Here is a 72089-nt window from a genome sequence, read left to right as displayed (position 1 = left end):
GAATTAAAGTCCAAACAGCTCATGAAAACATCACAATAATTAACAACTAATCCGCATGATTCCAGTCCATGAAACGATAAACTGTACAGTGTGTTTGTAAGAAACGGATCCATCATTTAGGCGTTTTAACTTTAAACTGTCAATTCTGGTTGAAAACAAGTATAATAATAACAATGCTTCATCTAGTAAAAAAAAAATTGCTTCACAAGACAATAACTGTAGTGGTGTGGATTACTTGTGGATCATTGTGATGTTTTTGTCAGCTGCTTGAGCTCCCATTCTGAAGGCACCCATTCACTGCAGAAGAACCATTGGTAAGCAAGTGACATAATGCTACATTTCTCCAAATCTTTTAAGATGAATAATAATAATAATAATAATAATAATAATAATAATAATAATAATAATAATAATAAACTCTACAGTAGATCTAGGATGGCCTAAGGGTGAGTATATGTTCTGCAAATTCATTTTTAGGTGAACTATTCCTTTAAGACCATGAAACACAATGTCATTTGAGTCAGATATGAGCTGCATTGTTTTTCTTCCCTCAGCCTCAAGGGAGTCTTTATACACAGACTGTTGGATGGACAATCCGCAATGTCTTAGTTAGTGAATTGTCTCTTGTTTCATCTTCCTTGAATGCCATTTTGGTGTCATCCTTTCAGCTGAACAGCTGAGGCTGCATAAAAGAGGCTCACATGTTTTTGATTGGAATGACTTTGAAAAAGACTGTGATGCATTGTTGAGCTTGTACATAATGTTGGTGAAATAGCTGGTTAACGGAACTGTACATGAAGATACAAAGTCATTTAAAGTGTTGGAACTGAGCATTACACAAAACAATGCATTTGTAGCATCTAAAACTGGCAGATCATCCAAGCAATATTAAAATATTAATATAAAATATGCAAACGACAATTAAAATCTGTAAATTATTTATACGAAATGATCTAATCTTCTACAATCAAATCCAAAATGGTCAAAACATTATACAAGTCTATATAAATAATTTTTCTTTCTTTCTTTCTTTCTTTCTTTCTTTCTTTCTTTCTTTCTTTCTTTCTTTCTTTCTTTCTTTCTTTCTTTCTTTCTTTCTTTATCATCTGGCATGTGCAAGAACAAAACAAGCAGGTTTAAAGTCATGACTGCTGCAGTCTAGTGTCACATACATTGCATCGACCTAAAGCCTTGTTTCATCAGCCATGTAATGCTGAATCATTGAAGGCATTGAACCTCTCTTCTGCCATTTCATGTAGAACAGTCTCTGTGTTCATTATCCTGGTTGATTTCATGAAGATTGAACGAGTCCAACAGTCACCTGTGAATGTCTGTAGGGATTCAGGAAGCATAGAGACCTCATAACACCCCATTAAACACATTTAATTAATACTCAGCCGAAATGAGCGTTGATTAGTGAAAGAGATTATTAAAATAGCTGAGAAATCAAATCTCTGATCCTTGATCTTTTTTCTCGAAGGAGGTTGTACTACAAATAATTATCTGTCACTTTGATGGATAAGGTTGTACATTTTCTCTTTTAATTATTTTTTTTCTGTCATATTTGTTTTATTTCCCTGATAATTATGTAGAGATATGCCATTCCACGTACTGATGGTGTACGCTTGATACAGTCGACATTAACATTTCAATAATATTAAGGCAGTTATTTGTTTTTGCTTTAGAAGTGAAACAGTCTGTTTAGGGATCTCAAAACATGTTCATATTAACAAATATAAATAAATAAATTATAATTCTAATAATAATTTTTTTTTTTTATATACAAATAAATAAAATGTTTATACAAATAAATAACTTTATTAAAAAAATAAATAAATCTTCTTATATATATATTTTATTAGTATTTTGCGCAGTTGTCGTTGCTAGGAAACACTTGTTTGTTTACTGTGTTGAGGCGTGCTGCGTTTGGTCTTGTACTCTATCGCATACGTTGTCAGTGTTGTGCGCTTGCTTAGACCTTTGTTGTGATAAACAGTAAAGTGCATTCAAGCGCCAGCCAAGAGAGTGTAAAGAAATACCCTATATGAGAAGCAGTTAAATCAGCGGGAGTTAAAAGCAGATCGTAAGTGTATTTATTTCTTGTCTCATTAGTATTTAGTGCAGTTGTCGTTGCTAGGCAACACTTGTTTGTTTACTGTGTTGAGACGTGCTGCGTTTGGTCTCGTACTCTATCGCATACGTTGTCAGTGTTGTGCGCATGCTTAGACATTTGTTGTGATAAACAGTAAAGTGCGTTCAGCTGAATTCAATTTCCGTTTTGTCAGGTTTAAAAAAGATTAGTAAACCGCGGCAGCCCTCCAGTTAAGCCCTCCTCGAGTGAAGACCGAAGAGTGTAAAGACCATCGACTCTAAGGGATATAAGTATTGTTTTGATTAATCTCTTTTTCCTTCTTCTTGTTTCATTTCTGTTTCAGTTTTTGTTTATTACCAATTCTTACTATGTGTTTCCAGATCCCTACTATCACTACCACTTGAAACCACACATCACACAATGTAGGCAGCGCAATCTTAACAATCTGCACACTTTGCCTATATCTGCTTATACACTACTTTCTTTTTCTATTGGTCTCTGGAATTGCCAGTCTGCTGTAAAACAAAGGCAATTTCATTTCTTCTATTATTAGTCATTTGAAGCTTAATATCATGGCCCTAACAGAGACCTGGATCAAACCAGAGGACACTGCTACACATGCAGCACTCTCCAATAATTTCTCATTTTCCTACTCCCCCCATTTGACTGGAAGAGGTGGAGGTACTGGTCTGCTCATCTCTAATGATACAAATACATTTTGTAGTTGTCTATCGACCCCCAGGACCACTGGGTAACTTTTTGGATGAATTAGATGTGTTGCTCTCAACCTTTCCTGAGGATGGTACTCCCCTAGTTATGCTTGGAGATTTCAACATCCATCTAGATAAAGCTCTGTTTGTTGATTTCCACACTCTGCTTGCCTCTTTTGATCTCAACTGAGTGTCAACTACTGCTACTCACAAATCAGGCAACCAACTGGACCTTATTTAAACGCAACACTGCTCTACTGATCATGTTCTCGTTACTCCACTGCACACGTCGGATCACTTCCTCCTCACTCTTAACCTCAACATGGTCCCTGCCACATCACTTACCCCTCCACTGTCATGATCCTGGTATTCTCTCTCTCTCTCGCTCTTGCTCATTAGCTTTTCATTCCAAGCTCTCACACTCTAGCTCATTATCCCACTCACCTTCAGCTGCTTTCTATCATCTTACCTCTGCGCTCTCTCCGCACCTGTTTCCTACCTTCATCTAATTAGACTGTCTATTTCTAGGCCTTCCTTTCCCCTGTTATTTGTCAGATTATTGCCTGATGTTGCATATCCATAACCTTTCCCCTTACCTCTGTGTAGTCCTGTCGTATCGTGTCCTGTCTGAAGAGTGAACCTGATTAACTGCCTTATCACCTCGCCTATGCTCTGTTCATCCTCCAGTTACGTGAGTGGTCCACGGTTGGTGTATCCGTGCTCTGAACGCACCCAGCCGCTCTCTCTCTCTCTCTGCCTCCCGGGGATTTCCCGTGGCCGGTCCAGACCGCAGTTTTCTGTTGCTTCTGTTACAAAGACCTTCTGTTCCTGTGGGGCTGAGACTATTATCTGTTGGATTTATTACCCAGAGACTTTGTGTTGGATCATTCCGCCTCAACGGCTACCTGTGTTTCCTTTTGAGTACTGAGATTCTCCATTAAAGACTGTCAAATTACCTTTTGCTTTTGGGTTCTCTCTCCTTATCCCGTGACATCCACATGTCATATTTCGACGTAACCTATGCACACTTTCACCCTCCCGGCTATCTGCAATGGTTTCATCTTCACTTCCTTCCCCTAAACTGTTTGCATCTGTGGATGCTAACAGTGCTACTGATACTTTCTGCTCCACTCTTACATCTTGTTTAGACACTGTTTGCCCCTTATCTTCCAGGCCAGCCCCTAACACCCCTTCTGCCCCTTGGTTATCTGATGTTCTACGCAAACACCGTTCTAAGCTTAGAGCTGCTGAAAGGGTGTGGCGCAAGTCCAAAAATACTACTCACCTTAATGTTTATCAGTCACTCCTATCTTCATTCTCTGCTAATGTCTCCACTGCTAAAATGACATACTACCATAACAAAATTACCAATTCGTCTAACTCTCGCATGCTTTTTAAAACATTTTCCTCACTTCTTTGTCCTCCTCCTCCCCCTCCTGTTTCATCTCTAATAGCTGACGACTTTGCAATGTTTTCATTAATAAAATTAAACACATTAGTGCACAATTTTCCACACCATATTCAGTGAAGCTCATATCACCAGCAAACTTACAATCATTTACATCCTTCTCTTCACTCTCTGAGGCAGAAGTCTCAAAACTCATCCTTTCTAATCACCCTACTATTTGCCCGCTTGATCCTATTCCATCTCATCTCCTTCAAGCCATTTCTCCTGCAGTTGTACCTGCACTCACTCAAATCATCAACACATCCCTCCACACTGGTGTTTTTCCCTCATCATTTAGAAAGGCACGTACAACTCCACTACTTAAGAAACCCAACCTCAACCCATCTCTTTTAGAGAACTACAGACCAGTTTCCCTTCTTCCTTTCATTGCAAAAACACTTGAACGAGCTATTTTCAACCAAGTCTCTACATTTCTCACACACAACAACCTCCTTGACAGCAACCAATCTGGCTTCAGAAGTGGACATTCAACTGAGACGGCCTTGCTCTCAGTTGTTGAAGCTCTAAGACTGGCAAGAGCAGAATCCAAATCTTCAGTACTTATCCTGCTTGATCTGTCCGCTGCTTTTGACATGGTTAACCACGAGATCCTCCTATCAACCCTACTGGCGAAAGGCATCTCAGGAACCACACTTCAATGGTTTGAGTCTTACCTATCAGATAGGTCCTTCAAAATATCTTGGAGAGGTGAGGTGTCCAAGTCACAATATCTAACTACTGGGGTGCCTCAGGGCTCAGTTCCTGGACCACTTCTCTTCTCTGTCTACATGGCATCATTAGGTTCTGTCATTCAGAAACATGGCTTTTCATACCACTGCTATGCTGATGACACTCAACTCTACCTCTCATTCCATCCTGATGATCCGACAGTAGCTATTCGCATCTCAGCTTGTCTAACAGACATTTCTTCCTGGATGATGGAACATCACCTTCAACTCAACCTTGCCAAGACAGAACTGCTTGTGTTTCCAGCAAACCCATCGTTTCATAACAATTTCACCATCAAGTTAGGCACATCAAGCATAACTCCTTCAAAAACAGCTAGGAGCCTTGGAGTTATGATTAATGATCAGCTGACTTTCTCAGACCACATTGCTAAAACTGTCAGATCCTGCAGATTTGCTTTATTCAACATCAAGAAGATCAAGCCCTTTCTTTCGGAACATGCTGCACAACTCCTTGTTCAAGCTCTTCTTCCTTCCAGGCTGGACTATTGCAATGCCCTCTTGGCAGGTCTTCCAGCCAATTCTATCAAACATTTACAATTGATTCAGAACGCGGCAGCAAGATTAATTTTTAATGAGCCAAAAAGAATACACGTCACACCTCTGTTTATCAATTTGCACTGGCTTCCAATAGCTGCTCGCATAAAATTCAAGGCATTGATGTTTGCCTACAAAACTCCCACTGGCTCTGCACCCATTTACCTAAATTTGTTACTTCAGACTTATGTGCCCTCTAGAAGCTTCCGTACTGCAAGTGAATGTCGCTTGATTGTGCCATCCCAAAGAAGCACAAAGTCACTTTTACGGACTTTTAAATTAAATGTTCCCTCCCGGTGGAATGACCTCCCCAACTCAATCCGGGCAGCTGAGTCCTTAGCCATCTTCCAAAGATTGGCTTAAAACACATGTCTTCCATCTTTATTTGACCCTCTAACACTCATTATTCTAATTCTGTTCTTTAAAAAAAAAATCTAACTACCTTTCTAATCTTTTTGTATTCTATTTTATTTTCATTTATTATGCAATTGTGTGTGTCTGTGTGTGTGTGTGTGTGTGTGTGTGTGTGTGTGTGTGTGTGTGTGTAAAAGATCTCTAACACTAGCTTGCTCTATTTTTTTTACTCTATCTGTTTTCTTTTTATTTATTATATTATTTATAATCCCATGTTACGTGTACTGTGTTAACCTAACTGAGACTTGTTATAGCACTTATATATCATTGCTCTTTTTGTTGTTTTTGATTGCTTCCACTGTCCTCATCTGTAAGTCGCTTTGGATAAAAGCGTCTGCTAAATTAATAAATGTAAATGTAAATTTATATATATATATATATATATATATATATATATATATATATATATATATATATATATATATATATATGATAAAACAAATTATTTAAATACATAAAATACATCATATCTAGTCTAAATACAAACATCTGGTAGTTCCTCTTAAAATAAAAAAATAATAACGATAATGATTTATATATATATATATATATATATATATATATATATATATATATATATATATATATATATATATATACATATATAATAAAATATAGAATTTGTATTTTTATCAATACATCAATACAAAAAAACATGCATTTTTCATCTAAAATAATCTCTCAAATTTAGTCTAAATCTGAGCATTTGGTGGTAAAGATTGTCCGAGGGGCTTTTTGTTGACTATTAATATGAGGCAATTTAATTACGATTGATTAGAAGATGAATAGTGGCCCAATTTGAAAGGGGAGCCAGCACTGAAGTGTGCTCCACTGTCTCCTGAACCTTTGTGTGGAGGTGTGGATGTATTCTCTGAAGCAGAGCGCTAGTGCTGACCTCGTCTTTTCAGCATAGAGGAGAGTGTGTAACTATGTCTTCACACAATGAGAAGCTCCTGCAGGGAAGAACCGATTAAATTAAAGTGCATCTGAGGCAATCACTCCAAGGTCAAAAGGATGCAGAGCAAACCGCTTCTGGCTCCAACTTCTGTCTCATGCGAAGACGGCTTGTCTGTTGCTATGTGCGGTTTGGCCACCTCTGCTCAACATGTGTTGCCGGAATGTGGAAAATTATGCTGGCAGTATTAAGTTCATATTAGGAGGAAAAGCTTAATGGTAAACAACTGACTGCCTCTGTGTGCTTCAGTTCTGTCTGCTGTTTAGAATCAGAACTAATGATGCCAGATCGGATCATTTTACTGATTCTCTCGTTCGTTCTCATTTGTCAGAATAAACAAATCTTTATTCATTTCATTAATTTGAGTGGAAATATTCAGCCAAATATAATTTATGAGGAACATAAAGGATTACTTTGCCTCATGTGTCTTTTGTTCATTTGTCACGTGATAAAGGTAACAAACTAATCTTTCGTGAACCAGCTATCACTACTGACTATAAGTAACTTTGTTTGTACTGTATGTCAACTTATTCTAATAACCTTATACCTAAAACTAACAGCCTATTAATAGTTTACTAATACTCTAATGAGAGTTAGTTGACCTGTAGTTGCAGATTTGCTTATCAAAATAAACGTTAACCCACTTTTGATCTAATCTGACAAATTTTAATTTGTTGGGAATTCTGTTCTCATGCACTCCTTTGTGATTTATTTCCATGCGTCCAGACGTGATTTCTCACACCGATCTATTAGTGCGATGTAAAATTGCAGCACTTTATTTTAAGTTGTCCTTGTTATGTTACATGTACTTACTATTATATATATATATATATATATATATATATATATATATATATATATATATATATATATATATATATAAATAAAAAAATAAAAAACACAATAAAGAATGTATAATTACATGTAAGTAACCCTAAACCAAACCCTAATCCTAACCCTAACCCTAACCATAGTAAGTGCATGTATTTAATTAATATTACTCAGTAATTTAATATATAATTACACTGTAATAAGGACACCTTAAAATAAAGTGTAACCTTGAAAGAATGCAGAATTGTTATTATAATTTCATGTGTTGTGCAGCTCTGTTATTGTGCATTGACGTCTGAATGAAACATATCTGCCACTTTTGTTCTGAACAAAGAAAAACACAAATGTTTTTAAATGAATCACATTACTGATGTTTAGGGGCCCTATTTTAACAGTCTAAGCACAAGGTCTAAAGTGCATGGTGCAGGTGCAATTAGGGCTTGTCCAAATCCACTTTTGTTAGTTTAATGATGGGAAAAATGGTCGGCGCACTCGGTGCATGGTCTAAAAGGGTTGTCCCTATTCTCTTGTCTAAAGTAAAAAAAAACAAAAAAAAAACATCTTGATATGTTAATTCTTAATTCAATGATTGCCATTTCAAGCTTTACCAATTAAAAGCAGGTAGATGTCGTGAGAGCAAGCACCATACACCTCACACACACTATATAGTAGCTAGGTCATTGTCTTTATGTTTACTAGTGAAACAACCACAGAAGAATAAGGTCAAACATTTCCAACAAAATGTTGCCCAACTGCGCTATATTATAAATTATTATTAAAAGTGCACTGTTGTTAATTGGGTTAAGGTTAGAAGACACTTTTGAATCCTGAAAATTTCTACATACTAGTAAATTAGGGGTGTAACAGTACACAAACATGAAGGTTCGTTCTGTACCTCACGTTTGATGTCACAACAGAGCCCAACATGAAATATTTCATTTTGGTGTAGATTGCTGTTAACTTAGAAGTCTGTTTTCATCAAATTAGTTTTATTTTGCATTAAAAACAAACAGCATCCGTTTTGTTGAACGGTTTGATTTTTGTTGTGTTTTTACCATCTGAGATTGATATTAGCTTTTCTAAATAATATGCAACATATATTTTGATTTTTGACGGAAAGAAAATCAAACATTTTGTGGCTGGCTTGAGGTGATTCTCTTTGTGTATGTTAAGAGGGGTGCTACTAGTAGTTGTTGCATATGAAGGGCATCTCAGTTCAGTCACTTATAAAGTTCATTTCAGCTTGGACTTCATTTAGACGGTGAGGCTTTAGACAGACCCTTTATGTTTATTTAGTTTTTTTGATCTCAGAGGATGTGGCGGTAAAATGAGTCATGACTGGAGCCCCTCCATGTCTCGCTGGGTGAGTCTGATGTGTTCGCCAGGCTCAAGTGCTGTCAGATGCTGTATCAGAGCTCTAGTGGAGGCCACAGCATATGCCTGATAGGCCGTTTGAGCCTCTGCTCTGTTGATCACATTCCAAGTCATTAACGTAATGTGGGCTTGAGTTTGGAAAACTTTAAACATATGTAACCTGGCTTGGTTCACCCAGGAGGTGTTTATCCTGTTATTTAGTGTAAGAAAATGCTAATAGTTGCTGGTACTTCTGTTAATGCAAAGTTCTGCCATTAAATTCTAGATGATACAGGCTGATAAATCACATCACTACTCACAAGGTGCAGCTGATTGGTTTGTTTTCACATCAGCAGCCTATGAGCCTATTGCTCAACATTTAAATACTTGGCTAGTGCTTGCTATTACATTTACATTTATGCATTTGGCAGACACTTTTATCCAAAGCGATTAACTTAGTGCATTCAGGCTATATATATATGTGCTGTAATATGTCTATTACAGTTGCAGCATGCTTCAGAAACCCTCCACCTTCCCCAGCTCCACCTGTACAGATCTGCTATGGAGTGGTTTAATGTAGGCTACAGTATGATATATATGGGGGTTAATTATTATGCTATATGTGCAGCCACAGTATCTCCTAGCAGATTTATTCCACCAAGACAAAACACATTCACATTGCCATGTGTATTGTAATGCTAAACTCTCAGAGAGATTTCATGACAGAACTAGCAATACGTCTACTACTACTACTACTACTACTACTAATATATACAATCACTACTAGTATGAATTCTACTTCCTTGGCTAATACTAGGTTACTACTACTAGCAAACTACTGCTACTATATATAAACATATATAATATATATATATACAATTTGTGCTATTATTACTACTAGTAGTAGCATAACCTTTACATGCAGTCTGAAACATTCCACTTCTACTACAGCTATTATTACAAGCAGTCCTTGTGATATACCATGAAAACTCTGCTACTGTTATTATTAGTACTAGTAATGAATACTGTTACTATTAATTTTAGTAATAATAATCAACCATACAATGACAACAAAAACAACTAGCGGTAGTAGTAGTAGTACCAACTTTAGTGGTCATAGTAGTAAACTTTTACTCTTACAATTAGAAGTAAGTGTTGTTAGTAGTAAGCCAAACCACTATTGTGAGTACTAATGTAACTACTTCAACTAGTAGTTGTAATAAAGGACATGATTGCTATTAGTAAAAAAAGTAACACAACGATAATAATGACTGCTAGAAAGAGCAGGAAAGTTTCAAAATGAACAAATATATGCACTTTCGATCCAATATGCCATGCCCTCTTATAATGTTACAGTGTTTTCAGCTGCACTCTTAGATTCAGTTTGATTCAAATTTGTATTCCTAGTTTAGTTTCAAACGTTCTGTCTAGCCCTTCTGAACAGCACTGGCGAGCTCACATAGAAAATCTCTACTAAATAGAATGTCATTACCTAACTGTTTCCATCTGAGTGAAATTAAAAAAAAAAAAAAAAGCCCTTCAAATATCAGTAGGCAGAATTTAAGTCCCTGCCAAACATTTGTGAATGAATCCAGAGACAGTTTCTTTTTGCTTTTAAACGAGTACAAATCTCCTGCAATTATCTCTCTTTCTTCATCTTTTGGTACATTATGAAGTCGGCCAAACCTCATATTGTGACATGTAATGCAAAATATATACAATATTAAATATAAATATCTTGGTGCCACTATGTCCACAATTTCTTGGAAGAAGATCCTGGAATACTAAATGGTTCTGATTCTGGAGAAATTGATACAAAGCAGACTATATATATATATATATATATATATATATATATATATATATATATATATATATATATATATATACTGTATATGTGTGTGAGGGGATCTTAAATATGTGTTGGCTGACTAAACTGACTCTCAACTCTCAAAGCAAATGTGTCTGTCTGACCCTGACTGCTGGAACATACAATCAGGCATTTCTCATGGGATGGGTGTTTTCAGCCAGAGCTGATTCTTGTCTCATTTCCTTGTTATTTTGATGTTTCTGTACACTCCCTCAGCAGTGCACATCCTAGATTTGTTTTCTTTTATGAGTATGCAAAAAAAAAAAAAAAAAAGAATTGCTGTTCATAAGAGGCTTTATTTTTCTCATTTTGCTTGTGAAACTATTGTATTATTTGCTGCCTGATCCAGTAATGGCCACTCGTACAACATTTGCATTTTGATTTAAATTGCTTTGGTGACAAAGCGTCTTCCGAGAACATAAATGCATAAACACAGTCTTTTCTTAGGACCTAACGCCAAAATTAGCTCTGTTGTTATTTCCCAAGCTCTGTTTGAGAAAGTTGAGTAAACAAATTTTCATGGATAGTTTCTTTAAAAGCAAGGAGAAAAGGACCAAGCTCTGCTTTAAAAAGTGTTTCATCTTAAACTCTTTCAGAATGGATTGTTTGTCAGAGTAAATATAGAATCACTTTTCCACAAAAAGCATTTTCTTCATGATTGCAAACGTGAGGATACAGGTACTGAAGCAGGCACCAGCTTGCCTGTGAACACTAACAACTCTAGCTTTTCCGGAAGGATCTTTAACCTTGTCTTTTCATTAGAGTTCTGGTGCATCATGGGTCTTGCTCACATTGAGTGATTTGTTGAAGGTTACATCTGGCGGGTTCCACCTGAGCAGCGGCCCCCCCAAACTCTTTTGCTGCTCATAAATATGGAGGGCTGCCGTTTCAGACTGAATTGCGTCGAGGAAAGAAGTTAAATTTGTATTGTCATGCGCCAATGGACCCTGACAGCTGGTGTGTTAATGATTTAAATGGTTTGTCACATCACGTTAAACTGCCAATGACTTTTTCATTAGAGCAAATTGAAGTGAGACAACAAAACTATAAATGTATAATTGCTGTGAAGATAAATTGTTTTATTAACTTTAGAATTCCTTCTAACATATTATCATCTGCATGAGAGGGTAGTTTTACAGTTTCCTTAAATTGTGCCACAGTAGATGAGACCGAGGACAATTATTACAGTTATAACAGAGTAAATCTATTTAAGCACAGACAAGCTGGAGTCATGACACTTACTCACCACAAGCTCAGTAAAAATGTTTAATTTGGAGAAATAAGTTTTTCTTATGCATGTATACTTAAATATATTTTTATAAGCATTCTACTTATGTTAGAAATATATTTATTTAATTTTTTTACAAAAAAAAAAAAATTCTCTGACTCTATAACTCTGATTATAATAGTATACAAACATTCTATAATGGTTATAAAGTAATATACATACAATATATATTTACTTCTGAAAAATCTGTATGTTTCGTTTACTAAAAGATGGCAAGAAATAGTTATGAAAGAGTTACAATTGCCTTTAGCCTCCCCTGTTTCAAGATTGCATTTATACTTCTATTTTAAGGTTTGGTGTTTTTTTTTTTTTTTCCTTAACACATTTAGACAACAGACATATCACTTTCCCAAGTTTAAAGCTGCAGTCTGTAACTTTTGTTTGGTTAAAAATTATCCAAAATCAATATTTGAGCAAATACATAACCAGTCAGTGTTCAAAACTACCTTACTTAAACCCGATTCACAACAGTTAACTCATAATAATGTTTTCTAATTTATTTTCATTGCATCACATCTCTGTAAACATAAAGATTTAGTCCCGGCTACTAGGCTATCGCATGTGAGGATCCTGATCACCTTTTCTCACATCAGCTAGAATAATTACTTTTATAATTCTGATGGCGGATTGTAATCCAGAAAGGATTATGTGTTTATGAAACACATGTGAATAAAATGAAATTATATTCCAGTTTTAAATATGCTTCTAATTACAGATAACCTGAGATTACACAAGATTTTAAAAACATCCAGTTCGGAGAGAGAGCATAATTAGCTTTTGGGGTAAAAATTATTTCTTAATATGAAATTCGAGTGGTATGACAATTAGAGATTAGACTGTACAGAAATTTAAATCTACATTCTACTACATACTCACAGTCAAGCAGTGCTTGTAATGCGTTTTTCCTCAGTAGGTCAGAACAAATGTGGCAGACTTGTTACTTACTTGCTCAGATGGCAATATACTGTGAAAATTCTTATTTGGGTCATATATTCCAAGACGTAGGCTAGAAACCTTTCTATTGTAAAGTACAGTAAATATTCACACCAGTGTGGTGACTGACTTCCACACATACTTCACAAAACATAAGATTTAACCACACTGGAGATGTGCCAGCTCACAAACCACGCAAGGAAGACAATTCCTCAAAAAGCTGCAATTGTAGGTTTTTAAACAGAGATGGCGACAAAGAGGCAAAATTTACGGACTGCAGCTTTAAATGTTTAAACTGGCAGTAGATATTTTAATTGCAGCACCTGGAGACCCACAATGAGGGAGTTATTTGCTGTTTAATCAGTATGGCAAAGAAAGTCGACTAGCAGGTCTAGAATAAGCAGCTCATTAGAGGTGAAACGCAATATTCTACAGGGTGAAATTAAATCACTCGAAATGATCCCGTGCTGCATTAATTGTCCATGATGATTCTTGATTAAACTCCTTATGTATGTACCATTAGGACAATCATGAGTAGGGATTAACCTTTCTTGCTCAATTTACTATCAGCAACAAAAAGAAGATAAAACCACTTTGAATAAATAGCTTCATTCATCCTTGTTTATATTAATGCAAAAGGAATCACTGGAGTGTGACATATTGCCATTGAATTGTTCAACCAATTAAAAAGAAAAAAAAAACACTTATTGCAAAACCTTAATATACTACTTTTCTTTATTCTGCCATTGTTATAATTTTTTATGATTTGTGATTTGTGACATTAAATGGTGTGCCAAATCAACTAGTTGACTACTAATTCAGTTGTAGAAAAGAAAGTACTAAATGTCTTATTTATTTCCTAGGAAAACTACTTAGTACACTAAAGCTACAGTCCAATTTATGAATTTGCCCACACTAATTTGTGTACATAATCCATAATTCATAAATAAATTTGTTTTTGGCGTTAATGCATATACATAGAATCCTCTTAGCAACTGTTTCTTTGGGCCGCTATATGTACAGTAAGCTTTCCGCCAAACCGTATATATATATATATATATATATATATATATATATATATATATATATATATATATATATATATATATATATATATATATATATACACAGGGCTGCACATAATATTTTCAGCCTGGTTCTCATAAGAGAACCTGGATATTTGGTTTGGTCCTCACACTGCATATAGTGTGACCCATTAAATATAACTATAAAAAATGAATTAATAATAGTTATAATATTATTGCACTTTATTTATTTTATTTTTTTTATAAAATAATAGTAAATAAACTACATAATAGTGTGTGATAATATTATTAAAAATAAAAGGCAGTCCTAGTATTAAATACAAATACTTTTATTTTATAGTTAATTTAAAAATAAAATGCTAATATTTATTACTACTTTCTTTTTTTCCCCCTTTTTTAGAATAATCACTTTATGTATTTCCCAATTTTAAGTCGCTTTATTGGATAAAGGCATCTAAAAATAAATACATAAAAGTGTTTTCATCATGTTCAAACTTAAAATCAGCAGGCTTTTATTTTGGCAGGTTGCCGGCCTGTAAGTATACGCGCTTCCGGATTTAGCGCTGCTGCTGGTTAAAGAGTGTGTGTGTGTGTGAGTAATTGACGTCATCAATTGATTTTGGTAAACTAACACAATGCAACAAAATTAAGGTGTTAGCTATGACATCAAAAAGTTATGGCACAAAAAAATTAATATAAAAATAAATAAAAAAATAAGTAATATAAAGCACAAACCAACACATTCTCATCTGTAAAAGATTATCCCATTTCGTTGGTAATTTAAATTTTTGTGATTTTTACAACCCAAAGCTACGCAATGTTGTGGCATCTTGGAAAACTCATTGATTTGTTCCGTGAGTGACGATACGTTGACAATTCCAAGATGGCAGACGCGTCTACGTGTCTGTAGCTGTCAAATACGGCATCTACATATACATATCAATGTTTTTTGGCACCTAAACACCCCCACTTTTTCCATTTAACCTTGACTGTTTAATATTTGTTAACCTCCGATTCCTTTTTAAGGCATATTTCACTCAGTTTTCACAGTTCTGAGGTGAACCACAGAGTACAAGATGTCTAACCAAGCTGACATTCAGTTAAAAGCGTGTTTGTCAATGTGAAATTCAGAGCTGTTTTTAGACAGTCCTGCTAAAAAGGCTTTTCAGTCCATTTTGTAGAAATCCCAGATACCACTGCTTATAGAAGAAGAAAAAAAATCCATCTATTTTGTTGACATTCTCGTTTTGGGAAGGAAAAGACTGAAAAATACAAAGAACGGAAAAAAAAGAAACTCTGTTTATGTGGGAGACAAACTTGCTCAAAGATTGTTTATCAGGTTGTACGAAATAAAACTATTTAACAGCATCAGCTTGTGATGCCAGCAGAATGCACTGTCACAAAGTGTAAAAACAGACACAAACACTGCAGTGCATTTACAAGTTGTGATACAAGTTAAAAAGACGACAGAACAGGCATGGTAAGAGGTAAAACTATGTTTTTGCATTTTAATTTGCAACACAACCCAGATATTTGTCAAGAAATCGTGTTTATTCAGACTTAGCAGCTGGAAAAAACCTTGCGATTTTTCAGCTCAGTTTGATTCCAACATTAAAATAAGCTTATGTATTGATTTAGCAGAACCATTGGACTTTCGGTCTAGACAGATTAAAAACATGTACTCATTCTTCATGTACCAGTAAAATTGCATCTAAACCATCCTAGGAGGGCTTCCTAATAAAAGAGGGCAATCATACGCGATCGATGGTGGATTCTGCTCTTCGTAGTAATTGTGACCCTGTTCAATAAAGTCAGCCAGACAAAAGACCACTGACCTGGCATATTACCCCAGAGAACAGGAAGACTCATTTTAGCCTGCAGCTCTTCTCCATGAATAAGAAAAGACTCAATTCAAAGAAAATACACCACCTTGCAATTCCATTCAAATAGCATATTATCAGTTTCTGAATCCTCTCGATGTGAAAGCAACAAAGATTACTTTTCTTTGCTTCAAGGAAAAACATGGAACGGAGAAATATCTTTAACAACAAGGAGAATCAGACTTGCTGACTTTGCTTCTATAGGACTCTGAGGCAACATTTAAAATGATTTTAAAATGAAACTAAGCGTAGGTGTGGGACACATTTTTCCCGTTTCAGGAAGAACATCTTTGAGGCCACTTAGTACAATTCATCAAAGCAGTAAAATCCATATTTTATGAGGCCGCGGTACTCAGGACGACAATCCGCACCTTTATGACCAAAGGCCGTTAAAAATTCTCACAATCATAGTGTAACAGAGAAACACAGCCAATCTCTGGCTCTCGGGACAAAGGATTGACCATAACCTTGAAGTTGTGCTTTTCATTAAAAAATTGGCTGGGAGAAAGAGCTTGAGTGTTTAACTTGCGGTGGAAACATGAGAAGCAACCTTATCAAATCAAAACAGTACAAGACAAGTCTCACCAGCCATTTAAAGGGTTTACAAACAAATATTTTACAATGTTTGGTAGAGCTATACCCTAATATGTGTAAAAATACATACAGTAGTGCATAGTATGCATTGTCTCAACAGCTGAAGCTGGTAGGGTTGGGTTGATATATATATAAAATAAAGACTTATAACCAAACCTACCAGCTTCAGCTGTTAAGACAACACATACTATGCACATATTATGCACATACTATGCACACATATATATATATATATATATATATATATATATATATATATATATTTATATATATATATATATATTTATATATATATATATATATATATATATATTATTATTACTATTATTTATGGTGGCTTTGTGGTTTTCTGTCAGTACTCTGCCTTAAGTTTTTATATGTTGATAATATGTGATATTTTTGTACTTTGATCAGTCTTGTGGCTGTTTTTAAATGTACACTACAAATAACTTGAACTTGTACTAATCTGACATTTTTCCAAAAGGGCAATTAAATAAGATATATTCTTGCATTTGTAAAAAAAAAAAAAAATAATAATAATAATAAAAAAATAAATAAATAAAAAACCTAGATGGAGAGCAATGGAACATAATGTGGGGAGCTTTTTTTAATTGGACTCTTTGTAACTTTACAAAAAGATGTCCATCTGGTGGTTGTACAGTTTAAGAAAGGATTAAGTTTTAAAGATGCAACTACTGATAGGATTTTACCATCCAAACTGTCTAAATCACAGCAGCTTTCAAATTGTCAGTTGCTCATCCTTGTTTCATTAGTGTCTGTAGATATTTACACATAATTTCTTTTCCATTTTAACATAAACCGAAACATACAATATAAACATACTGACAATGTCTACAGTGTAAAAATGTTCTATTGTGCAGTTTTACAGTTTTCTATGAATTCTTTATATTATTAAAGGGCTCATATGATGTTGCTATATATATATATATATATATATATATATATATATATATATATATATATATATATATATTTATTTTTTTATTTTATTTTTTTGTGTGTATTGGGTGTAATTAAATGTTTATGTGGTTAAAAAAAAACACAATATTTTCCATATACTGTACATTATTGTTTCTCCTCAATGCCCCGCCTCTCTGAAACGTGATTTTTTTAAAAAGCTCATCGGTCTAAAAGCGAGGTTTCCTCTAATTGGCCATCTATTCAGTTCATTGTGATTGGCTGAATGCCTCAAGCGTTTGATGGAAATGTTATGCCTCTTGCGTTACTGTGATGCGTGTTCCAGTCAGAACACCGGCACGACAATAACAATAAAACCCTTTACAAACTAGGCATTTGTTGCATCCAGTGGGGACATAATTATATGGATTATAATGACTTATATTGTGTTTTTACGTGTTGCGTTGCATCACACCGTGTGAACATAAAACCATGTCTGCATTTGCGATCTGAGAAATGACAAACAACAAGTGCTACTCTACACCAGCGGTTCTCAATTCCAGTCCTCGCGCCCCCCAGCTCTGCATATTTTGCATGTCTCTCTTTGTTAACACACCTGATTCAGATAATCAGCTCGTTGGACGCGAGCTCCGTGAATGAACTGTGTTCCCGTTGACACGGCCCTAAACAGTGTTCATTGCTCCCTACTCTCTGAGCAGGGGAAATCTGTTGAAGTTTACCTCACTTCGGAACATTCATTCACGGATTTGTGCTGCGCAACGTCTTTGCACACGGACACGGAGTGTGACATCATATAACTGTGTAAATAAATACAATTTAAATTTGTCTCGCACACTTTAATGCACTTTGAATGGAACATATACATTCGCTTCAAACTGGAATCATGGACTTATATCCTGAGATGTCCACTTCGCAAGGCACTTACATTCGAATAGAACAAATGTCTGAAGCCATAAGATAAAGGTACAAAATGTGCAGAGCAGGGGGGTGCGAGGACTGGAATTGAGAAAAAAACTGCTCTAAACTGATCAAAACTAACATTTGAATCATCAGTGGCAAATCCTTTACATATGTAAACATACTTACAGACTTTGAGTCAGAACTGCTGATATTTTAGTCTACTCTCCCAGGAACCGGAAACAGTCCTCCATAAAATGTACTACACACATCTGAATATTTGGGTTAAACTGCTCTGGAACAGTGTTGTAAATACAACTTAACCACTGATTTCTAGTTGTGTCTTCTTTTGGAAGGCCAAAAAAAATATTATTTTTTCACAACGAAACAGCGTCTCTTTGACATGGCACTGGCGGCAACAGCGAGAATCAAAGGTTACACCTTCTTTCTTTGTGTGAACATTTGAGTGGCGTTATGAAAATCTTCCCACATTGTGACGTAGAACGTGTTTAAACAAGGTGTTTAAGGAGGGCATGGAAGAGTCTTAACTTTTATAAAGAATATCTCTTTGGGTTTAAGACTTTAGTCTTTGCAACAGTAAAATCGTCTTTATGCACCAAGAGATTGTAACACTACAAAAATAAAGGAAAACTTTAAATCACATCATATGACCCCTTTAATATATTTCTTAAATTTATAATGTTACATTATACTATATTAAGAGTTATTATATTTACTATTATACAGCTGATGGGGATATTTTTGTAATCTTTTTTTTTATAATTATTAACTAAATGATGGTTTCATTCTTGCATACAGCTTATATGGCTCCCGAAAATGATAAGAATATAGATTTAATTATGTTTATTATTATTTTATGGTGGAACCAAAATCACATTTTCAATGTAATGTATTGCACATATTCAATGTTAGTGATTAAATTCAATAAAATAACCTAAAATCCATACATTTTAACCTATAAATCCTATACTGTATCATTTGATACAAATTTCTAAGGCCTCTAAAACCTGTTGTATACCTACTACATTCCTTCTGTCATCTGATTGATAGTTTTATTACATCATTATAAACCTTCGTACATCTCTACTGTAAAATACTTACATTTCAGCTTTAGCTTTTCTGGTCAGTAATGTCTGTAATGTATTTTATGTTTCGGTATGTGCAGCATGTGAAATAATTTGCTCAGACCTCAAAAAAAAAAAAAATTATATATATAATATATATATATATATATATATATATATATATATATATATATATATATATATATATATATAAGACCATACTAAAGCAAGTAGAATCATTAATCCAAAAAAAAAAAAAAACATCATACTAGCCAACAGTTTTGGACATCGGTTTGGATAACAGTTTTTGGTACAATGTGAATAATGGATCACACACATTTTGAAAAAATAAGAAAGTTAATATTTGCCTTTAGTGGACAAGTTTATCTGTCAATTCTGATGGCTCCTTTATTTTCAAAAAAAAAAAAAAAAAAGCTTGGTTTCTATATTTACAGCTTGTGCAAAAACATTTAAAGGTTTCAAGGACTTTACATTGTAAGTTCATTTCAAGGCACATACATGGGACAACAACAACAGTTTAGTAGTGGAAACAAACGAAAGAAATTAAATGTACATAGCAAACAAAAATTACTTTGGTTCCCAATGGAGTCTACTTGCAAAACCCAGCTTACAGAACAAACAAATCACCATATGAGAAAAGCAGAATCACTCCCCATATTAAACGTGAAGAAAAAAGACCCAAATGCTAAAACACATGAAACATTGTGGTTGTTGTTAAACCTGTCACGGTTTTCAGGTTGTCATTAGAATCAACTGCCACACAGTAACCGATTCATTCAAACATCAGTTAGATTTTGTTTTGCCCTAATGTAAAACCACTATGTCAACTGATGTGCTGATGTGTCTGTATTAAATAAGTTTTAATAGTGAATATATATACCGGTATACCAAATTGCACATGTGAGAAAACCTTTCAAATCATAATGAACAATATTCTTTAAAAAAAAAAAAAAAAAGACTGAAAGGGACACACAAAGATCAAAGATTAATTCAGCCACATTTGTGGTAGTGCTTTGTTCAGACTGACCTCACAGTCATTTAGAAAATTTATTCCAAACCAAATCAATGTGCTTTTTCAAGAGACGGATTGACTGTTGGGTAGGATTATGGACGCAAGACATTGCTCACAGTCCCTTTTGTGTAATACATCCATCTGACTACAGGGCCACTACTGTGATTTTCAGCTCATCCATATAAAATAAAGAACAATGTACGCCACACGAATGAAGCAATGAGTCACTCTGAATCATAACACGCCATTCTTGTCTGGAGGATAGACCTTGGCTTGTTAGCAGTGTCATCTATTTATGTCTGTCAAGATTCTGTTTGCAATTGCCCTTCAAAATATATGCTTTCCATGCAATCCTGCCTTCAAAACATGTAATCCACAGAATCTCTGTAAATGATGTCAAATCCTTCACATGAATGAACCACATTAAGACATACTGCTGGGTTACGGTAAGGCAATAGATAAAACTGTTAAGTATGAAACATTTATGGTTATGGTAGCGACCCAGCAAAAGCTAGCTCTGAGGACTTCGACAGAGGGAGTGATGTACTGGATAGTGGCACAAATAAGTTTCTCTGCCATTACTTTCCTCTCTGTGAAAATATGTCGGCGAGAGGCTCTGGACAGATTTATCTCACTAACGGGTTAACTATGCAGCGATACAATTGGGTCTGTGCCACTGCAACCGCCTCCTCTCGGGGAACCTGAGACTGACAACCGCACCGGACTTGTGTGGAGGAAGTCTGTTAAAAAGAGTTACGGGTGGCCACAGGATTTGAAATGAATTCTTAATGGTGTACACATCAGTTAAAAGCCTTCAGATGAGAAATGGAGCCTGAGGATGTTCCAGATTTCAAGGAAAAGTAGGGACGGGGTGGTCGGAGAAGCCTGTAGGGATGCTAAGGAGAAATATTTTCATGACCACAGAAGTGCAGTAGCCCTTCTTTCCTTTAAGAGAGCATTTTGTTTGTGCCACAGAGACAAACCTTGTGGGTTGTTGGTAGTTAACCTGTGCAAGCACCAACTGTGTCAGTCACAGAAATCAAAGATCCATTTGATGTAAACAAGTATCCAGCCATCTAGTCTAAACCTTAATGCCAAGTTGGAAAGCACTGAAGGGTTAACTCCGACAATTAGGACCACCACCCCAACTACAAACCCCCGTCCCAGTCTTAAATCCTCCTGCCAAGCGAAAATAACCTCTGCATTTTTTCCCTTTCTTGGACCAGGGATTATGCAGTGGGGGTTTGAACTCAGCCCACAAAATAAAATCTTGTCAAAGCAAGTAAAGTCTATGAGTAAGAGCGCATGATAAATACTTCTCCACAGCAAGCCTGAATTCCAAACTCGGCTCTCTGTCCTGGAAAACTTGTGTGCCATTGAAAAAAATAATAATAATAGTCCTAATTGCACTCATGCAGGGATCTGAAACTCTTTCAAAGACAGAATTTGGCATGTGCCAGTTCTTCTCTGTGAAAAGAGGTCTTTTGTTTAAATGTCTATTCATCATCCCACCTGATGTGATGCATGATTAAAAAAGGGTTTTGGTTATTAAAGGAAAAGCTAGACAATGATGTGGATGTCGCTGTAGAATGTTCCTGATCACTTGTGTAAGAGCACAGAAATAGAGAGTTGGAGCTCTGTGTAATACCCTGACCTAATTTGTAAATCACAGAACATGTTCAGAAAGGGCAATTTAAGTATATAAAAGGCAAATGCAGATTCAAAGTCAACATTTTTCATCGTTTTCTTATGTTTTATAAATTATAATTAAAGAAACATGAAGGAGATTACAGAGCTCCCTCTGGATATTAGAAGTTTACCACAGGGGTTTAGCTATTATATTAGCTCATTTAATGTTTGGACTGCTAATTACTTGAAAATAAGGATCCTGCACAAAAGCTTTTTTTAGAAAAAAAAAACTCAGAATTTTAACATGCTAGAGTGTCTGTGGTGTATTTGAGCTGTTATCCTATGTATGTACTGAGACAAGCTGCCCCCTGGTGGGCAAAATGATACACAAATATGCCTGAAAAATGCTTGCACAGGAACCCTTCTAACCATCTCCATTCACTGACGTAGGCTTCTACTTGTGAGAACTGCAGGGTGTTGAAGAGTGGTCCCTTTTCCCTTCAAATGTGATATCCACAAAAGCTAATTTCCTGAATGACTGCTCATGCTCTCTTGCTGCATTAAGAAAGTGCACTTCAATTCCAAAAAAGAAAAAACTCAGCTCCTTTTTCTTTCTACTGCAGCTTAATCAGCGGTGTTTTGGTTTCCTGGCCACTGTGTTATCTTAACTACTGTTGTGTGAAGGGGTAGCTGTATTTCAGAACAAAGGGCATATTTTGGTTGTGTGGTTAGCAATATTTTCAAGATCTTAAAGTGGTAGAAAGGCAAAACCTGTGGACTACACTTGCAGCAGGTAGCCAACGTGCTTCAATTATACAAAACATCCACAGCGTTCTTGAGCGAAACCACCTTGAGCCTCACATATTACAAAACCATTTCATATTTACTAAGAATAGAAAATATAGCAGAATTCCACATACTTTTCCACAGTATAAATTACCATGTTGACTGCACCTGGAAATATATATATATATATATGTATATATGTATACATGTATTGTACAGTATATTGAACTACATTTTCTTTGAAGAAATGGTTGTAGCATCCAACGAAAAGCATCATGTGGGGCAGAAGTCCACACTGGGAACATTACTGCTCTTGCAGTACGCTATGCTATTGTTACTGAGGTGACAGTCTCTGAGCCCAATCCCTCCATTAGGTGTGTAGATGGGCTGAATTCTGAAGTCCCCTTTTAAAAGCTGCTCATTGTTCAGTGACACTATCTGAAAGTTCGTTTCAGTCATTTCCAGGATGGAGTTATCCTTTTTGGTGCCGGCCTCGCAATAGTCATCTTTTCTCCTGCCGCGATTGTATTTCCATTTGGACGATGAAGACCTGCTTTTCTTGTGCATGTGCCAGCAAAACAAACTTAGAAGTGTCACTAAGACCACCAACACTGCTCCACCTATCACGCCAGCCAATAGGAGTGTGGAGGTGTTGTCTTGCTGGGCAGCCTGCTCAGATTCAGAGTATGTGGATGTGGATTTGGTCTTAGCCTCAGAACAGATAGTATCCTCACCCGGTCTGTACGTGTTGAGAGTATCCAGAACGTACACACAGATGCGGTAGATAGACCTGGGTTCTAAATTTGACAAGCTAAGTCTTCGTTGGTATCCCGGGACTGTTCTTTCTCGAGTAATGTCACTCATCAAACTCTGCCCCATCTTGACCCAAGTCACCTTGTAAGCCGTCACAGTGAAGTAAGATTCCCAGCTCACATCAATGCAGGTAGAGTTCACTACATGAAAGGAGATTTTTAAGGGGTCTTCGTACGGAGGCAGGGGACCAGGAGGGAAATGTGGAAATGGAGGTGTGGGGTTGGCCGAGGCGGGGTAAAAAGCAGTGGATGAAATGGTGGTGAAGCGGGTGGTTTTTGAGATGGTCGTGGTGATGGTGGTGGTTCTGCGGGGTGGCAGTGTAGATGGATATGAATGCGTTGGCCAGGGATGAAGCACGGTGCCCGCTGGGCAGTCGATGGCATCTAAGGTGAGTTCTCGAATTACCATGCCACGCACCCTTTCTGGACTCTGGCACGTGAACCCACGGACGTTTATCGCAGAAGGTAGAGACCTGAGCCATGCAATGACCCACTTAATGTTGCAATCACACCTCCAAAGGTTGTTTCTCGCATTCAGGTGCCTCAGGTTTCTCAATCCGTCAAAGACACCCGGTGGAAGAAACTGAAGCTGGTTGCTAGAGATATCTAACTTCTCCAGTTTACCAAGCCCGACGAAGGCTGTCACTTCAATGGTGTCCATCTGGTTTTCCTGCAGATTAAGCTTGGTCAGGGATGCACCAGGGAGCAATGGTGGTGGAGTGGTGAGGGAATTTCGAGCTAGGGACAGTTCTTTCAGATTGACCAGGTCCTGGAAGGTTCCAGGAGCAATGCCCTCATCCTCAAGCAAGTTCCCATCCAGCAAAAGTCGTTGCAGGGTGGTGACATTCTGAAAGGCATCCTCGTCAATGTCAGCAATGCGATTCTCATCCAAACGCAGCTCCTTGAGATCGGCTGGTAATCCGATAGGAATGCTGCTCAGATGGTTTTTGGTGAGGAAAAGAAGCTTGAGGCCAATAGCCTCCCTGAAAGCACCCTCCTCTACCCCTACGGTTGAGATGGAGTTGTCATCCAGATGGAGTTCCTCCAGCATGGGTAGCTGGGCAAGCGCTGCCCTGGAGATAGTCTGGATGTTGTTTTCCTGGAGGTGCAGCACTCGAACATTCCTGGGAAGGTTGAGGGGAAATTCATCCAGCTGATTTCCATATAGGTGAACAGTTTCTACAGAAGCAACATTGTGTAGCTCCAATGGAAAGCCGGCATTGTTGATCTGATTGTTGTGGAGGAAGAGGGTCTTGTATCCCTCTTGCACCCCCAGAGGCACAGATGTCAGGCTCCTCTCATTACAGTAAACAAATGTTCTATCGCAGCGGCACTCCTTGGGACAGGAGGAGACGGGGCTGAACTGCACATGCAAACTCAACAACACTGTCAACCAAAAGCGAAGAAATGAAGTCCAATCATTATTCCAAAATCCGGCTTGAAACTCCATAGTGAAAAAGAAAGTGAGGGAAAAGAAATGGCAAGACAATATCAGTGGTTGAAGGGAGTAAAAAGGAAATGTCACAAATCCAGCAAAAGTAAGTCCTCTAAAATATTATTCTAATGTACAATTCACAGATAAACCAGGAATTTGAGGAGTAATCCCCTTGATAATTTCTAGTCCTTGACTGGAGAGGTGGTTTCATTAGAGTGCATGGGTTCTCTCACTCAAGCCATCCATGCTGAGGAATCAGATCATAGCAGAACTGCTCTCATTCACTGCAGGGCCCAAGCAGGGTGTGACTGAGAGAGTACTGAAGCACGGAGCCACACCATCCACCTCCCAGTCTGCTGTCAAGTGCTGATGGGCCTCAGCCCGAGCACTTTCCGGAAGATGTGACATTTGGATCCAGAGACCTGTTTCAAAACAAGGACAAATTAGAATACAATAAGTGTGGATTTACAACAAAAATGCAGTAGGCCAATAAACTTTATACATTTATGTGTTTTTATGTTTTTTTACACACCCAAAAATTTAGGTTTATCTGGTTTATCTGTGAATTTAATCATTAAAAATCATTAAAATAATTAAAAAGCAATGAAAATGTTTCTGACTATGTGGCTTATAGAGTCTTCACTATGCATCATAGAATATTCACGTCCCCTTTGAGTGTAGCTCAGGGGAAAAAAAAAACAATCAAATGAGATGAGGGAGTGGGGGTGTCTTACACAGGTCAGAGTGACGAATGCTCCCTGTCAAATTAAATGGGATTTGGGTATCATTTAGCCCCTCTATCTGAAATAAATGATCAATACAGTATTTTTTCTCTCCTCAACAAAAAGGTTTTGTACTAGTTCGAGATCTCAGAATCATAATCAGAACTCAGAATACTGAATCTACTGTTCAGACTTGTATTGCTTGCATTTTGTTAAAAAGTTAAGATTAAAATAAAAATAAGTTAAACGTGCACCATTTTTCACCTAAATAAACTAATCGAGCAAGGCAGCTGCTGCCCTTTAATCATTGCTGGAGGCAAGGTTTTTTTTTTTTTTTTTTTCTAGGGGACAAAACAAGTTTTTTCTATGACATTTACATTTTGTGAAATTCGATATTTTGTAGTTGACAATTCCAAAAACAGTATTTATGTACAAATGTAATTTATAAAAATAATTGTCAGCCCTTTTTGTATTTTTTAGTTGTTTTTAATTTTTTTTTTGCTTTCATAATCACTGTAAAATAACATACTTCTTGGCATTTTGACCCTCCAGCAAACACCTCTGCATTGGATTTTTGCTTTTGTGGCTTATACCATCTGCCTTGTTAATAGAGTTAAAACAATCAATGCCTGGCATGAGAAAGCTTGTCTTTACTAAGAGGCAAGCTATCACAAATGTGATTTAAATTAAGAAAAATGTAGGCCTAATATATAAAGGCATTTAGATCTGACACAATCCTATTTGAAATGACATTAAAATGCATAATCATGAGTATAAAGATGTTTACAGCAAACTATGCATGTTTAAAATAGACGTTCTAATGTCTTTCTTTTTTTTTTTTTGGTTCCCCAAAGAACCCTATAGTGAACAGTTATTTTTTCTTCTTACTGCATTTATTAATCTAAATAACCTTTTTTTTCTTCTTCTTATTGTTCTTCCAGTAAAGAACCAATTAGAAGTTTTTATAGGTGTTCTTCATGGAACCATCAATGCCAATGAAGAACCTTTAGTTTTAAGAGTGTATCCTACAGTGTAAAATAGGTTCATAACTGTAAAAGTGTTAGAGTATAAAACTGTTAATTTGTTACATGTGCGTTATATACAATACATTTATTTTAACACACAATAAATGTAGTTTTACTGTAAAATATAAATTTGGAAGTAAAAAATACAGATTCAAGACAATTCATGTACTTTTGCAGTAAAATATTGCTAAAATATTGTGTTAAAGTTACAAAATAGTTAGGTTACTGGTTACAAAAGACAAACAAACAAAAAAGTAGGCTATAATAGACATTAAAATATTTTATTATACTTAATTTAAATATTTATTGTTGAAATAATGCATATGTCCTTACTATTCTAATAACTTGGGTGCAATAGGTTATTTAATATTGATAATATCATGCTGTTTATTTAGTGTATTTGAATTATTTATGTCATAGCATGTTGTTGTTTTTTTGTGTGTGTGTGGGTCACACTGTACTCTGTCTATGCTCTATGTTTATTGGCTATTCTTCATGCAACTTCCAGTTTTGCTGAACGTTGATTTCATGGTGGACATCCATTTTACTACCTTTTATTTTTATGGTGCTTATAGACACTTACTATGTATTAGCTGAGAAAATATACGGTTGAGAATTGCTAAATGTGCAGGCATCAAACGCCATCCCTGAAACGTATTTCTGACAACCATGGCTAAATGTAACTATTTATTTATTTATTTATTTATTTATTTATTTACAGTAAGTCTTAACCAGAACGCATGCTCGCAGACAAAACAAAATGAGTAAAGACAAAGCAACACTGAAAGTTTGAATCGTAGGAGACATTTCGAAGCGGATAAGGTGAACTTGAGAGAGCAGCGAAGCTGTTGATGTGAATGAATAATCACTGGTACTGAGAGCCGAGCGTAAGTAAAAGACAAACGATGGTATGACTTTTGATGTTTGACCAGATAAACCGCTTTGGTTATCCACTATTTACCCCAAATATGTGATCTGAGATATTGAAATGCTGACTTAGTCTAACCTACGAACGCAGCAGTTTACGGAAAAGTAAAAGCCCACAGTTACAGCAGAATAGTTTCTGACGAAATGCCTGCGAACTTCGTATAGGGTACAAACGAACACTTTTAACTTAAAATATGGATATCAATTCTGTTACTGTTGTTAGACGGGTAAATGGACCTCATCCAGCAGAATAAATGCAGCTGTCGCCATCGAAATCAGCCTACCTTATCAAACATGATTTTCTCCGTGTATTATTAAACAACATTTAGCACTTGTCCCCCTCTTCTTGTTCTTCATGCGCTCAGTGGAATAGTCGGGACGCACAGATCCAACGCCATTCCCGTTACATACTGTTCTACCGAATCGGTTCCGAGCTCCTCTCCGCCCGCGGCTCCTCCGGACAGCATACTCACTACCGTTTGGAGAGCTCGGTGTCCGCGCTCACTACTTTTTTTTTGCCGAAGCGACTCCCTCTGTTCCTTGTTCCACGGCTGAGCCCTCGTTTAAACCTTTAATTTACATTAAATTCACATTTGCAAAATCCACTTTTTCCAGGAGTCGGTAAACTCGCCGAAAAAGCCCAAAATACATCCACGTCACCGCGTATCATATACCATCATACTTCGTGAAAGCAAAACGCAAGAGTTCGCCGAATTATCTCCGAGAGATGTTTACAGAGGAAAGCGGCGATGGTAATGATCTGTTCACTGCACACCTCCGACTCTCTCTCTCTCTCTCTCTCTCTCTCTCTCTCACTCTCTCTCTCTCTCTCTGTCTCTCTCTCTCGGTCGGTCCTCCCACACTGTCCTGAGTAAAGAGATTACAGGCTGGGGTGGAATGACACTTGCATTTTAACTTCCCCTTCTCTGTTTAAGGATGAGAGTTTGATTTCCGTGCTGATGTTTAGTTTTGTACCATTTATCGTCAGTGTCATTTAAGTGAAATAATGCCAAAACACTAATCGCCAGTCTAGTCTAGTTTTGTGTCACCTAAGGGTATAAGTTACCCATAAATAAATACATAGCCTACTTTATTTTTCTCTGCATTTGTTCAGCCTTGTCTTTCGTCTTTTAAACTTGATTTCCTTTCTTGCTTGGGTGGAGCCAAACCAAATCTGTAATGCAACTACTTTGCTTGGTGAAATTTCTTATGAATTTGTGTGTGATTCATACAGCACCTAACTAATTATTCACCTTAAAGGGATAGTTCACCCCAAAAATCTAAATGATGTCATTAATAACTCACCCTCATGTCGTTCACAACCCATGAGACCCATGAGTTATCTTCATGAACATGGTTTAAGATATTTTAGATTTAGTGCGAGAGCTCTCAGTCCCTCCATTGAAACTGTGTGTAAAATAACCATGGTTTTATTATAGTAAAACTGTAGTAACCCATGGTTTTTTGGCGTATAACCACAGATTTACTACAAATACCATGGTTAAACTATGGTTAATTTAGCAAAACCATGGTTAATTTGTGGTTACCATGGTTTAACTATAGTAACCATGGTTTTTTGGTTTTATTTGTAGTAAAACCATGGTTAATTTTCATAAGTCTTTTGTTCGTTATCTGGCTCGGCTCGGTGTTCATCTTCAGTTCTCTCTACACATCAGTTCAGTCAGTGTACTGTTTGAGTACATGAATTACTCCGGGATATTGGTTTGTTTGAACTCAGTGGGAGTGTCAGCCACATTAAAAAAGTTAACAGCTTATGTCATTTGTGGATTAATGCGTATTGGAGACGCAAACCGTTTAAAACGATTCAGTTTGATTTGGTGAACTGGTTCAAAAAGATCCGGTTACATCGAAAGATTCCTTCGCGAACCGGATATCACAAACTGCTTTGTTTTGAACTCTCTCTCACAACAGACACGGAAGAGAAGACAATGCTGAATAAAGTTGTAGTTTTTGCTATTTTTGGACCAAAATGTATTTTCAATGCTTCAGTAGACCAGTAGACCGTACACACAGCTTCAATGGAGGGACTGAGAGCTCTCAGACTAAATCTAAAATATCTTAAACTGTGTTCCGAAGATAAACGGAGGTCTCACGGGTTTGGAACAACATGAGGGTGAGTTATTAATGACATAATTTCGATTTTTGGATGAACTATTCCTTTAACATACAAATAAGGTCCACCCCTAACTCCACCCTAGTTATTTTTAACTAGCCACATAATAAAATGTTTGTTTTTTGTTTGTTTGTTATGCACATGGCGCCATAGTTTCATCACTTTACAGTGTCGCAATGACCATCCTTTTGCATTAAAGGACCTGTCATAGTTTGATGAGTAGGAAGATGACATTAAGTGACGCAGGGTTAGCTGCTTTGAAAACAGATGAGCGCACATGATTATGGATATAGAGCTCCCATTCGGGGCGAAGTTCACAGCATTTTGTCCACAGAATGATAAAAACACACTTTTTAACATATCATTTTATTATTTCACACTCAGTATTTAAACTTAAGCACTGAAAGCCATGCATGCAGCGAATGACATGATATGTTTTCTGGTACACAAAGCTTCCTTAGCTTATTGCCGTTACTGTGGCAGCCAACAAAACCATAGCTTAACCCTCCGCACATATTTATATTTAATTATATTGAAAAAGTTTAAATTCAGTCTATACTTTTGACCCCGTTTTAACATGGATTTCTATGGAGACCGGGCGTGGCTGTCGGGCAAGATGGCGGATAGCAGTGGCGGTACATAATATCCGCATTCTAATTGGCCAGATCACCCGTTGATCTAGCTCTTTGCGAAAGGTCAATTCTTAAAAAAATAAATAAATTGGAACTGTGTGATATAAACTAGCAAGAGCGATTTCGAATTTTGATATAAAAAGTCACAATTACCTTGAGATGCAGAATTATCATAAAAGTATCATACAAGAGGTAAGATAAACTCGAAGTCAAAATTTAAGTGGTTTCTCACTAATAAAATGTCAACATTCTATCTGTTTTTAGCATTCATAAAAGAAGCGGCGATGTCAGATACATGGGTGAACTGAGTGTTTGAATGAATTCAGAAGCTCTTTATCCCACACAAACTCCTAATTAATTCATTTTACCCTGCTTTCCTATCAGGAATTGAATGCAGTCCCTGTTTCACATTAAGTTATTAACATTTTATCCAGATGTTCTCCATTGTCTCGAGGTGGCTGAGGCAAACTTAAGGGAATCTCGCTTTTTCTCTCTGCGTGTGTTTGAAAACCAAAGACAGCTGTCTTGCTACCCAGTTAGTCATTGACTTGACAGGCGCCGTGTTTGTATGAAAGCACCTTCTAAGGTAACTGCTTTCAGACAGTCTTCCAATAACGTCATGTCTAATAATGTACAACAAATTCAAGTGAGCTTTAGAGATTTCCAAGCAAATATTCAGAGACTGCAATGCTTATTTCTCAGAGCCGAAATAAAGGAAAACACATTTATTAATTGATTTACTCCTTTCAACCGTTCCTTCAGGCAACACTTTTACCACGAATCATAATAAGCAATAACCAATCAATATGAACAGAAATGTCTATGTATACTGTGTACTTATGTGCCTTCCTACTTCCATATACTGCTTCTTTCTCTCCCTCTCTCCAAAGTTCAAGGCAGTGTAACGTTCATTAACTATTCACTCACTGGCATGAAAGACGCACAGAATGTGCCGATACTGCACTCTGTCAGACTATACATTTTAATTAGGTCCAGATTACTGTAAACGCAACATGATATTTAAATAGAAGCCGACTAACAGTGAAGGGACAGCTTGACATCGGCCTATATCCAGTGGGAGGGAAAACTCCACACACTTATTAGGACCCAAGTGATTTGGCAATCAATTTGCGATCGTTAGATTAAATGACAAGGAAGGGCAGAGAATTATAATCATTGAACATTGAGAAATGAGAGTGACTCCCTCCTTATTGAAAACAAATTGATCCTAGTTTCCAAGTTCCATCGTATCACGTTGCAAAGAGCCCTTTTAGTGACTTTCCAGATGTCTTTTTTATGTATTTTTATCTTTAAATGGCAGTGATTGACTGCTTCGTCTTTCTCAGTCCACAAAATTAAATTTTAACATAAATCTGTCTGCCATACAGACAATGAATTATATACTGAACCCAAAAATATGCAGAAGTAAAATGATAGGCTACCATATTTTACATGGAATACCATCTACTGAAGAAGAAAAATAAAAAATCGGTCTTGTGTGATAGTAAGGATTCTGTGAAGGCAACCTAAAAAGTCCCATAATGCACCACAAAAAAAGCAAAAAAATGCATGTATCATATTTTTTTTATTCATAGAGTACAAACAAAAATGAAAATTGTAATGAACTCTAATGTCAAACAAACCTGTACTCTCTGAAACTATTTTGGAACCTTTATACATACATACATACATACATATATAAATTTAAGTTTCTCAAGTCAAAGGAAATTGAAGTCAAGCTGTGTAGTTGTTGATAAACACCAGGTAAGTGGGTGACCACATAAACATTTTGTATATAAGTAAGTTACATATTTAGTAGACAGTATCCTTGCTAATACCAGAGTTCATGTTCACAATATTCTACTCTCTAGTTCTCTGTGTTATAAATCAGTATGAGACATGCACAGCGCTTCATTACCAGAATAAATCGCAATACTCACACAGCAGAAGGTTTTCTGAAGTATTATGTCATGGCTTTCGGTTTTATAATACGACAGTGGCAGAGGCATAATTTACAGCTCCTTTTATTCAAGTGTAAGAATTTATTTTATTTTCGTATTGCTTTTAATGAACCACATGGCCCTTCGGCAGCCGACGACTCAAATAAACAAATGCAGATCTATTGCACAGGAGTTTTACTGGTCTGAAGTGTTCAAACGGCTGCTACGAAAACTCATGTGTGATTTATATTCGCCGTCACACTGTGAAAATTGCACAGATAATTTTCCTTAAGACCACCTACATCATACTATAATATGCTAACATTCGAATTGATCTTAGACTTTTATTACCTCTACTGCAGTATGTCAGTATCCAGGACTTTTAAGTGCTAAATATTTAATAGCCGAGACCACACTTACACTTTGTGGCTGAAAGCACCTAAGAGTTTGTTGATGTTAAATGTTCACATTGTAATTTCTAGTTCAGATTAAATGGCTACATTGTATTGTATTATTATTGTGCATGTCTCAGAAATCCAAAATTGTTGAGAGTAAAATTGAACTTAACACACATGATTTTTTACATATTTTAGAACATTATTTATTTATTTATGGCTGTTTATTTATTTGTTTGCTTATTCATTTATTTATTTAGTTTAACAAATTGTGGATAAAAAACTATTTTAGAGTCACACATATATTTTATTAAAGGATATTAAGATTTGTTTTGGTGATAAAGGACTGTTTTTTTATGGATTGGTTGAGTAAATAATTCAAAGCCCACCTTTCCAGAATTGTGTCCAAAATATGTCATATGTCAAATTTTAAAGATCTCTCTCTCTCTCTCTCTCTCTCTCTCTCTTTCTCTCTCTCTCTCTCTCTCTCTCTCTCAAAAGAAGTGACACGCTAAGGTGAATCTAAATTCCCACTAACAACAAGCCTTTATTTTACATTGTCATCATTTACAAAAAATAAATAAAATAAATAATAATAATAATAATAATACACATTTTAAGGTATAATTGATATATGGAAACTATAAATGCTTTTTAAATGTACTTTTAAAATATGGATTTTCATGTACTTTTGGCATATATATATATATACATTTTCTTCAAAGATGATAGCTTACTTTTGTATGATTTTTTTTTTTTGATGACAAATATAAGCTGTCATCTTTGAAGACACTATATATTAATATTATTATTTGTATTGTGTGAAAATAATTTAGATTTTTAACCAGATTAAGACTATTCCTCAACTGACATAATTCCCACAATGACCAGCAGTTTTGCAATTAATATTTTAATCTGTATATGGTAGCTAAGAGCAAATGCTAACACCTTGCGGCTGATAGCAGTTCTGTTTCAAAATGTATTATTTTACAGCCTTAAGTAAATATTTTTGACTCATATCACATCTGATAAAAATGTTCCACTGCAGTTAGATTTGACTGGAAATAGGTTTCAGGTCACATTTATTCTGCTGGTTGAGCACTCAGTGGGTGTTTGGGAGGCAAAGCTTAAAATCTGGATCAAAGCCCTTGCTCACTGACCCCTCTGGACCCGATCCATAAACGGAGTACTACAGAGAGAGAAAAATGCCCACTCGTGCTCCTGACCAGCATGCATTGCACTTTTACAGTACATGCGATGTGGTAGATTTGCATGTTTATGTGTTTTTAATCGATTTCTGGTGGCTCTCTGGCCTGTTTAATAACTAATATAAGTCTAGTCTGCATCAATACTGTCAAAAAATCTAAATGACTTTTGTGAAATGACACGCATGATGGATTTAGTGTTGAACAAATCTTTGAGATTTGTGAGCAGCTGTGCATATATGGGCTTTTTTTTTCTTTTTTATAATCAGCTCCTCAATTCCTTTGCACTTACCAACACCTTTACAAGACGGTCAAAGAGCAAGTGTTCAATGAGCCCCGAGCTTCTTACACAAGAGGACAGTCAAAGTATGCAATGTTTCAGTCGGCCGAGCGAGACCGCTTCGGCAAGCTGTAAAAACAGCATCTCGCAACAAGCGAGGCCTTGTTTTTTCCTGCCGACTTGGCGGAGAAAGACAGTGAGACAGAGGTCAGAGAGGCAGCCGGAGGATGGGTCTCATCCAGCGCCCTAATCCTGCCGGGAGCGCCGCTGTTTGAAGTCACATCTGCTGCAAATTTCCCTCCGCCGAGCTCAAGTCTGAGGAGGGTGAGTTTCCCCTCATCTTGGGTCATCTGCACTGGACCTGTATTCACACGGCTCAGTGTTTTCTTGTTCTCAGAGGAAGTGCTGAGCTACAATTAGATGATTACACTGTGTGGTAACATTTTACATTACAGTGTTCATGTTACACATAAATATAATTGATTATTGTACCAATGATAGGCTAGAAAGGATTAATTGAGTGTTTTTTTTTTTTTTAATTGTTCTTTTTTATTATTGTTATATCATGTTTTGTCTTTGTTGTATGAATGTTGCATACTTTTCCCTCTACTTTTCCTTACCTTTTCAAAAGTATTCATTTTTTATTTATTTAGCCTACTGTTTTTTATTTTGGTACTAAACTAAATAAAAAAGCAAGTAAAGATTTGTATTTAATGTCATTGTACTTATTATTATTATTGTTTTTAACCATGAAAATACTAACTATAAAATTAAACGTTTTAAGAGATATAGATTTTTTTAGCATATCTACAAAATCTGTCAATAAGTGTTATTCCTCCCTTGTTCATTCGTTTGTTCATTTATTTATAAAATGTGTTTGATATTTGTGCATCTGTATTTTTCACAGTTATTGTTGTTTTAACGAATATGAAATAACAGGGGTTAAAAAAGCGAGAAAAAAAAGTGTAATCTGGAAAATTATACAGAACAAAAATGTTAACAATTCTATGCTTTTCTGTTTTTATATATTTAAACAGACCTATAATAAATGTGCAATTCTACGATGTATATAAAGCGAAATAATTATTCGTTTTCTGACCTTTTATATTAATCTGTTAAAACAACTTATAATAATAATAATAATAATAATAATAATACATGTCCAACGGTTTTTTATATATTTCCAGTAAATCATAACCTACAACTGGCCATAAATCAACCATAAATGAAAAACAAGCACAGATAGCTTACAATAAACAGACATGGCATGGCAACATGGGACATTATTTACTGTGTATACACTGTTGAACTAAAAATTTAAATGAATGAATTAGTGTAAAAAGTATGTTTAAATAGATTTTTTTTATTTATTTATTTATTTATTTATTTTAATTATTTTTTATATCGTAAAGTACGACTGAACATGTATTAATCTGAATATTTATTCATGATTTTAGTGACAGGACTGATCTGATTCTTGGTTAGCACACTCCTGATCTCTTGTGTATACTCTGACCTTACTTACTACAAGGTCTCAGGTGCAGTGGCTTCAGGGTATTTGCGTGCCTGAGTCATTATTCATGATTGGCCCAGGCCAATATCCAATATCCCCAAAGGTAATTCTTCACTCATACATGTATCTGCTTGTGTCTTAAGAAATGACCTCTGGAGGGATGTTTTGAGGTTTAATAAATGCAAAATCAAGTCTTGTAAGCAGTTAATGAGCACTGAGAAAATGAAAGTTTGCATGCAAGTCAATGGGCGAATCGGTTTTGTTGCAAATGAGGCACACACTCATGGTCAATCTTGTTGTCAAAACAGCTCTCCTGTGCTCAGCCTACCATGATGGAGAGAAAATGAAAGAGAGAGTTTATTCACATTCAAGGCTTTGTCAGCATATTCCTTTCAGATCACTAAAAGACAACAGTAACTCGTAATGTGTCAAAATACGATGAGGCTTGTGCATAAGCTGGTGTATGGTTTGGTGTGCAGATGGAAATGTATTTATATACTTCAGGGCATTGTGAACAATCTCTGAACTTCACAGACTTTGTGCCAGCAGTCATTTGGCAAGAGCATAAGCCATTGTGACATAATCTGTTTCAGTTAGACTGACAGGCACAGTCAGAGAGGAGTCAGTGTCTGCCACACATGTCAGCCTGAGCTTCTGTCAATCCAAAGACTGACAGCTTTTTACCCTTTTTTTCTTTCTTTTTTTCTAATAACATTTTTTTTTAAAGATGGAATTCTTGAATTCATCAATCCACAGAAAAAAAAAAAAAAAAAAAGAATCTATAAGCAAACTTTTTTTTTTTTTCTGGCTAAGAGAATATTTAGAAACCATATAGAAAAATTTGTCTAAACTGAGACCTTGATTGAAGTTCATCTGGTGGTAATTACTAGCTAAATAAACATTATATAACAGTTCCAGTCTTAACATTCGGTCGGCTGAGTGGCCTTCCAAGAGTCCCGATGCAATTCAACAGCCCTTCTTGCTCAGTGCTCAATAGTAAATAGAAGTTTTCTCGATTTGGGTGATCCTTATTTTTATCTGTCTGTATCACTGACTTTTCTCATGGGTTCCGTCGTTGCTGCCAGTAGGTGGCAGTAAGTGCATCACTGAGTCATTTACTGAAATGATTCAGTCTACAACACTGATTCATTCAGGAAATAAACAGGTTCTGTTTTTACAAATTCATTGAAACATTCATTGAATCAGTTCATTGAAAACCACTAAATGTTTAGGAATTAATTAATTAATTAATTTATTATTATTATTTTTTTTTTTGTAAAATAAATTAGCAGGAAATTATACCAAACAAATAAATAAAATAAGATACCATAAAAATGAATAAAAATTTACACAAAGACACAGAATGAAACAAAACAATTGGCTGTAAGTCACTGAATCATCCACTCAACCTAAAAACAGCATGTGAACAGAATAGCATGTCCAAGTTTATAGTATTCATAAAACAAAAGTTTTAAGTTAAAAAAGCTAAAGTTTCCATATAAACAAATCTTTTTATTGAGATGCTGAAGTGTGCACCTGAATGGCCAAAGAATAGGATTTATGAATGACAATGAAGCAAGGCAACTGACACAGGTATGACAGATCACATGACAATGTCAGTTTTACAAATGTAATATATCAAGATCGCATTCATACTATTCATAATATACTTTTTAATGTTTGCTATGCAAATCCCTACTGTGTTTTTAATTGGAAACAATCAATTATTTTAATGTGGACTGATTTGGAACTCAAAATATAGATGCAATATTGTGTCTAAAATATTAGTTACTTAATATGAACCTTCTTGTTTATTGACTTGCAATATAAAAACACAATTACCTGCAAGCATATTGGATGACAAATATCTCTTTCATTGCCGCACCACAAATCGATTTAGGTGCCATTCACACAGAATTGTTTCATTGTTCATCTATGGAAACATCAAACTAAACAAAAGTGTTTGACTGGAGCACTCATGTCTCTGCGGTAAAATGCAATTCTAAAAATGGGATTTTAGATCATTATTTATTTTTTTCATTCCACACAGACCATGTCTCTCCTAACGCATTATGTACCGGCCCCTTTTTATATATTCTGTATATGTGTATGTATGTTTATGTGTGTATCTCATCATTCTAGCTCATTACTTCCCATTATATTTAAACAAGGCAAACAGTTTAGCTGACATAAGTGTTTATTTCTAATAGTTTGGTAATGGCTTTACGATGTTGTAAAGATGAAATAACTATTTGAAACCCCTTAAGAATGAGTTTGGATGACTAACTGCCACTTGGCCCTTCTGATAACCATCCACACTAAAATTCTCTTTGGCAGGATAATGATTCTGTTAATCTCAGATTACATCTTTTAAAAATTCAATTTCACACCTGAAAGCCATGTCTGATTTGGGATTATAGCTTCAGATACCCCCATCATCCAAGTTAGTGATTTATGTGCTGAGTCTAATACTGACGCATAGTTATCTTCCACTTTTCCGGTAATGGCTTCGTGATTACACTGCCATTGTTTACAGTGAGGGAGAGTGTCTCAACAAGGGTGTGAACGTGAGACTGTTTATACAGCTTGATTCAGTCTTTTTTGTCGGCTCTTCAGTTTTGTTGTTTACATTTTCTAAATTGCCCAAATACTTCCCTTGCCACAAGACAAATGCGATTCGCTTGAGATTAAGACGCCCTGGTTTTCGGAGGAGGCTGTTTTGCTGCGCGTCCTCACAAGATGGTTTGTTTACGATACGCCGCTATCGCAGCCCACACTTTCCAAATGTAAGAAAGATCCTCAAATAACATTTTTTTCCCCTCATATGGCTTTACTCAGGCAAAAACCCCCTTCATCCCAATCTGTACCTCCATCTGCTTCCTGCGGTTTAGCAGAAAACAGTTTGCTTCTCTCCTGTTCCATGCACAGAGCCGACTTTTATAGAGGAGTCTTAGATGTCTCCCAGCGAGACTCACTAGGAATGCTGGGATATGTTAATACGGGTGTAAAAAACACACTCAGTGTGACGATGGAAGTGTGTTATGGTATGATCCTCACTGTGCCGAGGGGGCCACAGCAAGTGATGATGTAAAGTTTATTGATTTACGGCATCGACCGGCCCCTCCTGCGGCACAGCACCTCAGAGGCATGTTGGTCCTCCAACAAACTCTTTCTTTCCTCGTATGTTCCGTCTTTTTAGCTCCAGTGCCCAACAACTGAGGCATGACACTGCAAATGACATATTGCTAATCGTCCTGCACTCCAGAGAAACCGAAATGACCTCTGTTCTTTCTTATGATTGCACAAGGGGACGTTGTGCGTTAGCTAGCTAGCTACCTCTCAAAATAAGAAAGGAAATGAACAGGGAGAAATTAAAGGGAACCAAGGTCATTGTGTGTCTGGGCCCTTTGTATAATTCATGCCTTGCGTCCTCCATTTAACTCATTTTTTTCTCTCCCTTCAGATGGTGGCACCTCAGATAAATTGTGCCGTACCAGAAAGCAGGACTGCAGTGTTCATGTCCTCATGTCACCCCGACTCAAGATGAAGAGATCGCAACCTCGCGTTCATTATTCAGAGAAGCCGGAGCGAGCCAGGTAGCAACACCTGAGTGAAACCTGAGGGTCAAGCTGAACGCAGAGGTAGACTTTATTATAGCGCTGCTGGAGACCTCAATGTATCCGTTAGATCCACACATATACAAGTAACTAGATTTGCAGAGGCACACTGCAGCCGCACATGCACTTGATTTCAATGCATTAAAAACAAATAAATTAATAATAAAAAATGGTGAACACATGATATTGCATATTTACATTTAACTTTTCTTAATGATCTTCGCTATGACATTTCAACTAATCCCAAGGTGATTTTTGCTGGATGTGCAGATACAGTAGATAAATAGATAGATAGACAAAATCACTCACTGCTCTTGACTGAAGGGCTCTTGTACCTTCAATAAGACACAAAGAAAGTGTATTTATTAATCTATAAATAAATCTATTAATCTAGAAAAATCAATAAATCTATTAAACCAATTTTTTTTTTTCTGTAGCAGGCTGTTAACTGAACAGCCTAGCCCACTTTAGACTTGCATTAGCCTTAAAGGGGTCATCCGATATTACATGCACTTTTACAAGTAGTTTGAACTGAAATGTGTGTTGGCAGTGTGTGTACACAACCACCCTATAATGATAAAAATCCACCCAGTGTTTTTTTTTTTTCATCTACTAAAATCTTTACCCCTTTCAAAAAACGAGCCATTCTCAGATGCCTGTCTGTGTGACGTCACAAAGAAAGGCCCCTCCCACAATAGTTTGATTGACAGTAGCATTTCAGCACAGACTGGACTGTTGTCTTACCTTAGACCAGCCCTGAGTGAAATGTCATCAGTCTGCCATTGTTTCACCGCTGAAGCGGATGTAGACAAGAATGACTCGTAAGTGATTGAAGTGTTTTGTTGTTGGATGTAATAATGAACATAGCAGTCGTCATTTACTCCTAACATCTGAGCCGCTGAAGACGCAGTGGATTACATTTGTTTTTGAAGGGAATGCGCCCCTAATCTGCCTAAATGTGTCTATGTTTGTACGAATCATTCGTAATCCAGCTTCACCTACAAAATAAGTGATTACAATGTTTTTTAATGAATCTTTGCAAATCCCCTTTCCTAATAATGTGCTATTTAGCAAGTTTCACAATGAATGCGGCTAAAGTAAACAGTCCCCAAGACAGCAGCTTAGAAGAGAGGGGCGGGGTTAGCAGAGCTCATTTACATGTAAAGGAAAATGCTACAGAGTGGCTTGCTCTGAAAAGCATATATATATATATACACTACCATTGAGAAATTTTAACCAAACTGTGTTACAGACTTTTCATTAAGACCCTAAAGAATCAAATCAACTTGTGGAAAATGGGCATCGGATGACCCCCTAAAAAAAAACTAAATCACAACCTTTAAATAAATCGTTCATAAAGTTTTGGTGATATGCTCCGCTCATAATCGGGTTAAATAATTGATTATAATTTTTTCCATGATGGATGGATGGATGGATGGATGGATAGATAGATTTTACTCATGCATGGATGCATTAAGATGATTGATAGAAATGGCAGAAGAAATTCTAAGAAATAAAACAAAATCTTTTTAAAATAAATTTAGATTTTTTTTTCTAATAATCAAAGGATCCTGAAAAAAAATACATAATTAAAAAAAAAAAAAAAAAAAATGAATGCAGTGAATGCCACTGAATGCAGTGAAGACCATAGGCTCTATGAAATGTGACATGAATGTTATCTGGTTAAATCAGGTTCAAATTAAATAATTAGACAGAAAAATATGAGGCTGATGAAATATTCATTATTTGCACAGTGGAACAAATAATCTTAATGCAACCTGATTTTTCAAATGAAACCAGTTTCCTCTACTCTTTAAGATTTTTCCTACTGCACCATAATTATGTACCACTGAATTATGACATAAAGCTTGACAGCCCTCTGCCTTGATGTTTCACATTTGAATGCTACGTATCATTTTGGCAATCAGACCTTAGCTAGACATTTCTTGGCACGGCAAAACCATATGAATGATTTGCATTTATATTTATTCTCCCGCCAGACGAGTTCTTACCATTCTGACATAGTTCATGTATTATGTTATTCTGTGATCATACTTCAGCGAGTAGTTGAGGTCACGACTCCAATGCTAAGACTCGAACGACATGCGTGTCACTGCCTACAGAACAACACTCAATATATTTTATTCCTTTCTAACTTTATGTAATTACCAAAGGCATTGGCTTACATTGTGGAATGCTACCAATCTTCACAATGGAGTTGGGTTTCCGTATCTGTTTCGAGATCTGAAACATTTACGCCTTTGGCAAAGGCCCTGATTTCTTTGTTTCTAGCATGCATAGATGTATTGCTCTTGATATTTTCCATCTTGTGGTTTGCCCAAAGGGACGCTGTTATCATGTAGCTTTCTTGAACTTCTGAAATGTTAAATGCACCGGTTTGTCACATCAGATTTCCACTACTTGCTATGGGAATACCATAATACATTACACCATATCATGTGTATTTTTACTTGCCAGTGATAATGGAGGTTAATTTAAAGAAAATGTTATAAACAATGACCTTAGGCTTGCTTAAACTTAAATCAGTCATCACCAGGTTTCCTTCTCTCATATTTAGTACAAAAACATAGCGTGAGGTAAAAAATTTAATTGTATTCAATAATGCTGAAAGATACTGGATGAAAGCGATAGCTGCGCAGTTTGAATGCGTACTTAAAACATTCAGGCTTATCATCGCCTTTCATGTTACTTGATCCTCTTTAGTTTTTCTTAAAATACAGTATGAATGAGTTTGTCTACTGAAACATATGAAGCACGACAAGAGTTGAATTTAATAAAGGGAATTGTCTGATGTGACACACGTTCAAATCTGTTTAAAACATTCACCACTGGGAGAGAGATCGTTTGATTAATTAGGTGGTTTGTAGAGAGAGATTTAATTGTGCTGTGCTGTCAAAATGCCATGCCACTCTCAGTTTTAACCACAGTAAAAACAGATACTTGGAGCAAAACACACACACACACACTCACACACACATTCTCACAAACAGTACACTCACAGAAATATTTCACCCAAAATTTAAGATTTATGTAATTTTATTACATAACAAATTCCCATTTATATTTTTTTCATAATTTTAACACAAATCTACCAAATAAACTTTATACGATTTATTTTCATTAGGATAATAAAACCTATTTATTTTAAATGCATAATCCTCAGGTTTATGTAATTAGTTTATGTAAAGTGTAATTATTCTTAATTAATAATAAAAAGTTTATTTATTTAAAATACATAAAGTTTATTGTATAAATTGCATAATAATTAAGAGAACTAAATCAGGATAATTAAAAAAGTTAAATAACATTTATTTGAATCATGTTTAATGTATGCTTATATACTAAACCAAATTACATTTATACATTTATTCACTTAGCTGACGCTTTTATCCAAAGCGATTTACAATTGCCACATATGTCAGAGGTCACACACCTCTGGAGCAACTAGGGGTTAAGTGTCTTGCTCAGGGACACATTGGTGTCAAATATCAACATTTAAACCTCTGTTAATTCTCAATAAGAGCTTCTCTAGATGTCTGACAGAAATAAAGTCAATCTAATGAGTGAAGCTGTTTGTGGAGATGTTTGATCCTCCTCTGCTGAGATCTTCAGAGATTTAATGTCTTTGATTTGCAGTTGATTTTACCACATGCTCAATCATCAGTTATCCCATTATTTCATGAAGATTATTTTATTTTCTTGATTTTAGGACAAACACAGTGTCTGGAAATTACATTGAAATAACACGAGTCTAAATCTAATGCATCCTGAGAGTGTTGATTTGGTCCAGAAACAGTATAAATGATGTCTAAATGAACCTTAAATGATGTTGAAATATTTCCGCTGACCACTTTTGAACTAGTTTTGAACCTTGTAAGGAGGTTCTGTGAACGTCTAAATCAGACGTACAGAAGACGTCCTAAAAACTTTCATTCTGGCTCCTCAGTGGACGTCTTTTCAACGTCTGCAAAGACATAAAAAGACGTCCACTGGACGTAACTTTGCACAGTGGGTAAGTTCACAAATAACCTAATATAGTTGTTTTTGTGTTTGTCTAATTCTATTTTTTTTATAAGATGGGGAAACAATTGCATAAATGTGATGCATTGTTTAATTTAGAGATGGGGTGGTGCTAGCGCAGTGGATAAGACACATGTCTTTGGTGTGAGAGACCCGGGTTCGAATCCACTGTGAGACACCAATGTGTCCCTGAGCAAGACACTTAACCCCTAGTTGCTCCAGAGGTGTGTGACCTCTGACATATGTGGCAATTGTAAATCGCTTTGGATAAAAGCGTCAGCTAAGTGAATAAATGTATAAATGTAATTTGGTTTAGTATATAAGCATACATTAAACATGATTCAAATAAATGTTATTTAACTTTTTTAATTATCCTGATTTAGTTCTCTTAATTATTATGCAATTTATACAATAAACTTTATGTATTTTAAATAAATAAACTTTTTATTATTAATTAAGAATAATTACACTTTACATAAACTAATTACATAAACCTGAGGATTATGCATTTAAAATAAATAGGTTTTATTATCCTAATGAAAATAAATCGTATAAAGTTTATTTGGTAGATTTGTGTTAAAATTATGAAAAAAATATAAATGGGAATTTGTTATGTAATAAAATTACATAAATCTTAAATTTTGGGTGAAATATTTCTGTGAGTGTATCAGCTCAGTGGCATGCTTTGTTGTTCAGTTTGCTTTAGATGGATTTTTTTTTTTCTCCCAGTGACAATTTTATATGTTGTTCAGGTTCTACCAATATTTTTTTTCAATAGATGTATGAGAGAGAGCGAGAGAGAGAGAAAGAGAGAGAGAGAGAGAGAAATTGTGTTGCCGTGGGAAAATAAAGCAACAGAAACAAACACAATTGAAGGAATGGCATATATATTACTTATTCAAAATATGTAACGAGTTCAGCATTTTGCATTCATAATATTTATTTATAATCTCACTGAAATTGGAATAATACGTGAAATCATTTAATGGTCCTTTTTTTCACATTTTCATAAGAAAACGTATTGTGTTTTTCACAGGCAAACTAAACTCCAGAAAATTCATTCATCAATCACTTAAATTAGAAAAGTTTGCACTCATAGTCAAATAGTTTTTTTTTTTTTATGAGACTATTATGATTCCACAAGCACAGGCATTATATATATATATATATATATATATATATATATATATATATATATATATATATATATATATATATATATATATATATATTTAATGAGCAAACTGTTTTTTTTTTTTTTAGTAGAAAATAGTTTGAACACACAATCCATAAAATCATGTCATTGTTTTTTTTTTTCTCCACTGCATAGTGTTTGTATTTTTCACAGGCAAATTAAACTTCAGACAATTCAGAAAAATAATTTTTTTTATGTATTTATTTATTTAATCTTAGTGAAATTAGAATAGTTCATTTCGCAAGCAGTAAGATTTGAGTAAGCGCTCTTGGTGTGAGAACAAGCCTCAAGACTGCCTGCGCTGGCTTCAGGCCAGCTGAACTGATAGGTTAACAAGAAGAACTTGTTCTTATCAATGGGGCCCTTTATTCGTTCTGTACACAGACACACAAACTCTCACACTTACAGCCCTGCAGGCATAACAGCACCGCTGACACCAGCGCAGCTCTTCTCGGCTCTAATCACGCCGCTTTAAGTGACACGGGCAGAAAGTCATTGCTATTATTCCTCCAGCGTGGAACATGAGAAGCGTCCGGTCGAGTCGAGCCGAGCTCTGCCCCGATGGCCAGGGCGACAGGAGGAAGCCGTCACTCTCCTCAGCTGGGTTTATCTTGGCTGCAGGCTAGCCGTGGCTTTCGGCTAGAGAAAAAAATCCTGCGCCCTTCTTAACAGGCTAATCTCTTGTGCTAAATTCTGGTGAAAATAAAAGCGTTTTTGACAGCGTTTAATTACAGACAGGGCAGTTGCAGGTAACTCCTCCTCTACCTCACACACTCATCCACTTCCCAGCAATTATGTCCTTTTGGTCTTGTCAGTGCAGCTGTTTTTTTGGGCACTGCATAGCTCAGCATTTCTACTCAAGCAGCAGGAAGACCAATTGCGCCATTACTCACCGGCCAGCGCTCTGTGACCTCAGCAGAGGTGACCTGCCTTGACTGGGAAGCAGACTGATGGGCCAAGCAGGCCTTGCTTCAGCAGGCAGGTGATAATTGCTTTAATAGCACAATACCAGTGAGAGAGCCACATTACAGCCTGTTCCATTACTCATTATAAGCTGACCAGACTTCTGAGATGAAAACCAGGGATATTGTTTGTTCTGTGGTCAATATTGCACAGTGGGATGGAAAAGAAACACATGTGGTTAATTCATGTAATAATGTAAGCTTTTTAGATTTTTTTTTTTATGTTGAAGAAAAAAATTTATTTACATAAATATTTATTTATTTATTTATTTATTTATTTATTCCAAAACTGAAACTTGAAGATTAATTGAAGTTGCACACTGTATGCGATGATTTTGTATGTTTTTGCAACAAAATGTAATACATTAAACCTATGATTCCACTTTTTGTGCTCTTTTTAAACTCAGTACAAACAGATATTTCTGAGAACAGCTCCACCCAAGCATATAGTCCCCTAAAAATGGGGACCGGCCCTTAAAAAAGGCACATGCCCATATACTAAAAAAACTGATGTATGGATTCTTGATAATGATGCACAAAATAACCTTGACCTTATTGAGTTCCATCAATTGTTCTGAAAAAACAAACAAACAAACAAAAGTAACTGAATTAGAAAATGAGTTCTTGACTTCATCCTCTGTTAACCTGTGATGCATTTGATTGTGACTCTTATTGTCTGTAAGTCATTCAAACACCCACTTGGCACCTTACAAAGCCCTTAAAACCTGCTTAAACATTTGATAAGGATTTGAAACATTGTTTCCGTTGTGTTGCTAAGGCCGGGGCACAATGCAAACAACAGGGATAAACCTGAAATGAATTAGAGAACGTTTATACATATGTGGGTGACTTGGCAGCAGTAACATCCACAATTTTAGGGGTTGCGTGGCATATTTCTTCCGAATAGACAGAGATCCTTTCATTTGAAAAACGTGTGACGGGGAATCGTAAATCACATGATATACTTCACGGTGCTGGAATGACGGAGCAACATTTCACTAATTCCTTCCCTAAGGGGAAAATGCGGTATCTTCTGCAGTGGTTTTTAGTGAAAGATGAACATATTAGTTGTAGTAATAGAATACAAGACACAGTTTTCTTGGAACGGTCAACAGCAGGAAACATAAAATATGTTTGTTATGAGAAATCACATTTTACAGAACTGTATACATAACATTCGATGCAAACAGGAATAGCAAAAGCTGCTCTTCTGTTTAATAAAAGAACACATTTTAGGCTATGGTAGTATTTTCATTTTATTTATTTATGTTTTTAACTAGATAGTGTTCTTTTGTTGTATTTCTTTTCCCTTTTTTATGATTAAAGATGGCACCACAGGGAAGGGGTATATAAAAGGCTAGTTCAGTACGTGCACAAAAACATTAGTACTTCTACTGGTTTTCCCTATAAACATTAGTGCCGTGATATTCCCTCAGAGCAGCTCGTTTTTGGTCCGTCCCTTGAAAAGTTTTCCTTTACTGTTTCACGTCCTCCCCCACAAGCCAGTAAAGGCATCTTTTTATTTCCTTTAGCTTTTGGTTATTTTTCAGCCAAGAAGCTCAGTATACACAAGCCCCCGTGTGTGTCTGTCTGTGTGTGTGTGTGTGTTTAAGTGTAGGTGTTCCTCAGCCTCCGGTCATTTAGATGGAGGCTTTTTACGGTTTCGAATGTACAGTTAAAGGTAGACGTTTTGACATTTCTTAAGTCTTAAACCCTCCACACCACTTCTTATTTGCAGTAGACTTCTCAACCAATGGATGTCTACACAGTCTACACAACACTGGAGCTTGTGTTTAAAGTAAGTTTCGTGCTAGAAAAATAGCTACAAAGAAAAGCAAATAAAACAACTTGGCTGTGTGTGTGTGTGTGTGTGTGTGTGTGTCTGTGTGTGTGTGTGGGTGTGTGTGGGTGTGTTTGTGTGTGTTTGTGTGTGAGTAGTCAGTATTTCGTATTTCACTATTTAAATTAGCCGTTTTTTTGTTTTGTTTTGTTTTTTTGTTAAAGTTTTAATAGTTTTGCTATGTGCTTTTGACACCTAGTTTTATAGTTTTATTTAGCTTTATTTTTATTTCAGGTTTGGTTTGGGTAATTTCCGTACTTCTTACTTTTTTCATGTAGGCAACATTTCTAAATTTCATTCACTGTCAGCTTTTTTTTTTCAGTTTATTAAAGCAATAGTAATAGTTTTATTTTGTTGAGTGTAAAAGCACCCATATGTTCACAATAAATGTGTACACAACTATTTTTATATAATATTTTAATATGTCAAATAATGATAGTTGTAATGTATGTCAAACATGTCAACTGATTAAAAGATTTAGTCAAAGTACATTAAATGTCATAGTTTAATACATTGTGGATACAACATTTCTCTTTTCATTCATTATTTCAGCTTTTTCAATTAACAAAAACTAGTTTAATAGACAATAACATGTTCATGATAAATGCATATTTATGTAGTTTTTTATTAATTTTAAATGATTCATCAATTGTTGTCAGTTGATCAGAACATTTCATCAAATAGTTGTGCTGATTAAATTACAATTATATACATTATATTTACAGTTATGTTCATGCAAATTAATTGTTATTAAAATATTAACAAATTAATAGTTTTGCTTTTAGTTAACTATAACAACGCTGCTCTGACAATAATAAATACTTTAATTTATATATTTATAATAATTTTACCATATAAATTCATAATGTATCTGTCGGATGTCAGATCTCTTAATTGTATTATTAATTGGTTAAATCACAATTCTATACATTATTTTCATGCACATGAGAGAGGAGAGACAAAAAGAATGACGGATGATAGTTTTAATGAAAATACACTTGCACATTGACACTTACACATATCATATAATTTATGTATATATACGTTCATGTTTATAATGGGATACAGAATGTGCTCTGTGGCAATGTTTGCTTCATTTCAAGGAAAATGTCAAGCACCTTGCTTTTCTGAGTCCAAAATGCACATTTCCGGCTTAATGTGCAGCTAAATCAGTGTTTGTCTGCTGTATTTGCTATGCTACTAGAAATAATTTCAGACTCTTGATGAGCAGAAACTTAGATTCACATCTTGTATTTGAGAAGATCTGGAATGCCAGTGAATTTTAAGGACACATGTCCAGTTATATTGATCAATGTCAAATCACACTCAAGGCAGATCACTCGGTTTGTTTACAGACTTGCGTAGGCTGGGAGCTTTGCAAGTTTATCTTCTTCTGTTTCTGTTAGCCAGTTTTCTCCCTGAAGTTTGAACCACATCGAAGGCTTTTTGACATCACAGCATATGAAAAAGCATCAGAGAGAGTGTTCCTGGGTACTTTTCACCCTCACAGTAGTTACAAAAGCTCAAAACTGAAGCATATGATTTTATTACTATTTTAAAGGACTTGTTTATAAGAGCCGTGATTTTGGATTTTGTCTAGCAGCAGGCTTGCCTTTTCTGAGTTACTGTTTTATGTGTGTGAAAGGAGACTGCTTGACCCTCGCAGTTATAATTTGTGTTATTGTCAGTTGGGCTAGAGGTTCGGAGCAAAAACAGCCTGAATCCATCATGTCACAGTGACCCTGGCTTTTCTAGCCAATCACATTAATTTAAGTACACCACTTACGGGGGAATGAAAAAAATAAAAAATAAAACAAAACAAAACTTGTGACTTTTGCTTGTATAGCAAATCAAGCAGCATCAGCTGATTATCCAATATCAAAAAACAAAAGCATCTCAAGGTTGTTTGAATGCAAGCCAGTGTAATAATGTTTTGGATTTTTTTTTTTGTCTTTGTTTTGAGCAGTAAACTCATAATTTAAAATGCATTTTAAATCAGTTTTTGCCTAATCTGCGCATTTTGAATGCAAACCCAGCAGGAATACATTTCAGGACGCTACATGTACTCTCTTATCCAACCATTTCCACATGCAGGACAATCTGTTTGACAGAACAATGTCATGCTAGGTCGCCTGCAACAGTGCTGCTCTTTGAAGCTGGTTGTTGTAGCATGGTGTTGGTAAGTCTATACACCCTAGAGACAATGGACTGGCTCTATGCCGTTGTCATCTTGATATGTTTGGGTAAAAAAAAAAAAAAAAGAAAAGAAGAAGTGCTAACAGCTTTTTAAGATTGACTGTGATACTGAATACAGGATCGAACTGTTGCCACACTGAATGAAACCGACCGACATTGTGCAGCGCCAACAAAAAACCGACTCTCTGCTCATGAAATCGTTCATTTTGCCACAATAGATTGCGATAGGAAACAATTGCAAGGCAATGTGCTGAAGGTCTGAAATTGAAGCCCGCACCCAGAAAGGGGCTCCTGCCATCCCCGAAGAAGATCACAGCCAAAGCTAAACGATCCTACTGAGGCACAGCTGAACAAATGCTGCCACAACGCTTCCTCCCAGCAGGCCTCGCTCTCAAGCAAACAAACCAAGGATAAAAAGAGAGACCACACCATGAAGGATAGTGATCTTGGCACATAAACATCCAAATATGCTTAATAACGTAGCCCAAAGGTCTCAAACTGTGGAGCAATCCACCCTGCAGGTGGTACACGATGTGATTCTGGAACTTTAGAATACTAAAAATAAAACTTGGAGAGTGTCATTTTTGCGTTTGATTTTCTGAAGGCGAAAAGCAGCAAGCTAAAAGAGTGGCCTGTTTTTGAGAACTGTATTGATGATGTAAGAGGTTGCGAGCATTTCAGACTATTTAAGATAGAGTAGACTGACCTAGTTTCTGAATTATATATATATATATATATATATATATATATATAATTTAGGTTTTTAGAGGTGTAATAAACATGTAATAACACTGTAATTATAAATGCAATACTTTAAATTACTTTCACAGTGCATTTGGATTATTACACCAAAAATAAATAAATAAATGAAAACTTCACTCAGAAATTACTAGTACATTTCATGAGTAATCAAAGACGTTACATTTTTAAATGTGTAATAGGCATGTAATATTAATTAAATTATTCATACACTACCTTGTAATTACTTATAATTTTTTTTTTTTGTGCATTTGGGTTATTACACTGAAATAAATGGGGGGGGGGGGGGGGCGATATCCTGTGAAACAATCACTGAATTAAATTTGAACATTGAATTGCTAGTAAAGTTCATAATTACAAAGAGAGTAACCTTGAATTTAACTTTTTTTTGTTGTTCAAAAAGGCTCAAACTGCATTTTCTTGTAAAACCTACTTGAGTAATCTATTTGAGTAATCAGGACCTGACCAGAAACATTTTTTTTTTTACTTTACAGTGTAGATGTTCTGATGTAATACATCCTTCCACTGACCTATAAAAGAAGAAGGTAGTACAGGAGCTGAACTACCATGATCATACTTGCAAAAATGTGGATTTTAATACAATTCTCGTATATTGCCCCTTGGACTCAGAGATGTCAGTTTATTTAATGCTAAAAAAAATAATAACTTGCTGTGGTACTTCTGATTTGCTCAGCCGTGGTTCTTGGCCTGACAGGTTTGATGACCACTGACTAAGGCAATTTACCAGACATTAAATTTACTGACACATGTGACTCTAAAAACAACAGAGCAGGAAAAAAACAGCACTTTTGACTGTCAGCACAGTGAGAATGTTTCTGCAAAGCCGTGTTAACTGCCTGAGCTTAAAGCTGACTTTGTTTTCAATTAGTGTCCCATTGCCGTAGAGTAGGTTCTGACAGCGGGCCAGTCACTCGGTTCTGTTCAAACTGCAGGTGGCATCAGTGATGTGCAATAGAGCCCCACGGCCCTTGTCATGCTGAGCTGAACCCAGACATAACTGGATAAAGCCAAAAAAAGGACCGTCTGCACCACAAGTGGAAACCTAGACTAAATCTAATACAACTTCAGCCCAAGAACAGGAGCAGACAATGTGGACGCAACTGTCTGGAGGGTAATCCAATCTCAATGTGGTTTTCTTCTCCAGCATCTCCACCAGCACTGTAGGAGTGGTTGCTGGTTCTGTCAGATGCAAACCGTACCTTCAAACCTAGTCAGGGAGATGCATAGAAGCAATTCTCACCAACATGTGGTCATGGAGAGCTGTGCGCATGTGTTTTATTAGGTGATAGACAAATAAATTACATCAGAAACAACGTGTGGGAAGACAGACCCTGACCTTAAGCTGCTGTCATCTTGACTCGTGTTTCACAAGGGTTTCAGTGTCAGTCCCCACCAAAAAGTCCTTAATATCCACCATATGCCCATGCGAGAACAACATCCTGGGTACGTGGTTCTCTTTTCCCTCAGCCCTGATCAAAACAATATTTCCTCAGTATGCTAGCTCGTCTCATGTCTTTGCTTATTGCTCTTGGATTTGACTAACAACAAAAATGTATGATTAGCCCTCCTTTGACATTGCGTATCTTTTGACGGGGTTGTTATTCCGACAGCTGCCAACTCTTTTTTTCCAGGAGAAATGTGTGGTGTGTTGTTACACCTCAAAACCTGGTGCGAACCAGTTGTTGAAAGGGAAAAACACTGAGGAAGAAAGGACCACAAAAAGGAGTGCCTAATTAGAGAGTGAACAAAAAAGAAATGAGCCCAGTAAGTATGAGGTGGGATGGATGTCCCGTCTTCACCCTGAACCTCATTCTGAAGGTTCCTGAGAATCTGCGGACCCACAGGAAAGGAAGTGCATTGTGTCTGGGAAGAATTCGGAATGCTTTCACCAGCGCTCCCGCTGGTCAGCATGAGCAGAGGCTGCCAGGAACAGTTGTAGCCCACATCCCCACCCTCCCTTCGAACAGTTGCCTCTACTATAATGCTCCATAGGGCATGGGGTGGGGGTGGGGGGTTGAGGGGATCAGCTTGCCCGAGGACCTAACCACCTACAGGTCATCAGCTGAGTGTGGTATTGTAATTCGGCCTGTTAAAATGAATCCCAGAGTGCACAGGTGAGGGCAGCAGACGTGGAACTTATCCAGAACGTCAAAGTATACACATCAGATCTAACAGACATTGTTTTATACATAGTGCCCCCTTGGAGTTGTTTCTAAAGAGAGAATGACCAGAAAACAGATATAAAGGAGATGAAAATAAGTATGGGAAAGAAAAGAGTGATTGTTCAAGGCTAAGAGTAAGGGTTGAAATTGTAGACAATTCGCATTGTTGGGCTGGAATGATTCTATCTTTACACCCGACTCAGCTATAGGACATGTTCCTTGATGCCTGCTGACTAGTACGGAACAAGTGCCCTGTCTAGATATCTTACACACAGACAAAATCATCTACCTCTTATTCCCCACCAATATTTTAGGAATAATACAGAGGAATTGTCACTGACAGCAAAAAAATAAATAAATAAATAAATAATATATAATATATAAATATATAATATTTATTGTATTTATTTATTTTTGATGATATCAGTTGACACCCCTAATGCTAATAATAATAGTTATAATTTAACAATAACAATTTAACAAAATAATTTTAATTATAACTGCATTCCACTGTTTTTTTTTTTCAAACAATTCAGAATTGAAGTATGAACTAAATCGTGAGTCTGCAGTCAGTGCAGCCCCAGCAGTTATTATATCATGCCTCAACAAACCACACTTACTGAGAGCAAATATTGATATATATATATATATATATATATATATATATATATATATATATATATATATATATATATATATATATATATATAAATATATTAATCAGCATATCACTGAATCAGCTGTTTGAAATTGTTATTTAATTTGATCTTTTACGGTCAGAATAAAATTTCTGCAAAACAAAGCCATATAGTTTTCACTGAGCAGCTTCCATTTAAAGAAACCGTACATAGGAGTTATATAATATATCCAAATTTGCTCATTTACAAAACATCATAAACAAGGTATGACACACGCTCCGCAATTTGACTGAAACTTTACTATCTCTCACTTGTGTTGTTACAGTAACCATTCAGAATATGCTAATTTTCCTCTCATATGTATCGCAAAAATTCAAAACCCAGCCATGTGCCCATTCTCCACTACATAAAACAGCCAGAATGCTCTGCATTGTAAAACATGGCTCATTTTAGTGATAGTTCAGCATTAAGAGGAATAACAAACCAAGCGCCACATGACCTGTCAGTTGTAATGATTGATGGCGGTTTAGGAACAAGCATAGACGACTTAATTAAATGAATGCCCTACCCCACGCTTGGGCTTAATTACATTAGCCCTCTTTCCACCGTGTTTGTTTTTTCTTTTCTTGCAGCAGGGATCACAGTCATCTTGAGATCTTAAGCGTGTATTTGAAAGGGGGACTCTAAAGAAGTAAAAGACTATTTGTGGTGCGACTTCAGAACAGTTAAGCGCTTGTGCTGGCATTTTGCGACGAGACATCGCCCTCTGCACCCTTGCTTATTTGAGCTGTGCCTTCAGGCCAGTTCCTGCTTCACAAAACATCTGATTCATGAACTGTGTTCTCCACTCCGGCATGGATCTGACCGCACATGAGCTGCCGTTACTGTACTTCACTCCTGAACAACTGCTGAAATGTCATATTAAATGCTGTAGTGCTGAAACTGACCTGTTTAAATCAGCACATATAGTAGCATTTATATACAGTAAAATAGTGTTTTAAAGTTTTAAATATGCCTTTAGATATGCCAGAATTACTTAATAATTTAGAGTGGCCCAAAAACATATTTGGTTAATTCTGCAGTTAAAAAAGATTTAAATGTTTGTCCATAGGTATCAAATAAAACATTTAATAAAAATGAATTATTTTATTTATTAGTTTTTCTGCAAGAAAAAAAAGGAGTGATGTTATGTTTGAAATGATAAAAAAGTAGGTATGCAGAATATTTTTAAGACCATAGTTCAGTCCTGAAAAAATGAATTAGTAGTCCAACATTACTAAAGGAAGACAGTTTTCCGAAGTTACTTATGTATGTGTGGAAGTTAAAATCCAAAAAAATAAAAAATAAAAACAAAAAAAAACAGGACAGAAAGAAGGTCAAACTCTGCAGAAAACTGTGATATGGATTTACAACGTGAGCTCAGAGCTCCACTCTTATTATTAGCTGGAAGCATAATCAAAGTGCCCAAAATATAATACATGTTCAAGGAGTGAGGGAGCTTGGTGAGTAACGGGTGTAACTAACACATCTGCATATATGCCTTTTGGCAGACTTGCATTCAAGGTACACTTTACCAGTTGAGCTGGTAGGAACACAGTCTTAACGTCAGAATAAAATGTTTGAACGGTGATCCCTGCAGTCTAGATTATCATATCAAGCATTACAACTTGTTTCTAACAATTCTATTTTAGTCGTAGCTTGAAATAACACATGACTCATCATATGAAATCTGCAGTGAAATAGAGAATAAGAGTTTATAGTTAGTTTTTTTGTTTCGTTTTTATCTCATTCTCCTTTGTCATTTTGTGACTTTCACTCACTGAAGAGCTTAATAATTTTGCTTTTGCTAAAGTTACACCAGTTGTGCGGTTAGACACTCCATGTGTAATTTTGAGCAAAACTGATGTTTTTGTTGCATTTACATTATCACTTATCCAAATGATTGAATTCTAGTATATGTTTGGTCACAATATATTTTAAAGTCCAATTATCACTTTTAACAAACCATTAACTATGCCTTTTAACAAACATTAACAAACTCCCAATTTGCTGCTTTTTTATAGTTAAATAAGGTAATTGTTAAATTAAAATTTTGGGTAGGATTAAGGATATAGAATATGGTCATGCAGATGTGCTTTATAAGTAATAAACAGTTAGTAAATTAATAACAGGCATGCTAATGCGCTGCTAATTATTAGTGATAATTTTTCCAATACAAAAAACTTACCTTATGGTTAAAAGCTTTGTTTCTTTCTTTTTTTTTTTCTACTTTATCACTCACTATTGCACACAAAACATACATATTCTACTAAAGCAGGTTCACACATCACACACACACATACTCACACACACACACACATACACATGTTTTGTGCAAACAAGTGTTAACTGGTAGAAAGTGATACAGTATACAACAGTCAATTATCTGGAAAAAAAAAGACATGAAGATCGCTAAATAATTTATAAAAGTATATCCAATTATACCGTAATGAATTAAAGTTTAAAAAGCCTGTCCATTTTATACGCCATATATACACAGTCCTGTTATCACCTTTCCATGCAGATTTTTCATTTGCATGACATATTTTGTAATTGCCACAGTTAGTTTTGATAATACCATTAAGAAAGTGCATCGGATTAACCACAGAAAATGTTTTCCTTTCAATCCACACTTAAACAAAAGCCACTTACTTTTACTCTCTCTTTAGTCTCTAGGTCGCAGTAGGTCAGAAGGGCAATGGGAGCCTTCTGGAATTACGTATGTTTTCGGTACCGACTCCGACAGGGGAGAACGAAACTCCTGAACTCAAAAGAAGAAGCTCCTGCTGAGACGTACGGTGTCGGTCCCAAGAATGAGGCTCATAAGCGCACCTTTGTTTCCTTATGTTTTGGCTGCATGTAACTTAACCCCTTCGGGAGCCGACGCTAGCACAGTCTAACCTGTCTTTTGTTTCTACATTCCATCTCTCGCACTCTGGCTTTTCTTTTTTCGCAGTTATTTTGTAAGTCCACGCCTGTCGATGAGCTCACTGGGTCAGGCTCATGTTTCAGTCCCGTACAGGAATTCGAAGGGCAGGCGGATTCTGTGAGCCTTAGAGACGACTATAGGAGAAGGAGCAGGTCGTGGGGTCGTGTCCCACAGAACAAAGCGGGAGTAATGAGGGAGAGGAGTCAGGCATGCCGCAGGATGTCAGCGCTCAGGGAGAATGAAACAGAAGACAGACACCCACAATTCCCCTGGGTGATAGTCCTCTGAGGAACATGTCAAAAACCGGACTGGGATTAGATCATATACCATGCTGTCAGAGGTGGAAAGTAACGAATTACATTTACTCGCGTTACTGTAATTGAGTAGCTTTTTTGTGTACTAATACTTTTTAAAGTAATTTTTTAAATCTGTAATTTTACTTTTACTTAAGTATATTTTGTTTGAAGTATTGTACTTCGCTACATTTTAAAACACATTAATTACTGAGTAAAAAAAAAAGAAAAAAAAAAAAAGAAAAAAAAAAAATCGCTCCCTGGAAACTACGTCAGTAAATAATGGGCAGGAGGGCAAACTGGCGCTAAAATCACAAGAAAGATGCAGACGGACAAAACAGGGATTAGTGGTGCAGACACCGCTGAAAACGAAACCCCGTCATATTCTGAAGTTGAACTCGAAGGAAATGAAGTGAACCCCTGGCCATATGTATGCTCTATTATGCAGTGTAAACTGTACTTGCCTAGGAAGACCAAACTAGCAGCTTATAAAATCTCGACAAGACATCAACCCTTCGCAAGAATGTAGAGGTAAGCTAAATAATTGCATCGTTACATTGGTGGTTAAAATGAAGCTTTGACATTTTAGCAAGAGGTTTTGCACAAATTAGCTAAAAAGACAGTGGTGAGGAGTGTGCTATTTTTGTTTGAATGATGTGCGGGCGCATTTATAGTGCGTTCTTTCACTGTGTGATTCAGTCTCCTAAAATGCATTTAGAATGATCACAAAATTGAAGATATAGGGGCAGAAAATCCACATATTTATATAATTTCATATATTAAATCAAAATCACACAAAGAATGCCATCGTTTCCTCCAAAAATCATCATGAATATATACATACATATATATATATATATATATATATAACAGTTCAGTAAACAAGTTAATTAAGAGACTTGCGCTTTAGAAACCATATTGCCTTTTTAGCTCTATTTCTACAACAGAAAATAATTCCAAACACAGCCACCAAAGCACAGTTTTGCGTCTCTGAGCAACGTGACAGTGTTTCGTTCCTGAATGAATCAACCGTTTAAATGATTCGGTTCAATCGCAATGACTCACTTATTAACAGTGACTTGCTGACACATACTGGCCATTTTAATTTCACATTTAAAGTATCTTTTGATTTTTTTAAATAATTAATTTCTTATCATTTCAAATGAGTATTCAACATTTTATGTCTTGTATATCAAAACATTATTCATGCATTTGTAACTGCAGGTTAAATGCATTCTTGTCCTGCACTAAACAGTGTAATACATCTAAATGCCACTTCCAATGAATCTTCTTCATTTCCTCTGCATTAAAAGATGAGTTTGTTGATACTGATTTGCCTGGTAACAGCCCAAATGTTTTATTATTCTAAATAACTGATTCCTTTAATTAAAAACAACTAGTTTGAGATTAATAGACCTATCCCAGGGGTGTCAAACTCAGTTCCTGGAGGGCCGTAGCCCTGCAGAGTTTAGTTCTAACCCTGCTCCAGCACACATATCCTGTAGTTTTCAAATAAACCTAAATGATTAGATTAGCTGGATCAGGTGTGTTTAATTAGGGTTATATCTAAACTGTGCAGGACTGTGGCCCTCCAGGAACTGAGTTTGACACCCTTGGCCTGTCCCATTTTGACTCCCTCCCACTGTTAAAATGTAACTAAGTAATTTTTACTCTGAGTAAAGTTTAAATGAGCTACTTTTTACTTTTACTTGAGTAGATTTTTAGACTGGTACTTTTACTTGTACTTAAGTAAAATTTCATTAATGTAATGGTACTTTTACTTGAGTAGAATATTTTTGTACTCTTTCCACCTCTGCATGCTGTTATAGTGCAACTTATATAAAACAACAGCGTCATCTGATATCTGGTGTGTGTGTGATGCCTATATCCGTCTGTGTGTTGCTGAGTAAAGAGCAAAATATAACTTACGGTAGCCAAGGCCTTTCAACCTTTATGAGCTTCGGTGATATTTGATTTATGTTTGCAAGCTGGAATCCAATAAGCTGCTAACTGAGCACAACATGCTTCGGTTCCCAATCTAATGGCATGAGGGGTCATAACCGAGTCTGCTCTTTAGAGAACAAAAGCTTTTCACACATCAAGAGATCTTCCTGTATCTGCCTGACGCACAAACGTGGAGTGAATAGCTTATGGATGATGATATTGTAGTTCTTTGTGTTGATTTGTTTTTACTGGCTGACCAGCAGGAGATGAAATTCCGTGACGTCACACAAGAAGCAAAAGGAGTTATTAGAAAGGGGTGTTTATCATGTACACTAAATAAATAAATTTAGGGGGTTTTTTTATTATTATTATCAACCAAACCAGTATTAACTTTATTCAGCATTTATTTATTTATTTATTTTTGTAACTTGTTCTAATAAATAAACAACTTCACATGTAGAAGGCAAGATTTCTGAAGCCTAACAAATGAATTAATGTCTTAATGTTTTTTGTCAAACTTTTTTTTTATCACCATATTTCCATAGCGTTCCATCCGTCTGGCATAAGTACATACAAAAGTAATCATAATATTTGAAACTGATCAGGCTTAAAGGGACAGTTCACCCAAAAATGAAAATTGTCTTCTTTCTTCCATGGAAAATTCCATTTTAAAGAATGAAATGTTGTTATTCAGTGTAAATCTTGACATCCACCTCTCTTCTTAGAATGTTCATGAGAAGTAGTGATATCAGTTCATAAACAAATCATTCTTGCTTTCGATATTTGCTGAATGACTTCTATACTAATACCATGGCGCTTTTCTTTGCTCCAGTACCCATATATTTAACTTTCACAGAAATAAAAAAAAGAAAAGTTACCATTCAGAATTTCTCCTAGCATGTTCCACGGAAGAAAGAAAGTCATACCGGTTTAAAACAACATGAGGGTAGTAAATTATACAATTATTATTATTTTATTTTTTATTTTTTTTAAATGCACATTTTTAAACGTACAAGTTACTACATTTAAAATAATAAGTCCTCGTGTATTTTAAAAGCATTTCGTGATGTTTATTTGGATGTTTTCCTACATAAGTACATGCTGTGCTGGAATGCCCATATTCTTCATACAATCGATGATAATATATTTGACCTTATATTTGTCACTGTGGTTGTGGGATTTGCAAATTCAGGGGATGTGCAATGCATTTTTGAAAAACAAATATACCGTCTCATTCCTGTGTCAGTTGGACATTGTTAGAGCATAGGCACCAATGATACAAGGGTTGTGTGTTTTCCAATCCCGATGAGATTTGTAATTTGTGCCACAGGAATGTACATTTGCTTAAAAACAATAATTGTGCCAATAATAACAATAAAACAAATTAATTTAACCAGGTCTACTCAAATATTGTTATTTATGGAAAAGAGTGGATTGTTTTTGCCTATTTTATTTATTTTTTCTCATGCCTTCACCTGTTTAACAGGAAGAGTGGCCTCTTTTAGGGACAGGAAATATCTGATTGAGCACTTGAGGCAAAGATATCAGGAATCTTGATATCCACCCCCTTCCCTCATGGCGGTTTCACAAGTGCAATAGGCTAATCTCTCACACGGCTAATGCTCACATCTTAGGGAGCGCTCTCTCCCCTGGCCAGGAATGTGAAATGAGTCACCAGCTGAAGTGAACGAGGCTTCTATTACGGCTCACACACACATTCACACACACACATACACACACACACACATATGAGTCGGTTCCCATGGGAACCCATCACCGTGAACAACTTGCTTTGTTTTGTTACATTCCCTGTAGCATCCTTGCATGTCAATTATATTTTGAATTTGCAGCGATGTAATCAGTAGTTTGTTTTAGGAAAAACCGATCTGAACTGCTCAACCCATTATTACATCTGAGACAGCAATACCTCAGCACCCTCATCATCTGTTGAATAAATTCACTGCAGCCTACTTGGCTGATTGTTTTTTCCTCATCCAAGATATCTGACCACACTGATTGGACACTCACAAGGTTGAAACAGACATCAATTGTGACCATGACAGGAGGCAGTAAACAGGATAGTTGGTCCGTCTCTGAAGAAAATAAACTGCTTTTAATTATAAAGCTGCGTTCATCTGGCCTCAGCTTAGTCATGTGGATAAAAAACGCAATTTATAACTTTCCTGGATGTATTTACATATCTACCTATGATCAAATAATGCATTTTCAGATGCATAAATAAAAAGACATGATTGTGTCCTGATAATGTCGCGAGTTTTCTGTAGTTTGTATACAAAGACTAAATTGTTACAATGTCATTGGTTTGTTTCGCTTTTGCAAATAAATGTGTTAATAATAGTATGAGCAAAACTCACTGTTTGTGTGATGTTTATGTTCTAGGTTTAGTTATTTGCGCCATTTTCAAGTTTCAAATCGGATAAACTACAGCTCTGCGGGCACAACATGTCTTTTTTTTTCTATTAATCACTATCATTTCTATTTATCAGTTCAAGGCCGTCACGCACCTGTTTCACGGTAGAGTCATTAAAGGGGAGAGACATGATTTGAATTACACTGATATGCTGATCCAGAGATTTCGTCTCCAAAGACTCATAAGGTGTACCCATGTTTATGGTAGGGATATCGTATATGCATGTGAATGTTGTTTCTTTGGTCCGATTGAATTGCATTTTCACTAAAAGTGATATTTTCCAGTTTTTTACAGTGGTCTTTGTATGTTTTAGTATGGGCCTGGGAGCAATTACTGTGCTCATACTGAAATTAATCTTTCTAGGAAAACGCTGCTGTTTTTTCAAAATGCTGAAAATGCCGCTGTTTTCTGAAAATGCTGTGAATGCTGCTGGACAGCAAATAAAACACTATCAGGGTTTTATTTTATTTTTTTATGTTAATTTGCTTGTGTGTTTGTTTTTGTCATCTTTTGTTCTGTTATTGCTGTTTTTTATTATTTATTGTTTTTTTTGTTTTTTTTTGCTGTTTTTAAATTTTTGTTTCTGTTTTTGCTTTGTTTTTATTTGCTTTGTTGTTGTTTTTTATTTGCTTTGCGCTTTGTTTTGTGTTTTTTTTTTTTATTCATGGTTTTATGCACTACTGTTCTTTCTTTCTTTCTTTCTTTCTTTCTTTCTTTCTTTCTTTCTTTCTTTCTCGTACTATGAAAGTCAGTGGCTACCATCAACTGTTCAGTTACTCACATTCTTTAAAACATATTTCTTGTTCAAAAGAGGAAAGAAACTTTGGAACAACTTAAGGGTCAGTAAATTTTGACAGGATTTTCATTTTGGGCCAAACTCTTCCTTTTACAGTAGTGATACTTATAAATGAGAGGGGGGGGGGGGGGGGAGTAATACCAGGAACTGCTAAAATGGACAAGAGTGAAAGAATTTGCATGACCGTGGTGTGCTGCTAATGGCAAACACCTTTGAATAAACCGGCTTACTTTACACTTTTAAAAAAAAATCCCTGCACCCTTTTTTTCATCACTTTACTCGGAAAACATAAGCTGGGCTGCGGTGGAAACAGCGAATGAAAGCAGCAGTTTCTGGAGCAAGCTACTACTTCTCTTTCTGCTGTTTTGCTTCCTAAATGAAAAACATATTTAGAGAAACCTCAGCGACTCTCTTGCTGTGAGCCCGTGGCCCTGTCTTGTATGTTCCAAGCCCGTGCGTCGAAATGGCTGGGTAATTACATCATTTGGAAGTGGCGTGAAAGCACTTTACAAGACGATGTAACTGAAATGCTTTATTACATTCAGAACGGCCAATTAAAAGACAACACCTGGACCACAGAGGGGCAGTAAAATGGCTGCTTCCTCCAAACAAGGGAAAGCCACATGATCACGTGTTGAAAGAAACTATGGGAGCTTGTTTTCCCTTCCAGGTTCTTTATTGCAGCCGACAATAGAGCCTCACATTTGTGTACTTAGACCGTAAGTCACCTGACTGACTTTGGACGTAACAGAATTAATAAAACCCATTTCCTACGGAGGACATGTGGCCTGGGTACAACATAAATTTGTTCAGGGCACACTGCTGAAAAGGAAAACAACTCTTCTTTTACCTCTTCTCTCCACACCCCACACTTTCACTCTTGTTCTGTCATTGCTTTGCTGTACAGTTTCCTTGTATAACAGGAATTACATTCATCAGATTAAACATGAGTCTGCATTCGTTCACTGAGCCATAAACTAGCCAAACAGGGTTTGAAATAAGGCGTAGTGATACGATGAGAAACATGGACACGCTGACTTAACGTTCGCACACACACGTCCTTCCCTCAGCATGGCTTTGTTTGAGAGATGTACTCAGCGTGTGGAAGTCAGGGATCATCGTGCTAATAAGACAGAGTCAGAGCAGCTACTGTATTAATAAAATCCTGCTGCTATGGATCCAGACTTGAAAAAGTCTCTGGCCACCTACAGCGCCGAATTAAGAGGGGGACGAAAATGACAAGCATTAATCCTGATGATAGTTTACCGAAATCTTTTGGCATGTTTATTCCTGGTATTAAGAACAGTAAGAAGTAATCCGATTTAAGGAAAAAAAAAAAAAAAAAGTCAGTATCAGATGAAAAACAGTAAAGTATAGAAGTGTTAAAAAAGTATTCAAATGCATCTGATTTAAATCTGATTTTAATACTGATTAATAGTTAATTATTATGTTTGATGAGTCTAACAAGCGCTTTGAGAAAGAAAGATAGAAAGATCCACTTTACTTGCGAAAGTCATTCATGCATGTTTTTATTATAATATCTAGAATATTTTAAATGTTTCTTTTACCCTTCTACTTATTAGTAATAATTAGAATATTTCATAACAGTTATATATTTTGTCAACATGCCTTCATTTCTCACCGCACTGAAACCCTTGAGCTTTCATTTTCATGGCAAACTGAATGAAGACCTTGGAGCTTGAGACACTTGAACCAGGTATGAAAAAAAAACACCCTAAAAGGAACGAAGTTCATTGTCAGCTTCAGTTTCATCGAGCATTGCTCTCTGATCTTCTCTCAGAGTTCAATTAAATAAGTACAGTCACTTCAAAACCTTTTCATGCTAGAATATGCTACAAATCATCTTTATTTGATTTAAAACTCTCCCTATTGGGGTATTGATTCAATCCTTCCATCTTCATAAATAAGCCCCAGTGCCTGTATGGAGAGGCCAGCAGGTCTGCTCTCAACCTGTGGATACCAAGGCTGCATCGGATCTAAATGGCATCCATTTGAGTCACTGAAATATTTATAGATGCTCCCAACCCTGGGGAGAGTGGATTGTGTGTCTAAAACTGGTATAGTAACACTGCAGCTTTGTCTCTATGGGCACAGACGGGTGATACAGTGAATTAATAACGCCACTGACCTTTCCATGCCTCCATTCTATTTAGAGAATGAAATTTGTTAATGTAATAAAAACTGTGGAAATATGAAGAGGAAAAAGAGAGGCCATTCACAAAATCTGAGGACAAGCTTGTCCCTTGTCTTTTGACCTATGAAAAAGATTTTACAGTTTCAGGAAACCTTGTATTAAAGGCAACATTCCATAACCTAACATTTCATTGAATAACATGAAATGGTTTGAATATATAGTCATTTGCACACACACACACACAAACCAAATTCCCTCTTCAACTGGTGTACTGTTGTTATTATTATTATTATTGGTTGGCCAACATTCTGATCTATTATATATTTATTAATAATAATACTTAGTAGTAAAATTAATAATCACCACATCTTAAGCATTGGTGTCAATTAAGGTCATTAATAATGTACTTAATTTTAAAATAATGTATGTTTTATATTAACATTTTGATGAAAAAAAAATGCAAAATGTCATTTGGAAAAACATTTACAAGGCCATCTTCATAAGAAGAAGTAAATAAAACAAGTTGGAGTTGATTTTCTTTCAGAAATAAAATTAAGTTAAATTAAATTAAATTAATGACTGGTCACAATTTCAGTGTATTAATAAATACGTTAGCATTATCAGTATATTAAATTTGAATGTAACATTCATTCATTGTAATGTAATTCTAATCATTGTTCTTTAGCATCTTTTCTCATCTTGCTTAGTGTGTGAATGCCAAAAAAAAAAAAAAAAGCGATTAGGAAAGTCCCTTTTTTCTACTAGTGTCTCTGGCGGTTGGAATTTGTTTCCTCCAGGTCACCTGATCTGGTTCAGGTGTGTAAGCTGATCTTCTTTCCCACCCTTTATCTTCCTCTGCAAGAGAGCCCTGCAGATACTCTACATTCTTCCAGACTAACTTCTACACAAACTCATACAAAACCTCTGGATATGTGTTAAGTTAGGCTAGAAAACATGTGCACAGTCTTGTAGTCAAGAAAACCGTCCTACATTCCTGTGTGTGCATGTTTCTGCTCTGGGTAATACGTGACAAAGATTTGTGGTGTCCCTCAGGTCTCTGTCTGTGGAGCAGAGATGACTCACGATGCTTTAATTTGATTGCTTAATCACAATCCACTCTCATTCCTATCTACCTGTGGCTTTAGCAGGTATTATGTAATATCATCTGCACTTCCTGACTGCCTTCAGCTCTGTGTCTGAGTATAGTGGCTCTCAGGCCTCCTGCTGCTGCAAATGGATTCTGGCAAACTTTATTGCAGTGGAATGGATTCAAGGTTCCCCTTTTTGTGTTTCTTTGAACAAAAGGGCCGTTCACAAATGACTCTGGTGGACCCCTGTGTGTTTATTAACTCTGGAGCAAACTGGGTTTTCCAATACCTGAGACTTCTAGAGTTAATCCAGTGCAAACACACCACAATTAGACACTCCTCCATACATCGTTTACACACAGTTTCTCTCTTAGAAGGGAATAAAAAAAAAAGAGTTGTGCGAGCTAATATCTTGTTTGCATGTGTTGTTTTAGCACCAGAATCGTTCATGAATTAGGCAAATCAAGTAAAACTACAAACACAGCCCAAGAAGTCGTGTGCAGCGTGCACAGGACTCAAACACTTCTGCAAGTACTCATTTTCATGGTCTTGGTTACATATGTAACCATCATTCCCTGAAGGAAATCCCAATTCAAGTGACTGGCTGAAAGGGAACTGATTTTTAATGATAACTTACAAACCTTTAATGGGAGATCTAACATGAGCTGTGAGGTTGCTAATCAGTGGTATAGACTTTTTTTAAACCCACCAGTTTGCATAATTTTTATAACCGTTTGCATATAAAAAAAAAAACTAAAAAAAAAAAAAAAAAAATGTTTTAAATTCTTTAACAGCAGAATCCATTATACGTTAGAACTTCTTTAAAAAGAAAATACAAGTCATACATCTACACAAGCTGTGTTCCAAATTTGAGGTTGATATCTAAAAAAAAAATTTAAAAAATAAATAAATAAATAAAATAAATCAAACTTGCCAACAGTGATGGGTAGGTTTGACCACATGGAGTTAAACTGTGCCATTGATTATGCTGAAATAAAACTATTAATTTTTATTTTTATATAACATGTTTGGATAATACAATGGATGGATGGAGGACTTCCAAAACATTTTATTTAAAGATATAGTTCACAACGTTGAAGGCATAAATATAGAACAAAATAAAGTAAAAACTAAAGTATAAATGCAGGGCAATGCAATTTTGTTAAACTTCAATGGCCAACTTTCATAAACAAGGCCTATTTAAAATGTTCAGAACACGGTCAAGTTTGAAGCAATTATTATTTTTAATTTTTTTTTTCATATTTATATGTAATTGTTCAGACACAAGCAGCATGAGTCCTTGAGTAAGGAAAAAAAATGTAGTTACCAATTATTCCATGGGCCCCTTTCCATCACTGGGTTGGTAAAATGGTTAAATCTTCAAATATGTGTGGCATATTGTGTCATATCACAAATTTTGTTTAAAGTTGCCTAGAAACAAAACGGTTGCTTAACAAATCACTCCACATGCAATGAACTGTATAATGTGGATAGGAATCACAGATTTGTCATTAAAACTATAAAAAAAGTGCATCAGAATAATGTTTATCTCTCAAGTGTATGTATATAAACCATATCACAGGGTATAATAATAGTTACTTTCCTAAGATATCATGTTGTGGTGCTCATATTAAAAGCTACATTACCGATCACATATCAAACACGAATATTACTGACCTCCTTTGGAGATTCAAAAAATTAACAATTTTAAACATTCCATCCATTGTTTTTCACATTTGGCAAAGTGCCAGTGTCTGATATGCTATAAATGCTGTGTTTCCATCGAGGGGACTCTTCTACCTCCCTCTCTGACTCTTGGGGAGATGGCCAGCTGTTGAATTCATCAGGACGTCCCTTCAGTGACTGCACTGCTTGGTTTCTTTATGCCATGAGTAGTGGGTGACTGGACATCTGACTGGCTGGGTTTTACTTTTTTGTTATTTTTTATAAAAAAAAAAAAAAAAATTCACATAAACCCATCATATTTACTTGTAGATAGTGGTGGTTACAAGCACAACACATGCACATACATAACCATATATTCTCAAATTAGATATCAAACACTATCATCTAAATAAAATGTTTTTTTTTTTGTTTGTTTGTTTTTTGTTTGTTTTTTTATTAGCAGACTTCTCTAAAACACCAATAACTGCAGTATGTATCTAGCACCTGCCTACATGGTAATTTAGATTTTGTGATGAGAGGTATAATTTATCTGTCTGCAATACTAAATTCACTTCTAATGTTCAGGTAATTCTCCTTCGCTTTGTCAGAACTAATCTCTGTCTGAGCCCTAAGCTTGTCTGATGACTGGACATTTCAGACATCTTTTCCTCATATAATCAAGCACGCTATCTAAAGTGGTGTCTGGTGCTTCGTATCGTGACTGGCGCAGATCTCCAGAGCATGTTATCTTCATTTTAGGAAAGTATGGCCCAATGCCAATTTATCATTACTGCAAGACTGTAATTTCCAGAATTGCACATTTACATCTGCCAACTGGAGGACTGATCGCTAGCCAGTTCAAGTCTAAAGCCCACAGCAATGTTCATGGTGTGAAGGAAGAGTATCATGTAGCTTGTTTAATTTAGCTTCATCAGAACAAGCATACATTATTTTTCACGGCTCTCTTGTCTGCAGTCATTATCAGCCTGTTGGACACGGACTGTTTGTTCCGTCTTCCTTATTTCTGTTTGTCCCTGGCAGATTCTCATTACTGGAATATGACATGGTGAGCATTGACGTCTTCGGAGGCTTTCCGAGAACTTGCCTCTTGTAAGTCCATGAAAAGAGGAAGCGCTGATTATACACTCTACGGGGGATGATGTAATAATAGACCATCAAACTGGGACAATGGGATCATGATTAGACTTCCGATTAAGGCAATTTAAATTTTAACAAAGTAGCCTCTCTCTTGACAGGTGACCGTTTCGGAAAAGGCTATGTTGGGGGGATGCGTGGTTTCATGAAAGCAGCCATTAGGTTTGTAGGAGTGATTTTTGTAAAACAAAACAGGAAAAATAACCAACCACGGATGAAGAAAAAGAAGGAAAGGAAACTATTTCGCTTTCACTTCAGTAAATGACCCTATCTCTGTTCCGTCCACCTTACTGCAGATAAGGTGTATCATATTCCCCCTCTGGATTTGTAAGTTCGTGTGTGTCTTTTTGCCCCCGCACACCTTTTAAGAATGACTCGGTTTTCTTTGAAGGCTGTTAAACACTCAATCCCTCATTTGGGGCCTGAAAAGACATATAATATGTTTTAGTTTTAAAGGTCACAGGTTGAGGACTTATCTCAATGGAAGTCTGTGCCACGTTGAAGCTCTGACAGCTGATTGGTCAATTGAAAGGCCGTTTCAACTGTTTTGAAGAGCACCTTTTGTCTCCAGATAAGAGGGAATATTTAAAGGCAGCTGAGATATTCCGCTTCAGGTGCTATGTCCACCCAGCATATTTTAGTAATTGGCCAATGTCTTTAAACAAAAGGCTGTCTGTGAGAACTTTGTGTTCTTTGAGGATATTATCTAGAGTATGCCAGGCGGCTGGTTTTGGGATGTTTGCGGATTTTGCATGTGAATGTGGTTTGCACCACTGTGATGGTTTTAACCACAGCGTTTCCTTATGGTAACATATTGTGTATAGCAACACAAATGAGTTAATAGGGGACAAATAGTTTCTCCCCGGCTGGGATTAAAGCTGTCAGGGCTGTCAAGACAACTTTACTTTCCACAAAGTGCAATTGTGCTGCCATAAAATGGTAAAAATACGACCCTGAGGAAACAAAATGTTTTGAAGATTTATCAGTTAAAGATGATAATTTGTTGTTTATATAGTGCTTTTACAAGCATAAGGCCACATCATGATGTTTAGCAGAAAGATAAACGAGCATGACTAAAAAGAGGAAAAACATACAAGAGCAAGACCATATAATAAAGGTCAAATCAAAAGCAAATTGTGACGACTGGGTGAAGGAGGAGCTGAAAACAAGTGCGAGTTAAACAGTTTAATGAATATGAAACAGACAAACAAGGGTACAACACGATGCTGGGAAGACGAAAATCCAAGACGGCGGTGAGGCGGTGAGGAATCCGGATGGTGACAGTGAGAAGGCAGCAGGAGAGGATGGTACAGGAACTGCGGGGAATCGAGCTGAAGGTAAGTCGTGATGCTTTGTGGAAGTGCGGATGAGGTTCCGGGGAAAGACACGGACATCCAACGCAAACAACACAGAAGCAAGAGACAGAGATCAGACATGAAACAATGTTCTCACAAACATAAGACGTGAGACAAGCCAATATATAGGGAGTGTGTAATGAGTCACAGCTGCTGCTGATGACAATTAACGGAGACGCCCACATACTAATCAGTGCAGACGCGAAACACACAGACTTCACCACAAAAGTGCAAAACCCATAGATCACGGTTTACCAACCGTGACAGTACCCCACCCCCCCCCCCTTCTAAGAACTCCTCTTGGAGTTCCCAGAAGGGCCTACCTGCTGATTGTAATCATCAATAAGGGAGTGATCCAATATGTCCCTAGCAGGTACCCAACTCCTCTCCTCCTGACCGTAACCTTACCGGTCCACCAGGTACTGGAATCCTCGTCCCCTCCGTCTCGAGTCCAGAATATGATTAACCGAATAAGTCGGTTCCCCATCTACGAGACGCGGCAGCCGGGGAACCGGAGTAGGCGGATTAATACGTGCATAAAACATGGGTTTAATTTTGGACACATGAAAGGCGGGGTGTATCCTCCTGTACGCTGGAGGTAGTTTGAGGCGGACTGTCACCGGACTAATGATCTTGGTGATAGTAAACGGACCAATAAATTTGGGAGCTAATTTATTAGATACGGAACGCAGAGGAATGTTACTGGTAGAAAGCCACACCTTTTGACCCCCGACGTAAACGGGAGGCTTTGACCAATTTACAAAACTCTTTCCAAAATTTGGATATAAATTGAGATTCCCTGTCAGAAACCACGTCTACTGGGAGGCCATGAAGCCGAAAGACGTGATCTAGGACAGTGACCGCTGTTTCCTTGGCTGTCGGTAATTTGGGCAAGGGAATGAAATGTGCCGCCTACGAGAATTGGTCCACTACGGTCAAAACGACCGTCATGCCATTAGAGGGCGGGAGGGCGGTAACAAAATCTAGTGCGATTTGGGACCAGGGTTTCGAAGGGACAGACAGCGGTTGAAGGAACCCATCAGGAGGTCGGTTAGATGACTTTCCACTGGCGCAAACTGAGCAAGCCAAAACAAAATCGCGGATGTCACGAGCCATACGTGGCCACCAGAATCGTTGTTTAACCAACCCATTAGTTCAACTTATCCCTGGGTGACAAGACACTTCGGACCTTAACCCCTCCGGCACAAATAAACGGTTCGGTGGACAACCGGGCAGAGGCGTTACCCCTTGTAAGGCCGTCTTGACCTTTGACTCGACCTCCCATACGAGTGCTGAGACCAATAATTTCTCAGGTAAAATACATTCGGGAGTCACCGGGCGGGCGGAGGGATCAAAAAGACGTGATAAAGAATCGGGTTTGACATTTTTGGAACCCGGGCGGTACGATAAAGCGACCAAAAAAAAGTGCCCACCGTGCCTGCCTGGAATTGAGTCTTTTGACAGTTCTAATGTATTCTAAATTCTTATGATCGGTCCAAACAATGAAAGGTACCCCTGAACCTTCCAGCCAGTGACGCCACTCCTCTAAAGCTAATTTGACTGCCAACAACTCTCTGTTACCAATGTCATAATTGCGTTCAGCAGGAGATAATCAATGGGAAAAAAATGCGCAAGGATGTACCTTATCGTCCGAGACAGCATGTTGGGACAACACTGCTCCTACCCCCACCTCTGACACGTCGACCTCCACCATGAACTGCCATGTGGGATCAGGGGCCACAAGGATGGGAGCCAAAACGAAGTGGCTTTTGAGGTTAGTGAACGCAGTCTCAGCTGCATCCGACCACCTGAACGGAGTACTGGGAGAGGTCAAGGCTGTCAGAGGTGAGGCTAGTTGGCTGAAATTGTGAATTAACCCTCTGGAGTCTAAGGGTATTTTTGGGGCCTGGAGAAGTTTTGTCATGCCCTGACAGTTGTGCTTTTTTCAGTTTCTTATAAATATCTAAATGGGTAAAGTCTAATCTCACTGTAATCAGCACGGACTGGGCTATAATAATATGTGAAATGCATGCATGTACATGATTGTATTTTTGAGAAAAAAAATGTTATGCGTGGTTAGTGAAAAACTAAAAATGTTAAATCACTTGAATAAGGCCATAAACACATAAAGAACAATGGTTCCCGGGATTTTTGAGAACTGGAGCTTGTAGCCTAGAATTTTTCTTTCTAAATTATGTGAAAATCATCTTGTTTACTCACTCACAGAAAACAATACATTGATTTAAATTTTCCAAGACAATTTTTGTTGGTAAAAGTCATGTGCGAGTAGGCGTCAACTATCATGAATATCATTGTGATTTACACCTGAGAAGACAAAAGCCTGCATAATGAGCTGCATAATGAGCCTTTCAGTCATCTGTGCCACTGAGAGGAATGAGTTACAAGCAAGAATGTAAGAACAAAATAAATCTATATAATTTTATGTTTGTAGTTTATTTAGAATATATTTAATTATCCCGCGTATCTGCGTTAATCGACTCCAGAGGGTTAAACGCCGATTGAAATTGGCGAACCCCATATACCGCTGTAGGGCCTTACGGGAATCTGGAGATGGCCAATCTATCACAGCCTTAACTTTGTCAGGGTCCATACGTATTCCCTCGGACGAGACGATATACCCTAGGAAGGGAACAGACTGTGCATGGAATACGCATTTCTCCGCCTTGACAAAAAGCCCATTCTCAAGTAACCTCTGGAGCACT

At 36.4% G+C, this 72089-nt stretch overlaps 1 protein-coding gene across 2 annotated transcripts; it reads right to left on the bottom strand.

Moving 5' to 3' along the window:
- Window positions 1-19999: 19999 nt before the first annotated feature.
- On the bottom strand, window positions 20000-56786 carry LOC132107009 (leucine-rich repeat transmembrane protein FLRT2-like). Of its 2 annotated transcripts, none has more exons than XM_059513139.1 (2): window positions 56208-56786; window positions 20000-25734 (listed from the first exon to the last, which is right to left on the bottom strand). In XM_059513139.1, the coding sequence occupies exon 2, from the start codon at window positions 25325-25327 to the stop codon at window positions 23339-23341; it is 1989 nt and encodes a 662-aa protein (XP_059369122.1). In that variant the 5' UTR covers window positions 25328-25734; window positions 56208-56786; the 3' UTR covers window positions 20000-23338. The 2 variants fall into 2 exon arrangements, with proteins under 2 accessions (XP_059369122.1, XP_059369121.1); XM_059513138.1 differs by lacking the exon at window positions 56208-56786 and adding an exon at window positions 28271-28762.
- Between the last annotated feature and the right edge of the window lie 15303 nt (window positions 56787-72089).

Source organism: Carassius carassius, chromosome 27 (genome assembly GCF_963082965.1).
Source record: "Carassius carassius chromosome 27, fCarCar2.1, whole genome shotgun sequence".
Lineage (NCBI taxonomy): Eukaryota > Metazoa > Chordata > Actinopteri > Cypriniformes > Cyprinidae > Carassius > Carassius carassius.
This window is presented reverse-complemented; position numbering and strand designations above follow the sequence as displayed.

Excerpts from the sequence above, each read along its gene's own strand:
- LOC132107009 (XM_059513139.1), bottom strand. The coding sequence starts at position 25,327 with ATGGAGTTTCAAGCCGGATTTTGGAATAATGATTGGACTTCATTTCTT.